The 60,948-nt window shown below is 34.9% G+C and overlaps 1 protein-coding gene across 1 annotated transcript; it reads left to right on the top strand.

The window, feature by feature from the left end:
• The first annotated feature begins 2,439 nt into the window (after window positions 1-2,439).
• LOC145668248 (uncharacterized) lies at window positions 2,440-33,725 on the top strand. Its single transcript, XM_081735930.1, has 3 exons — window positions 2,440-2,818; window positions 15,588-15,723; window positions 33,242-33,725. The coding sequence occupies exons 1-3, from the start codon at window positions 2,575-2,577 to the stop codon at window positions 33,285-33,287; spliced, it is 426 nt and encodes a 141-aa protein (XP_081592056.1). The 5' UTR covers window positions 2,440-2,574; the 3' UTR covers window positions 33,288-33,725.
• The last annotated feature ends 27,223 nt before the right edge of the window (window positions 33,726-60,948 follow it).

Raw genomic sequence — 60,948 nt, 5'->3', positions numbered from 1 at the left:
TTGTAGTAGCGATGATACTGCCTATGTCTGCATAATTTACATGTTGTTTGATGAATGACAGGGACATTATAAGCAATGAACGCCCAAGTAAAAGAATCTTCTGTAACTACATAAGTAGAGGGGATGGATCGCCAATTCTTTGATTGATAATGAGTTTTATATGTATTAATGAGATATGTTTGAGAATCATGTTGGAGACTTGATATGTTAAAACAATATAACAAGATCATTTTATAAAATGTTGATAAAGTATCTTAGAGATACCACAATGGAGGCAAATGTTTTAAATTTTTTTTTTTCTTTTCTCAATCTGTTATGATGTAAATTGTTAACAAATTGGCACGAATAAATAGTCATAAAAATTTAGCTTTATAATTTCAAATATAATCTATACAATTAGAATTTATGAAAATTTTAAAATTTTCCTTAAAAGTACTAATTAAGCTGAACCATGTTGACTCTTATTCTTGGTTGGCCACAAAACAAGAATCTGGAAACTTCTGATGATAAATAATAGCTTTATCGTTGTGTCTTTCTTTTCTTTTGCTAAAGCTAATGCAACCTAAAAATTAAATCTAATATAACCTTGAAATTTTTTTTTTCAATACCCTGAAAACGTATTGTTATAATTGGCTCATCTCAGCCAGGATTTGCCTGATATGTATTCATTTCTTTTACGACCGTAAAATCGGTTTGTTATAATTGGCGATACCATCCAGGATCTTTGATTTATTTCCGAGATGTTCTTATTCCTGGAAACTCGGTTTGTTATACAGAAAATGGATATTCACTTCTGAACGTAATATGGACATCCAATGGACCGTCCACTCAAGTTCAGAATATGGATATTCATTGCCGAACGTAATATGGACAACCACTGGATGTTACGCATAAGTCAATGTACTAAAACTGGACGTTCTGGATCTAATATGTACGTCCACTGGCTGTGATGTGCTCTGTGGGTATATATATATATATATATATATATATATATATATATATATATATATATATATATATATATATATATATATATATATATATATATAGAGAGAGAGAGAGAGAGAGAGAGAGAGAGAGTTTATTTTTACTATATTATAGTAAACAAAACTAAGATACTGTATTTAACAATATAATAAAAATAAAACCTGATAAAACGTGCCTCCTAACAACGTTATTGTGTGGGGTCCGCATGGACCCCAGGTTGCCATTAACGTAATCTTTGAAAGGTTGGCGTCATAAGGTTAAAAGGGAAAACAGTTTCCATCTTTGGTATTTATTATAAGGAAATCAAACGCTCCTCTATTTCAAAGTGACCAATAAACCAAAACGGTATTATGGTCATATATGAAAAATATATAAAACGAGGAACAAGTCAATCATCTTCGAGTTCGTGTGTTAAAATATAAATTATTGCACCTTATTCTGGCTTATATCATCATGACCGAAGGAGGATAATAGTACTGACACTTTTGAAAATGTGACAAATATTTGCTAAATAGTGCTGAATTGGGTAGAATTGTACCAACTTTTTCACAAAAGGGGCTGAAAATGCCAGCGTGGTACCAACGGGCCGATGAATGACAAAAAGGGCTGAATTTGGTAGAATTGTACCAAGTTTGGCAACACTGTCGTGATTGCTCAGCCTTCCAGTGGCTTTTCAACAATTCATCCAGGCAACAAGCGCTGCCAGCGTGCAGGAATGGATACTACTTCTGTGCACTAAAGTACATTAATTTCCCGCCAAATATGTGGCATCATTTTGTCACATGAGAACCAGAGGAACGTAACTCCGTAGATTTTCGTAGATTTACAGGCGAGAAGACAAAAATATTACTTTCTTAGAAAGATGTGTTTTTAATAAGATGGTATTTGAACTACATTACAACAGATGATCAACAAGGAGAACAGATGGCGTTACGTTCCATTTACACCAAATGGGGCTTTCAAAACTATGTCCAAACATGAAGAAAACGGAGTTATGTTCCTCTGGTTCTCATGCGACGATTTGATGCCATATCCGTGAAGAGGTCCACTTTTACCCCTGTTTAGAATCAGTGGCGGATCCAGGGGGCGATCACCCCCCGGAAGAGGAAAGTTTTTTAATTTTATATATAAATAAAACCCATCCCAGAGTTTGGAGCTCTTAAAAGTAGCTCTAAGTAACAGTATTGCAATCCCCACCGTCCCCCCAAAGTCCATCCTGGATCCGCCCTTAATAGTTGCATCAAATGTATGCAACGTCGCAATTACATATAAATCAGCAACATATGCTTAGTCTCAAGTTTCACGGAATTTGTGGTACAATATATGATCATAATCGACTTTTAAGGAGATTGAGAATCGTAATTGAACTTATCTACAAGGGCTATAAAGGCTATCTTCAATTTACACATACTCTTACAAGTATAAAAACGAAGAAAAAAATTACATTAATTACACTGTCAGCTAATTGTTAATTGCACATAACTGTAGAAACGAGTCTAGTGGCGGTCAAATATATTGTGTTTATGCTTGTATTAGGAGCAATCCAGATTATATAGAGCAGTGAGTATTTCTGTTTAGTAGTTCAAGATGACTATGTTCGGGGTGACGATCCACGGTTATCAAGACAATTTTAAAGAAGGCATGAGACCTGATTACAAAGAGCCTATGGACCTTAAGAAAGCGATCGAAGAAAAGCTGGCGGATAAAGAAGCAGACCTCACTGAAACTATCCGACACATTGACCAATACACTCGCTATGTTGATGGGTATGCCTATGGTATGAATGATCGCCTGAGAAAAATGCAGAGGAAGAACATTTTGAAGCCTAAAGGTATGGATATTAGATCAATACGCACCTGCAAATAAAATATTTCGAGTGACATCCTACAATTGTACCCTTTAAGCTAAGTGCAAGGTTCCTGAAGTGGCCAGAGGTACCTACAGGTGGGTTTTAGGAGCAGGTTTCGACATTTATTCCAAAGTTAGTCGTCCGCCTAATTTATGGCAAAAAGTGTAATTACTGGTTCCTTTCTGTAACAAAATTTAATATTTAATTCACATAGTATTGCCAAGCGAGCGTTAGCGAATGAAGGCGGGTTAGAGCCCCGCAGGGCACGTTGTTTTCTGTCTTTATTACGGCTAAATGGGAAGGGGGATTTGTGTTCTAAAACCCTACCGCTATGTTGATTATGTTACTTACCGTTATATTGAAAAGTATAATTTTCCCCTCGTTCCTTTACAGTTATTTGCTTACCGCATTTCCTACAAAGGGTCTTTCCTAGTAAGATAGTGAAATCGACCCTTGATCCAAATTGGATTGCTATTGACCCAAAAGGTTACGCTTGACATAAAACTACCTAAAAAATTTGGACCCTCTACCCCCTCTCCTTACCGAATTATCGTATCATACATGCTCAACATTCAATATTTTAAAATTTTAGTGGGGGTGGTCCAAAAATTTTGAAAATTTCACAGATTGTAGATACTATCTAGATGTAAATGTGCAATTTTTTTTCAAAACCATCAATGCGTATTTTCTTTATTTTTTTGCGTGTTGAAAATTTCAAAAAATTGTAGAAAACATTTGGGGCGGGGGACACGTTCCTGATTTTGGTTTTTAAAAATTTGTTATACCCTTAGGTACAACATACTGTATATTTTTTTCGGGGCCTGAAAGTGATGGCAACATTGTCAAAAAGAAATAAAACTGAAAACAAACGTGTTTTTCGCACATATTTTCCACCATTTTAGGCCCCTTAAGGCGAGGGCCTCTTCAAACAATTCTTTGCCAAAGTTCACAATTTTCCTTTCTCTTGCGTCCCTTTTGCTTCTGTCGTTCTTTGGCTGCTTCGATTGTGTTCATTTCCGAATAGAAACACCAAATATATCTCCGTTACGGTGCTTCCACTTCAACCGACTCTTGCAAAGTTACACAAAACTCGCGTCGGTTCCTCGTATCTATCAGTGCTTGCTTCAGTGGCCACACACAATGGCGCTCTCTACCGCGAGTTGTGTGTAACTTTGTTGTGCAATTTTTAAAAATGCTTGGATACAAGAAAACCTTTTTCTACTCAAAGTATATCCCCTACGAAGACATAGTAACAAATTTTAGTTTTCAAACATTAAAAAAAAAAAAGAAAGAAAGAAAGAAAAGAAAGAAGATTGGTGTTTGTTCTGTTGTTCTTACATAAATTATCAAACTGTGAAATTGACTGTCCAGAATTAGTTTCAGAAGTATTATTACATGTCCCAATAGGAAGACTAGAACAACAAACACTGGGACATTCTATTGTAGAAACGCAAGAACTAACACATTTCAAAACGCAAGTCTCCTCTGTGCAGAATATGTGCTTCATATAACGAAATAATTAGATTTCATGTAGTAGATGTATTTAGTATGTCCGAAAACAAGTTAAAAACAATTGTCAAGCAATAATTTCTGCATAATTAAACTTGTGTATGTATAATAATGTATGTATAATAGTGTATGTTAGATAATTATGTACACGACACTATAACTGTGCATTAAAAGTGTTGTGTTTGTCCTTATGAAACAAATAAATAAATACATTTTACTTAGCCGTGGCCTGATCATTATTAAAATCTGAATTATATGAATATTTTTTAAATTCCGTTTATCAACATAATCTGAATTCCTTGAATTTCGTTGATTTGTTGTCCTGGCGTTCCCTCTGGTCGCGGCGCCCGGGGCAATCGCCCCGGCGCGCCACCCACGCGACGGCCCTGATGGTTTTGCCCATCCCTAATTTATACATAGTATGAAACTTCTTCATCCGGACGTTATGATGTAGCAACAAAACAATCAAATGCTAATGAATCATTTCCGATCTTATTGCATTGTTTCAGTTTGCGTTCCACAAAGTAGGTTACCAAACAAATTATATACCATTTGAATCACCCGTCGAACTTGTTTTTCGCATTAGTCATGCGAACTGTTCCGTTGACGGATGCAACACAATTGCGCATATAAAATATTCATGGTGCAAGTAAATCTTTTGCCTGCGTCATTTCTTCATAGAACAGAAGAACAACAGTGATCAATTTTAATCTTTAACCTATCATTATTGTGAACACAATTTTAACAACAAACCCGTTAGTTATTGCAAAATAGTTTTTTTTTTCTGTTACTTCCGATATATTTTAGTACGTATGTCAATATTAGTTGCTGATAATGTTGTAATGAACACGTTTAAAAGCGCATACTCATTTTTTCATATAAACGTCCAAGTTGAATCTCTCGAAAAGTTCTCAACCGTACAGGAATTTTATTAGCTTGTTGTAATCAGCATGAATTGGTCCTTCAAATGGCATGCTTAGTTTCTCTGCAGGCGAATGCTTTCTCCCGAACTTCCCTTGAGAGCCACATTACTACTAAGGAAAGAAAGTTTTGAACAATATGTAATACACCTTTATTAAACATATTACCTTACGTTTGATACCTTTATCCTTTAGTTTCTTGCTCCGGAAATTTAGACAAAAAGTAACGATTCTGTTTGTGACTGTAATGCTTATAGATCAACGTAAACTTAATACTTACCAGTTCCATTTGTAGCACATACTTTGGAACTCATTGAAAACAAATTCTGCCGGAAATATCATCGATCAAAAGGCGAAACGACGTATCTTGATTTTATAATTTTACTGGAGAGCGATTAAAATGTCTCGTTCAACGTTATACAGTACCGCACTTTTCAAGATACGTCATTTTCAGAACGTTTATATCTCCGTTAACATAACAAATTCTGGTACGAAATTATTTATAGTTGATACAGCAGGCTAAGGATGGATGGTGGTCGTAACTTAAAATTGCGTTTTCAAGTTACGCCACTTCGCACTTTCATCGAAGATATGTCATGCCTGTTCCATCAATTATGGAAGAATTACCTGAACGAGAAAGTGAGACTAAACGAGAGGACTCCGAGAAAATCCAAACTTATGATGGTGTCCACCGGAAACTCATATTGACTAGAGGTCGAACAAGATCTTGTACGACGCGCTCTACAGCTGACCCCTTCAGCCCAATATAGCAATTACTAATCTCATTTTATTGCAGGTTTATGGACTCGTAACAACCATGACGTTTATGAGTCCTCCTTTAATTTAAATATTCCTACTTTAGATGTAAATGGTCCTATTGCGTAACCGAATGCCCATCTTGGATTCTCGCGGTTCTAAATTTTTTGTGGGGTTACAGAATTTTCGGTGCTGCCCAAGCAATTAGGCAGCTACTAGTTACTGGGTAATTTTACATTGCTCACTTCAGTTGGTTTCCTTACACAGACAGGATCAATGTCCTACTTTCAAACATGAGAACAGTCATATTAGCAAATGTGGAAACAAAGCAAATTCTTTATTATCACCTATCTCACTCGTTTGTGAAAAGACAATCAAAAACAGGATCTTTCAAGTTGTTGCTACATTTATAAACTCCTCACAACACGGCTTTTTGGCAGGAAAATCTTGTGCTAATAATTTATCTGTTCTTCTGTCCGATGCTGTGGACAGCATGTCAGAAAATTCTCAACTCGACATTTTGTATTTGGACCTGGCTAAGGCTTTCGATTCCCTTCCATACCATCTTCTTATATACAAACTCAATTCTAGATTCAATTTACATGGTAAATTGCTTAGTCTTCTGGAAACCTATCTCAGTAATAGGACATAATGAGTTTCAGTTTTAGGTTACTTTTCTGATTTTATTCCCGTAACTTCTGAAGTTCCTAAAAGCAGTGTTCTGGGTCCACTTCTATTCCTATTATACATGGACGATCTGCCTTCTTTATTCACAAACAGCTCTACCAATATTCTTCTATTCGCTGATGATTGCAAACTCTACAGACAAGTTCAATCCGAGTACGATGCGCTTGCTCTTCAACATGATGCTTCAGTTCTTCTCAACTGGTGTAACTCTTGGAAACTTAGCTTAAGCCGATTATACATCGTCACACTTTTCCATCAAATATTGCATCAAACTTTTCTTTGACGGTAATTTGGTTAAATAAGTTAGCTAAAACTTTCGCACCTATTATAAACGATCAAATATAAAGGTGAATATTATTGCTCAATTGTTTATGTTTCTTGATTCAGTTGTTAGGTTATTTAAACGTATATATGAGTTTTATGGTGGCACCTACTGGTGTAACTATGATGAATAAGGTTGTAGAAATGAATGGAATGACTATTCACAGTTACTTCTGTCTCATTTCCCTCCTTTATTTCTATTCCCAAATACATCTTACCTTTATGCTTTCTTTCTTGTTCACTAAATACTTATGAATTTATATTGAATTTGCTAGTCTGATGCTTAAATTTAATCTAATTCAGTTAATTTCCGAGTAACTTTTGTAGCTTTGGGACACTGATTAAGAATAAATAGTCAGTCATAAAAATATTAGGTTTTACGGTTAAAATGAAGGAGTAGATATTAAAGAGGATTCTTAGGACATTAAATTCCGGAGAAATTTTTCACAGTGTAGAAAACTACTACTTTATATTTAGAAATGCAAAAATATTAACGCTCTGCTATGTGATTTTATGCAACATAAAGTGTTTCTCACACTATCCTCATTTACGCGCCCACTCTCAGTCACTTATGCCCCTACCTCTTGCAAACACAACCCTGTGCCAAGTCGTGGGTTCCCTGCTGTGTTCCTGCTTTGAATCTGTTAAATATCATTCCCACGTTTAATGGCCACCTAACGTAAGTTGCTTTTTCTGCAGTTTTTTTTTTTTAATGGTATTCGTCCGACGCGTATTTATAACTTAAAGAAAGTCCTCGTAAAGTGAATCTGCACTCATAAGTGCAACTCCTACCCTAAGAAATAATTTTTAAGACATCACGAATGAATTTCGTGAAGAAATAATTACATATAGTAAGATAGCGCATAATCATTCGAGACACATCATATGCATGCATATTGTCATTCTGTACGCAATAATCTGAGCATACGATAAAGAAATAAAATACCAGAACGTCTTAAGAAATCATTTAAATGAAGAAAAGTGAAAGAAAATGTTTGTTTTTTAAATTTCACGAAATATTCTCAATAGACACCAATTTTGGGAAGTCACCTGCGGTACTTAGTCCTAATATTCTTTAATTTTCTAGTTATACAAAACAGATTACTGCTAATATGCATCGAAAGAATGTCAACTTCTTTCCGTGTCCACATCATACTCGATTTTAGTGCAACCGCATAGCGATTTTCGTTTGTTTTCTTTGAGAGAATGTTGGAAGAATTAGAACAAGTTCTAATTTAGAACAGTTGTATCAAATGTTGTAACCAACCCAAAAGTTACATACAACTTAGTATCGTACACGTTCAAATTCCACTTTGATGACATATTTGATACAATATATGATGGAATATTTGTTCGTCTATATCATCGAAACATCGAAAAATGTGCTTCTCTTACGGTTTCTCTAAAAAAGGAACCTATAAAACACATTTACAAAATTGCTCATAAGAACATAAATCCTGTCTCCTCTTTCAGAGATCTTGGTGTTATCATTGACAGTAAGTTTACTTTTGCGGATCACATAAGCACGATATCTTGTACTGCTATGAGAAAACTGAGACTCCTTTATCGCTTCACTAACAAAAAATCCTAATTCCTTAAGCTTGTTCTATAAGTCATATGTTGCTCCCACTATTGAGTACTGTTCTATCTGGTCTATGGCCTGTCCTACTCGTTTAAAAAAAATTAAATCCCGTAATTAATTTCTTTTTAGCCATTGTATCCTACCGAGTACCTCACCTCCGAACACTTCCAAAAAATGACGTTTTAAAGTCCCTCAATATCAAACCTCCCCTAGTGAGAAACAAAATTTTTGACTTAATATTTTTGCAAAAAATTGTAAATGGCCACATATCATATGAACAGTTGTTAAGTCAGATCAATTTTCGCGTACCCGCTAGTACAACACGGTCTAGTGATCTCTTTTACACTCGAGCGGCGAGAGTTAATTTGTCCAAAGGTCCCTTCTAAACCGAATTGTCAGTACCTATAATCAGTTACCAGAAACTAGACGTTTTTTCAAGTGAATATATTTTCAGATCATCTATAAATGAGCTATTTTTGCAATGTCGCTGTTGTGTTGTACCATCTTTACCTCAAATTGTTATTAAATTATTATGTTATCAAATTGTTAAAATGTTTCAGTGTAAAATGGCCTAGTGCTGTATCTGAAACCTGTTATAAATAAATAAATAAATAAATTAATTAATTAATAAAAAATTAATAAATAAATCTTTTACATACTCATCTCGTCAATATGAATACCACCCGCGTGAACCCTCTGCTTCACCCTGACCTCAAGCGGATTAGATGCAATATTAGCTTGTAGTGATACCCTAGCATAGGTTGGTGGCTATTATTTAGACAATTGTATTGGACATACCTCAGGGGTAGATACAGAAATTTTTTGAACGCGGGGCGAAAATCTGAGATTGAGATATTTTTCACATATACATTTTTCAGATTTTTCGTCGTTAAGGTACTTTGGATGTGCATTACCCAACCCGTCACACTTGCGTTATTATTGTTGTATAATCTTTCAAAAATGGGTTGTGTTTCAATGTTTAGTTTGCAACGCTAGGTGACAACTGTGATATTGTATGTATTCGTTTTGCATATAGATTTGCAATATTTAATAACCTAACGTAGGGCAGTTTGAAAAAAAATACAAGTACGTGTTTGGTTAGCAACACTGTTCGGGGCAAGGTGGCTCAGTGGTAGAGTTTACTTCTAATGCATGGAGTTCCAGGTTCGATCCCAATATCCTGTCTGTGAGTTTTCTCGCGGTACTCCCGTTTCCTCCCACATTATCATTCTTCCAATTCTTCGATCATCATTCACTTGCCTTAATCATCTGTCTCCTGTAGCCGAACGAGCATAATCGTGGAACGTAAAAAAAAAAAAAAAAAATCATTCCTTTTCATTTCGTTTCAACACTATTAACATTATGGTATCACAGAATGTGGCAAGCAGTGTCCCCCTGAAGATATTTGCATGGTACAAAATTTCAGTGCTTTTTGTTCTAGAAACTTACAAGGACGTACCAAGATGAATGATTCACCCTGTATCTCTCTCTCTCTCTTTCACACACCCACACCTTATTACCTATTTCCGTAAATCCATAGTCTGTATGAGTGTAAGGAACAAGGAAACAGTCCGCAATAGTGATGACCCTGAATCTTGTTTGTATTATAAAAATAAAATATCTATAAGTGTCTTATATGGCAGTATGCACTCGTTAAATTTGTTTTTTTATCTTGCCGCAAAAATTCATTCCATACTCATCACAGCTGCAGAAAGACGAAGAGAGTTCATAATTTGATAGAAAATCCAGGGATAAGTGCAAAGAGCTAATAGAATTTTGGAGAGTACGTACAGCTAATGTGTATATAGGTATATATATAATTTTTTGTTTGATAAAGCATAACCTCTTTCTTCCTCATCGAAGCGAAACAGACGGTGTTTCTGATAAAATTATTAAGCTCCTGCAAGTGGTAATTTACTATCTGTTGTATGGATGTTTGCATTTACTAAATGAAAAAAAAAGAAAGAAAAAGTAATATATTGTGCGGCAAGAGGAAAAACTGATGACATTATATGACTAATTAGTTGAAGAACTGACGGTTCGTTTCTGGTTTTTTGTACATCACCTACGTACGTGTGTGCATATGTATAAATGTATCATCAACTTTCGTGATTATCCATTGGGTTACCTATCTAGTTATCAATATCTTCTCGTTCGTACTTTAGTTATCTCTTTAGCAAATTAATTTTCTGCTCTGAATAAACATGAGATAAATAAGCTGTAATTAAACATAAGACCAGAAATGAAATTCTTATCTCAGTTTTGTCATATCGCATACAATGTTTAAAAAAGTGATTCGTCTATACTTATAGTTAAATCCACTTGTGGGTACTTGGCGAAACGTTTAAGTCAATCGATATATGGTTAATTACTAACGTTGGTTGGACGAAACTGGCTATATTGCTCCACTTTAGAATAAGCACAAAATACATTTTTAATTTAGAAACATACGAGTTTAAAAAATTATGGCCTGGGAACAGTTTAATAATGGGCATTGAATTAAGATCACCTGACGTCCCCAGGATTACAAATCATTAATTTACTTCTACGTCGCTTCCTGGGAGTCACACACACACAACTGGACGATCCTCAAACTAGTAGCAGCATGCCCTCCACAGACACTACAATCAAATTTTATAACTATGTGATTCCGTTGTGTAAGATAAATGTAATCGGGTCTGTGAACATTTTTTTTTCTGAATGCTATTGAATCTAATAATTATGGTTACATTGCATGAGTATCTTTTCAGATTAAAAATTATGCCGAACCAAGGCTTACCATTACTGAACTACTGAATAAAATAGTATTGGTAATGGAAGGTGGTTCTAGCATATCTAGCAAATCCTGGAAAAGTATCCTATAATACGAAATAGTATTACAGATTTTTCTGACAGTTGAAGTGCATTTCAGTATACGAATATTCGTTCTTTTCCTAGTTTCCAAGATATTTTACCTTAGCTTTTGGTGGCATAAGTTGAAATTCCTTTTGGTGACACAGCCCGAATACAAAATATAAATAAATAATGTATCATTCATATACGACTGATATAGCAATCACACAGTATGACTGTTACCTAGTTACATAGTATGACCTTGGTATAATGTTTCATGGTCCGAGATTTTTGGACATCCTGTATATATATTTACATTTTGTTGCGAATAGTAGAGATTTTTTTAAAATGTAGAAAATTCATTGTGGTACTGCAGACTTTAGTTGCAAATTTTAGTTTTTCGTAAAAAGGAGTCATATTTGAGAGATTTCATAAAATACATGTAATAATATTATTTTTTAGAATTTTGTTTATTTAACCGATAATATTGAATTATTTAGGTAGGAAGAGTATATTTTGCAGTTTTCAGTTTATTTTCAAGGGAATTTTGTTGTAGGGAATCTTCTTAAAGAAACTTCAAAATTCTGTTCTGTGATTTCTTCAAAATTTTTGAGTTTAGAAATTTAGCCCTTATATCTTCTTGGCACATCCTTTTGTTTCATTGCTATTTGATCATCAAAAATCACATGCGTTGGAGATTAGCGGATACTTTGATGTTAAGAGACTAAAACTTTCCTCCTATCGTTGAGTCATCAACAATAGCCAATTAGTGTTCTTATTATTATCCATTGTCTTTTATCAGAAAACAGCATTCGGAACCGGACGCCAGAAAATTTCTTTCGTTTTAAAATTTGGGAAAAGTGGACAAAACAGTGTGAACTTGTGGTAAACTGATATGAAAATATTGATTAATGGTTAGTTTTCCTGTGAATGAGAAAGTTGCCTTTTGCGGTGTGCTGTTCAGAGGACAGAAAAATTGATTGCTGAAATCAGCATCTAATAGCTATGGTTTGGGTGTCGTCCGCCATTTGAAAGGATGCAAGCGTCGAAGAAATAATTTTTTGAAAGTGCCCTGTGGGAATTCTTAGATTCCTGGCACATACTATCTTTCCAAATTGATAACGAAGGAACTCCTAGTTTCAGAAGTGGATTTCAGGTGAACGACGGAATCTACAAGAAAAAAATCAAGTAAGTCCACTCTTTCGAATTATGTTGCGGTGAGAGAGAAAGGTGAACAGGATTGCATAATTGGATAGTGTAACCTCAAATTAACTTTGATTTGATTAATGTTTTCCTTGGTGGTGTTCCGTGTTACTATGAAGTACTACATTTTCAGGTTTTCCCCCAGAAATTGCATATCTACATATCTACGATGTGAGTGTTAGTAAACGTTCAATGGGGGAGGACATGTTACTCGTATCGGTTGTCATAATAATAACAGACGTATGTACTCTGCGTATATAGTTTGTCTAAAATTGAACCTTGTTTTCAGGCCATGTAACCTGTGGAAATTATTGTTTTGGGACAAAGGTACTGCTTCCTTTTTTCTTTGCTTAAATTCTGAAAATTCTTATTTGCTAAATATACTTTGAAACAGCTAGAAAATAAAAGTTAAGTTGATTCCCATTGTATCACATTTCTACATCACGGCACAAGTGAATTTTATGTGTGCATTTCAACGTACTGGTAAAGTGAGATGTTCGTTAACAGCTCGTTTCTCGATAGCAGCAATCGTAATGCATAATATTGGTAAAATAATTTGAAATGTTTATGTCAAAAAAAATCTTCTTACACAAGTAAACAGCTGGTCTGATCACCGATACGTTCTTGAGAAAAGTGTGGTAGCTTTTTTTTTTTTTTAATGAGAATGTAAATGTATGTGTTGTTTCTTAGGTTAAGTTAGTTTAGTTTAGTTACGTTAGGGTAGGTTAGGTATTTTAGGTTAGGAATATTTTATGTGATTTTTGTCTTTAGTGAAACATGTCTTTGAAACGTTGCCATTTACTTGGATTCACAACATAAGTGAATGAAGTTATTGTCTGTTATGCTAACGTGTCGATGGCCAGCCCCATTTCAAACATGCCCCCAGTCACCATACTCTTACAAAATTTGTCCACCTCCTGTCCCGTACTTCCCTCCCCCAGCCCCAGGTAAATGTCATCGTTGCATTTTCATTTAACATTGGGCGCATAAAGAGTATACAGCCCAAACGGCTCGTCCAATTTAAAAAAAAATTCTTCACTTTAGATTAAAAACATATGTTTGGAGACGGTTTCCCCTCTTACATTTTGTTGTAACTCTGATAATAACAGAGTTACCCTATGTCAGGGGACTTTTGAGACACTTTCTCTCTCTCTCTCTCTCTCTCTCTCTATATATATATATATATATATATATATATATATATATATATATATATATATATATATATATATATATATACAGTGTGAGAATTAGATGATCTATATTGGGGGGGGATAAAATTAGGCCAATAGGACATAAAATCTGAAGGTGCAAATTCCAAAATGAGACAATAATACCTTACCCCATATATATATATATATATATATATATATATATATATATATCTGACATCTGTAATAAATAAGAGATTTATTAATTTAATAAATCTACCGACAATAACTATGTACGTATACCGACATATACACACCCCACTTAACCTTTCTGAACGTGTTTAAATGTTGTACTCACTCTTGTCCCCGTAGCTCTCTAAAGTTTATTTAGTTTATATATATATATATATATTTAAATCTAGATATTAGCCTAACAAAAAATGGATTGTTGCGGGTCCCGATTTCTGACATCAAGGTGAAATCGAAGGCCAAATATTTAAAATCTCTCAATTCAAATTTCGAGCTTGTGCTTCTACTCCCCGCTAAAGCTATGCTCTTCACGACTTTTTCTTCTCGAAACATCGATTCCGTGATGGGGCTCAGGAAGTCAACACTTAGACCTACTTTACTGTTAGGTTACAGATGAGTTGATTCACTATGGGCTACGTTAATGAATCAATTAAAGTAAAACATTACATTGAAGTTTTTCAGACAACCGTATTAGCGTGGACAGCAAACTGTGCAACTAAAAGAAAGATGGAAAAATGAAGGATTAACTTTAATAAACCCCGCTCCAGTTGAAATGCTTATACAGATACGGACAATGACACGGAGAACCAATCGTATTAACAAATGCTGAAACAAATCTTCAATTATGCGCTTATTCACCTAAAAATCACCTTCACTAACACGTCTGCTCACTAGGATCGTATCCTCAGCGTGTACGTTAACATATAGTTACGAGAGAATACCTATATCTAAGATTTTGAGTAAGTTTTACAGTTTCAAATGTTCATTTCCGTAAACTGTAAAAGGCAGTGATTACTACGCTAATTATCACAAATTAAATGCAACTTTTGAATTGCATACACACAAACTACTAGGGAATGAAGACCATGTGCTAACAAAGAATACACTGGAAAATGAATAACATGTTATACCAAAACTTAAAATAAGATGATAATCGATACAAATGTAGGGGATGAATATGACATGTCCGAACTTCGCCAAGTATGGTGGAAGAAGCTATTTGTTTACTTCTTCTTGGCCAACCGCTAAGAACATTTATAAATCCATATGTGGCTTTGTTATACGCAATTAGTACATTCAAATTCACGAACGATGACGAACTGAAGGGTACGAAGGAACAGTTGCAAGTAACAACTGTAGTCATAATAATACGTATAGTTCAACTAAACAACGTTGGAAATAGTGGGTAATTAGGTGGTAAGTAGAAATGACCAAAACTGAATAGTTTACATAGATCATTTCGAAATACATCTAGAAGATTAAACTTACAAGAAATGACAAAAATCACTGAAATTTGAAGTTATACTGAGCATAGCTTGGGGGGAAAGCGAGCATCCCCAGTGAGGATACTTCAGCTGACTTCTTTGGGGGGGGGGGACAAAATGAGATTGAGGGGGAAAATCCCCCTCATCCCTCCCGGTAATTCGCACCCTGCATATATATATATACTACTGTAGTTTAAGCACAGTTTAACCATTTCACAGTGACTGGAATGTTATGATGCTTTACTGTGACTAATGGTTTTGCTTTTCTATTTCCAGAACCCAATGAGATGTACCGGAGACCACTTGCAACTAATATGGATTATGGTTTCAACTTGAAAGATGAATTATACAACAAGGGAGATTGGGCCAAACCTACAACTCAATTCCGTAAAGTATACGCTGAGCAAACCAGGTAAGATTCTCATACTCTTTGTCTTGTTTAAAGCGTTTAAACAGAAGTGACGGTCTTACTTTGGTGTAATGACTCGAGTCATCACAATTTTTGGAAAGAATGAAGTTATTTATACACGGTGTTTCAGGAATAAAATGACAAACTTCGCATACGAGTTCAGGACCTCAATAGAATGAAAAAGTTTGTTTTTGATCGAAAACTCCTAATAACGGCAATGGAACCAATTTAAGATAATTAGTGCAATTAGTCGTAGCGTGACTACAGAAAATAAAATACTCGAAAAAAACTGCATACGTATTCATAACCTCAAGGCAAGAAAATAATTTACGTGCGACTTTGATCAAAAAACGCTAAATTATGGAAATGGGTCCAATTTAAAGTAAGCCATATTTCGAGTAATTCCAGTGCATTTGTTGTTGCTAGTTGAATTGGTTCGTTGATGGTTTCTTTCAAGGTATTTATCATTCTTCGTTTGTTCGTCTAAACTCTCTTTCTCAGATATTTCTGTAGAAAGTATTTAGAGTTGGACCGGGCGGGCGAGGTTGCCAGTATTGTCGAAACACGGAAAAGAACTGAATTTCGACCATGCTGACGAGTGATGTCGCTTCATTCTGCTGGCAACCTTGGTGGATCTCTTGTAGTACAATTGATTTACAAAGATGCAACTGTTGTGGTTGTTATGTCTTGAAGGAAATGGTACAAATTATATGTTGCAGGCAGGGGCGGATTAAGGTTTTTGGGGCCCTGGAGCCAACTATTTTAAGGGGGCTCTATGTTACAAATAATTCCAGCACATAAATTTTCTTTGCTGCCTTCCACAGCCTCATAGGTTTATCGAAACACCGAGAACTATGCTATAATATTTTAATGTGCTCTAAGTTTACAATAATTAGTTTAATTACATTCATTATTAACAGCTAAATGCTCATATACTGCAGTGTAATACACAAATGCCAAATACAAGCCAAATGGTCAAGTCCCTGTAAAAACACTAATAGAATAAAAGGAGAAAAATCATATATAAATAGGTAAAGCTGTACAAGGCTACATTGTTAGAAAAGTTTTCTTCCTACATTTTTGCTCTGCAAAGGATTCTATTATGTCATTAAACGATAACTCTCTGACCACACATGATTCAATAGATAACAAGACAAGAGCATTGAGCTTCTGTTGCCTCATGTTGACCTCACTGTTGACTCATGTTTAACCATTTAAGTTTAGAAAAGGATCTTTCGCCAGTACAATTTGAAACAAAAAGATATAGATAAATTCTGTGTGCAATGCAGACATCTGGGAAAACTATATCTAAGTTATTCTCATATAACATCAAAAGTATTTTACTAGTAAAAGAACTCGCACTGTTATTTTGGGCGTTCTCATTAGCAATAAGAGTTTGTATATACAATAAGAAACGACGAAACTCTTCGCAAAAATTCAAGTTCATGTCACCATTATACTTTAGAATAAAATCGCTGATGGCTCGGGTTATATCCTCTTCGTTCATGGAGTTAAATTTGGTAAGAAACTCGAAAGTCTCGTGAAGATTTTTGTACTGAGCTATCCTTCGCTGTAGCCCCGAAATGAAAAAATGAAATGAAATCTTTGAGTTTTACGTCCGACGGTTATGCCGGCAAGGCTAAAGGGGACGGTGGTGATGAGAAATGAATGAAATGGTGGAATGAAGAAAGTGGGAGGAAACGGGAGAACGCCGAGGAAACCCACGCACAAAGTGTTTGTCCACTACAAACCTATGATCGGAAAGAACGTTTCCACACGAAATTTATCACTCCCCAATAACACCGCTTCTTCTTTGTCGCTTTCGTGAAAATGTTCCTTTTTACAGATTTTTCTTTTCATTTCATCATTGTACTTCTACAGTCTACTCCCTGACTTCATAGATGTTTCCATTTCGGCAAACTTTTCTCTAAGAGAAGAAACATAACTGATCAAGGACTCAAGTACATTGACTGCAGTTCCTAGCTCCATGTTTTAACTTTGTAGATAAGTTACTGATTAGTTTTATCCATTCTGCTTAAAATAACATCGCATAATGTTGACATGAAATAGATTTCAAAAGTAGTCAACTTCTGCAAAATGTTTTTCGCATCCTGACGTGTTCTATTGTTTCCCATTGAATCTTCTGTGATGGATGTTAACACATTCTTTATAGTGGCAAAAATATTTCCTGACAAAACATGCTGCATTGCTGTTATCAGACCACCTTGTTCTAGACAAACTTTTCAATGTTTCCAGTGTTTTTCAAAGTTTCCTCGTTAATTCCTTCCTCTGGCAAACGCCATCGGTGTGTTGACGAACTATATATATATATAGTTCGTCAACACACCGGCGAACTATCAGCTGAAGAAGACTGAAGTAATTGACTGCAATTTCGCATGATTCAACAACAGGTTTTCCTACAAGGTTTAGAGAGTGTGCTGCGCAAGGAACAAATTCAGCTAAATTATTAATACGCTTAACATGAGCTTGCACTTCTTCATACTGCCCCGACATGTTACTTGCATTATCATATGACTGTCCTCGACAATATCCTACAGAAACCCCGTACTCTTCCAATGTTTTAACAACTATCTCAGCTAAGGACTTACCTTTATGGCTGAAAATGGGGATAAACTGAAGAAATCGTTCTACTATGTCTCCTTTCTCTTTAACCTACATAATGGTTACAGTAAACTGGTCTGCATGCGTTTTTTCTGGTGTCGAGTCCACACTGATACTATAATATTTTGTTCGCTTTATTTCTTCGACGATCTTGCCTAACACGTTTTGTGCCATCAGCTGAACAAACTCATCACAGATTGTAGATGATAAATAAATCAACATGTCCACACCCTTTGCTTCCATAGTTTTTAATGTGAGATTTAAGAAAAGGATCAAACTACGAAACAACTTCCAATATTCCCATAAAGTTGTCATTGTGTTCAGATCCAAAAATCTCGTCGTGGCCGCATAAGGATAAATCTGTCTCAGTTAGGAATGTTACCACAGCAACAACATGTTTTAACACTTCTACCCAATAGTTCTTTTCAGTCTCGGTTTGTTCTACTAGCTGTTTGTTGATCAGCTCTTTGTTTCTTCGACGGGTAATAAATATATGCAGTCATACTCCGGAAATGGCTTTTGGAAGTTTCGTGACTTGATAGATCTCTTGTTGGATGATCCCAATCATCGTACCCTGTTACAAGCATACTAGAGCCTTATTTTAAATCACAAGTTGTCAGAACAAAGGGTGATGACTTATAGCGTCTGCATTACAGCCTTATTATTTAGAGCGAATTGTGTTTAAAAATTTGCAACTGTAGAGGAAATGTTAGATGTTTTAGTTAAGCTTGAGAAAAATAAAGCTCGCGTACAGAGAAGGGAAAAATGAGAACATACTTTTTCCGTCACAAAGCAATCTTGGAAGGATGTAACTTCATTAACAGCAGATTCTTCTGATGTCGAGACAGATAATGAAGTGGAAGTTAAAATGCTGAACAATCAGGATATAAAGAAGAAAAAAATTAGTTAAACAGGAGGCTAGTGAACTGAAAGTGCAGAGTCAACAAAGTAATTAGCGTAAAGTCCAGTTAGTTCCGATCAATTGCAATCATTAGAGAAAAAGTTAGAGAACAACAGTAATGAGATCAAAACAATACTAACGGTAGTAATAAAAATAGACAGAATTTTCAAGGAAAAGGGAATAATTTTTATAGGCAAAATAGAGGAAATCAGAATCACAATCAAAGAGAGAATTTTAGAGGTCGATTTCGTGGTAATTTTAGAAATTTTAGAGGCCAGACGAGAAATCAATTTTATCCTAGAGGAAATTTTCACAATTATCAAACACCTATGTATGGAAACAATTATCAACAATTTCCGAATTAGGCACAAACACATCCCATTTGCTCTTTTTATGGTCATAGTTTACACACAGAAGATGCGTGTTTGTTGCGTAAACAGTCTTTAAACGCATAATGTCTGTAAATGTGGGAAGTATATTTACAGATAAACAAGTTAGCAATTGAGGCCTATTCCGGAAGAAGGGCACATAGGCCTATGTGCCCTTTTTCCGGAAATCATTGAAAACGAACCTCCATGTTATACTGTAGGTGGTGTGAACATTTCATCTCGATATCTTTATTTTTGACAGACTGGCGCTATTCTTTTTGTAAGCCTTTGCACTACTGTTTTGGCGCACAGCTGACTTCAGACCCTAGCAGCGGTAGCTTCTTTCTTATTTGACTTAGAAAAGAACCTCAACAAGTTTCAGAACTAAGAATAGTAACGTGTGTCAAGTTAGCATACACACATTTAGCCAACACGACCAAAACTACACAATCGTTAGTGCTACGTTAGTGCTGGTTAGTGCCAGCTTCCCAACGTTAGTGCTGCTATACTTAAAAAAATAGAGCGACTTTTTTGTTGTATGCCAACTTGACGTCAAGTTAGCATACGTATATTCAAAAATTAAAGCACTAACGAAACTAACTATACAAATCGTTACTGCTACGTTAGTGCTGGTTAGTGCTAGCTTCCCAACGTTAGTGATGCTACACTTAAAAAAAATAGAGCGACTTTTTTGTTGTATGCCAACTTGACGTCAAGTTAGCATACGCATATTCAAAAAATAGAGCACTAACGAAAGTAAGTATACCAATCGTTAGTGCTACGTTACTGCTGCTTAGTGCTAGTTTCCCAACGTTAGTGCTGCTACACTTAAAAAAATAGAGCGATATTATTTTTGTATGCCAACTTGATGTCAAGTTAGCATACGTATATTCAAAAATTAAAGCACTAACGAAAATAACTATACCAATCGTTAGTGCTGGTTAGTGCTAGCTTCCCAACGTTAGTGCTGCTACACTTAAAAAAATAGAGCGACTCTTTTGTTGTATGCCAACTTGACGTCAAGTTAGCATACGTATATTCAAAAATTAAAGCACTAACGAAAGTAACTATACCAATCGTTAGTGTTACGTGAGTGCTGGTTAGTGCTACCTTCCCAACATTAGTGCTGCTATACTTAAAAAAATAGAACGACTTTTTTGTTGTATGCCAACTTGACGTCAAGTTAGCATACGTATATTCAAAAATTAAAGCACTAACGAAAATAACTATACCAATCGTTAGTGCTGGTTAGTGCTAGCTTCCCAACGTTAGTGCTGCTACACTTAAAAAAATAGAGCGACTCTTTTGTTGTATGCCAACTTGACGTCAAGTTAGCATACGTATATTCAAAAATTAAAGCACTAACGAAAGTAACTATACCAATCGTTAGTGTTACGTGAGTGCTGGTTAGTGCTACCTTCCCAACATTAGTGCTGCTATACTTAAAAAAATAGAACGACTTTTTTGTTGTATGCCAACTTGACGTCAAGTTAGCTTACGTATATTCAAAAATTAATGCACTAACGAAAATAACCATACCAATCGTTAGTGCTGGTTAGTTCTAGCTTCCCAACGTTAGTGCTGCTACACTAAAAAAATAGAGCGACTTTTTTGTTGTATGCCAACTTGACGTCAAGTTAGCATACGCATATTAAAAAATTAAAGCACTAACGAAAGTTACTATACCAATCGTTAGTGCTACGTTAGTGCTGGTTAGTGCTAGTTTCCGAACGTTACAGCCGCTTTACTTAAAAAAATAGAGCGACTTTTTTGTTGTATGCCAACTTGACGTCAAGTTAGCATACGTATATTCAAAAATTAAAGCACTAACGAAACTAACTATACCAATCGTTAGTGCTACGTTAGTGCTGGTCAGTGCTAGCTTCCCAACGTTAGTGCTGCTACACTTAAAAAAATAGAGCGACTTTTTTGTTGTATGCCAACTTGACGTCAAGTTAGCATACGTATATACAAAAATTAAAGCACTAACGAAAGTAACTATACCAATCGTTAGTGTTACGTTAGTGCTGGTTAGTGCCAGCTTCCCAACATTAGTGCTGCTATACTTAAAAAATAGAACGACTTTTTTGTTGTATGCCAACTTGACGTCAAGTTAGCATACGTATATTCAAAAATTAAAGCACTAACGAAACTAACTATACCAATCGTTAGTGCTACGTTAGTGCTGGTTAGTGCTAGCTTCCCAACGTTAGTGCTGCTACACTTAAAAAATAGAGCGACTCTTTTGTTGTATGCCAACTTGACGTCAAGTTAGCATACGTATATTCAAAAATTAAAGCACTAACGAAAGTAACTATACCAATCGTTAGTGTTACGTTAGTGCTGGTTAGTGCTACCTTCCCAACATTAGTGCTACTATACTTCAAAAAATAGAACGACTTTTTTGTTGTATGCCAACTTGACGTCAAGTTAGCTTACGTATATTCAAAAATTAAAGCACTAACGAAAATAACTATACCTATCGTTAGTGCTACGTTAGTGCTGGTTAGTGCTAGCTTCCCAACGTTAGTGCTGCTACACTAAAAAAAATAGAGCGACTTTTTTGTTGTATGCCAACTTGACGTCAAGTTAGCATACGCATATTCAAAAAATAGAGCACTAACGAAAGTAAGTATACCAATCGTTAGTGCTACGTTACTGCTGCTTAGTGCTAGTTTCCCAACGTTAGTGCTGCTATACTTAAAAAAATAGAACGACTTTTTTGTTGTATGCCAACTTGACGTCAAGTTAGCATACGTATATTCAAAAATTAAAGCACTAACGAAAATAACTATACCAATCGTTAGTGCTGGTTAGTGCTAGCTTCCCAACGTTAGTGCTGCTACACTTAAAAAAATAGAGCGACTCTTTTGTTGTATGCCAACTTGACGTCAAGTTAGCATACGTATATTCAAAAATTAAAGCACTAACGAAAGTAACTATACCAATCGTTAGTGTTACGTGAGTGCTGGTTAGTGCTACCTTCCCAACATTAGTGCTGCTATACTTAAAAAAATAGAACGACTTTTTTGTTGTATGCCAACTTGACGTCAAGTTAGCATACGTATATTCAAAAATTAAAGCACTAACGAAAATAACTATACCAATCGTTAGTGCTGGTTAGTGCTAGCTTCCCAACGTTAGTGCTGCTACACTTAAAAAATAGAGCGACTCTTTTGTTGTATGCCAACTTGACGTCAAGTTAGCATACGTATATTCAAAAATTAAAGCACTAACGAAAGTAACTATACCAATCGTTAGTGTTACGTGAGTGCTGGTTAGTGCTACCTTCCCAACATTAGTGCTGCTATACTTAAAAAAATAGAACGACTTTTTTGTTGTATGCCAACTTGACGTCAAGTTAGCTTACGTATATTCAAAAATTAATGCACTAACGAAAATAACCATACCAATCGTTAGTGCTGGTTAGTTCTAGCTTCCCAACGTTAGTGCTGCTACACTAAAAAAATAGAGCGACTTTTTTGTTGTATGCCAACTTGACGTCAAGTTAGCATACGCATATTAAAAAATTAAAGCACTAACGAAAGTTACTATACCAATCGTTAGTGCTACGTTAGTGCTGGTTAGTGCTAGTTTCCGAACGTTACAGCCGCTTTACTTAAAAAAATAGAGCGACTTTTTTGTTGTATGCCAACTTGACGTCAAGTTAGCATACGTATATTCAAAAATTAAAGCACTAACGAAACTAACTATACCAATCGTTAGTGCTACGTTAGTGCTGGTCAGTGCTAGCTTCCCAACGTTAGTGCTGCTACACTTAAAAAAATAGAGCGACTTTTTTGTTGTATGCCAACTTCACGTCAAGTTAGCATACGTATATACAAAAATTAAAGCACTAACGAAAGTAACTATACCAATCGTTAGTGTTACGTTAGTGCTGGTTAGTGCCAGCTTCCCAACATTAGTGCTGCTATACTTAAAAAATAGAACGACTTTTTTGTTGTATGCCAACTTGACGTCAAGTTAGCATACGTATATTCAAAAATTAAAGCACTAACGAAACTAACTATACCAATCGTTAGTGCTACGTTAGTGCTGGTTAGTGCTAGCTTCCCAACGTTAGTGCTGCTACACTTAAAAAATAGAGCGACTCTTTTGTTGTATGCCAACTTGACGTCAAGTTAGCATACGTATATTCAAAAATTAAAGCACTAACGAAAGTAACTATACCAATCGTTAGTGTTACGTTAGTGCTGGTTAGTGCTACCTTCCCAACATTAGTGCTACTATACTTCAAAAAATAGAACGACTTTTTTGTTGTATGCCAACTTGACGTCAAGTTAGCTTACGTATATTCAAAAATTAAAGCACTAACGAAAATAACTATACCTATCGTTAGTGCTACGTTAGTGCTGGTTAGTGCTAGCTTCCCAACGTTAGTGCTGCTACACTAAAAAAATAGAGCGACTTTTTTGATGTATGCCAACTTGACGTCAAGTTAGCATACGCATATTAAAAAATTAAAGCACTAACGAAAGTAACTATACCAATCGTTAGTGCTACGTTAGTGCTGGTTAGTGCTAGTTTCCGAACGTTACTGCCGCTTTACCTAAAAAAATAGAGCGACTTTTTTGTTGTATGCCAACTTGACGTCAAGTTAGCATACGTATATTCAAAAATTGAAGCACTAACGAAACTAACTATACCAATCGTTAGTGCTACGTTAGTGCTGGTCAGTGCTAGCTTCCCAACGTTAGTGCTGCTACACTTAAAAAAAAATAGAGCGACTCTTTTGTTGTATGCCAACTTGACGTCAAGTTAGCATACGTATATTCAAAAATAAAGCACTAACGAACGTAACTATACCAATCGTTAGTGTTACGTTAGTGCTGGTTAGTGCCAGCTTCCCAACGTTAGTGCTGCTATACTTAAAAAATAGAACGACTTTTTTGTTGTATGCCAACTTGACGTCAAGTTAGCATACGTATATTCAAAAATTAAAGCACTAACGAAAATAACTATACCAATCGTTAGTGCTACGTTAGTGCTGGTTAGTGCTAGCTTCCCAACGTTAGTGTTGCTACACTTAAAAAATAGAGCGACTTCTTTGTTGTATGCCAACTTGACGTCAAGTTAGCATACGTATATTCAAAAATTAAAGCACTAACGAAAGTAACTATACCAATCGTTAGTGGTACGTTACTGCTGATTAGTGCTACCTTCCCACCGTTAGTGCTCCTATATTAAAAAATAGAGCGACTTTTTTGTTTATGCCAACTTGACGTCAAATTAGCATACGTATATTCAAAAATTAAAGCACTAACGAAAGTCACTATACTAATCGTTGGTGCTACGTTAGTGCTGGTTAGTGCTAGCTTCCCAACGTTAGTGCTGCTACACTTAAAAAAATAGAGTGACTTTTTTGTTGTATGCCAACTTGACGTCAAGTTAGCAAACGTATATTCAAAAATTAAAGCACTAATGAAATAATTATACCAATCGTTACTGCAACGTTAGTGCTGGTTAGCCTAGCTTCCCAACGTTAGTGCTGCTACACTTAAAAAATAGAGCGATATAATTTTTGTATGCCAACTTGATGTCAAGTTAGCATACGCATATTCAAAAATTAAAGCACTAACGAAAGTCACTATATCAATCGTTAGTAGTGCGTAAGTGCTGGTTAGTGCTAGGTTCAAAACGTTAGTGCTGCAAAACTTAAAAAAAAATAGAGCGACATTTTTTGTTGTATGCCAACTTGACGTCAAGTTAGCATACGCACACACAAAAATTAAAGCACTAATGAAAGTAATTATACCAATCGTTACTGCTACGTTAGTGATGGTTAGTCTAGCTTCCCAACGTTAGTGCTGCTATACTTAAAAAAATAGAGCGACTTTTTTTGTATGCCAACTTGATGTCAAGTTAGCATACGCATATTCAAAAATTAAAGCACAAACGAAAGTAACTATACCAATCGTTAGTGCTACGTTAGTACTGGTTAGTGCAAGCTTCCCAACGTTAGTGCCGCTATACTTAAAAAAATAGAGCGATTTTTTGTTGTATGCGAACTTGACGTCAAATTAGCATACGTATATTCAAAAATTAAAGCACTAACGAAAGTCACTCTACAAATCGTTAGTGTTACGTTAGTGCTGGTTAGTGGTAGCTTCCTAACGTCAGTGCTGGATACTTAAAAAAATAGGGCGACTTTTTGTTTTATGCCAACTTGACGTCAACTATACCAATCGTTAGCGCTACGTTAATGCTGGTTAGTGCTAGCTTCCGAACGTTAGTCCTGATATGCTTAAAAAATAGAGCTACTTTCTGTTGTATTCCAACTTGACGTCAACTATACCAATCGTTAGTTCTACGTTAATGCTGGTTAGTGCTAGCTTCCGAATGTTAGTGCTGCTATGCTTAAAAAATAGACCGACTTTTTTTTTGTATGCCAACTTGACGTCAAGTTACCGTACGCATATTCAAAAATTAAAGCATAAACGAAAATAACAATACCAATCGTTAGTGCTAGTTTCCCAACGTTAGTGCAGCTATACTTAAAAAAAAGACCGACTTTTTGTTGTATGCCAATTTGACGTCACATCAGCATACGCATATTCAAAAACAAAAGCACTAACGAAAGTAACTATACCAATCCTTACTGCTACGTTAGTGCTGGTAAGTGCTTGTTTTCCAAAGTTAGTACTGCTACATTTAAAACAATAGAGCGACTTTTTTGTTGTATGCCAACTTGACGTCAAGTTACCGTACGCATATTCAAAAATTAAAGCAGAAACGAAAATAACAATACCAATCGTTAGTGCTAGTTTCCCAACGTTAGTGCAGCTATACTTAAAAAAAAGAGCGACTTTTATGTTGTATGCCAACTTGACGTCAAGTTAGCATACGCATACTCAAAAATTAAAGCACCAACGAAAGTAACTATAGTAATCGTTAGTGCTACGTTAGTGCTAATAAGTGCAAGATTCCCAACGTTAGTGCTGCTATACTTAAAAAATAGAGCGGCTTTTTAGTTGTATGCCAACTTGACGTCAAGTTAGCATACGCATATTCAAAAATTAAAGCACTAACGAAAGTAACTATACCAATCGTTAGTGCTACGTTAGTACTGGTTAGTGCTAGCTTCCCAACGTTAGTGCTGCTATACTTAAAAAATAGAGCTACTTTTTGTTGTATGCCAACTTGACGTCAACTATACCAATCGTTAGTGCTACGTTGGTGCTGGTTAGTGCTACCTTCCCAACGTCACTGCTGCTAAACTTAAAGAAATAGACCGAGTTTTTTTGTTGTATGCCAACTTGACGTCAAATTAGCATACGCACACTCAAAAATTAAAACACTATTGAAAGTAACTATACCAATCGTTACTGCTGGTTAGTGCTATCTCCCTAACGATAGTGCTGCTATACTTAAAAAAAATAGAGCGACTTATTTGTTGTATGCCAACTTGACGTCAAGTTAGCATACGCATATTCAAAAATTAAATCACTAACGAATGTAACTGTACCAATCGTTAGTGCTATGTTAGTACTGGTTAGGGCTAGCTTCCCAACGCTAGTGCTGCTATACTTGAACAAATAGAGCGATTTTTTTGTTGTATGCCAACTTGGCGTCAAATTAGCATATGCACACTCAAAAATTAAAGCACTAATGAAAGTAACTATACCAATCGTTACTGCTGGTTAGTGCTAGCTTCCCAACGTTAGTGCTGCTATACTTAAAAAAGTAGACCGACATTTTTGTTGTATGCCAACTTGGCGTCAAATTAGCATACACATATACGAAAATTAAAGCCCTAACGAAAGTAACTACACCAATCGTTAGTGTTACATTATTGGTGGTTAGTGCTAGCTTCCCAACGTTAGTGCTGCTACAGTAACGATTGGTATAGTTACTTTCATTAGTGTTTTAATTTTTGAATCTACGTATGCTAATTTGACGTCAAGTTGGCATACAACAAAAAAACTCGGTCTATTTCTTTAAGTTTAGCAGCAGTGACGTTGGGAAGCTAGCACTAACCAGCACCAACGTAGCACTAACGATTGGTATAGTTACTTTCGTTAGTGCTTTAATTTTTGAATATGCGTATGCTAACTTGACGTCTAGCTGGGATACAACAAAAAAGTTGATCTATTTTTTTAAGTATAGCAGCACTAACGTTGGGAAGCTAGCACTAACGCAGCACTAACGATTGGTATAATTACTTTCGTTAGTGATTTAATTTTTGAATGTGCGTATGCTAACTTGACTTCAAGTTGGCATACAACAAAAAAGCCGCTAAATTTTTTAAACATATCAGCACTAACGTTGGAAAGCTAGCACTAACGTAGCACTAACTATTGGTATAATTACTTTCGTTAGTGATTTAATTTTTGAATGTGCGTATGCTAACTTGACTTCAAGTTGACATACGGGAAAAAGTCGCTCTATTATTGTAAGTATAGCAGCACTAACGTTGGGAAGCTAGCACTAACGTAGCACTAACGATTGGTATAGTTCCTTTCGTTAGTGCTTTAATTTTTGAATATGCGTATGCTAACTTGACGTCAAGTTGGCATACAACAAAAAAGTCGCTCTATTTTTTTAAGTATAGCAGCACTAACGTTGGGAAGCTAGCACTAACGCAGCACTAACGATTGATATAGTTCCTTTCGTTAGTGCTTTAATTTTTGAATATGCGTATGCTAACTTGACGTCAAGTTGGTATACAACAAAAAAGTCGCTCTATTTTTTAAGTATAGAGGCACTAACGTTGGGAAGCTACCACTAACCAGCACTAACGTAGCACTAACGATTAGTATAGTTACGTTCGTTAGTGCTATAATTTTTGAATATACGTATGCTAACTTGACGTCAAGTTGGCATACAACAAAAAAGTCGCTCTATTTTTTTAAGTATAGCGGCACTAACGTTGGGAAGCTAGCACTAACCAGCACTAACGTAGCACTAACGATTGGTATAGTTACTTTCGTTAGTGCTTTAATTTTTTAATATGCGTATGCTAACTTGACGTCAAGTTGGCATACAACAAAAAAGTCGCTCTATTTTTTTAGTGTAGCAGCACTAACGTTGGGAAGCTAGCACTAACCAGCACTAACGTAGCACTAAAGATTGGTATAGTTATTTTCGTTAGTGCTTTAATTTTTGAATATACGTATGCTAACTTGACGTCAAGTTGGCATACAACAAAAAGTCGTTTTATTTTTTAAGTATAGCAGCACTAATGTTGGGAAGCTGGCACTAACCAGCACTAACGTAGCACTAACGATTGGTATAGTTACTTTCGTTAGTGCTTTAATTTTGAATATGCGTATGCTAACTTGACGTCAAGTTGGCATAAAACAAAAAGTCGCTTAATTTTTTTAAATATAGCAGCACTAACGGTTCGAAGCTAGCACTAACCAGCACTAACGTAGCACTAACGATTGTTATAGTTACTTTCGTAAGTGCTTTATTTTTTGAATATTCGTATGCTATCTTGACGTCAAGTTGGCATACAACAAAAAAGTCGCTCTATTTTTTTTAAGTATAGCGGCACTAACGTTCGGAAGCTAGCACTAACCAGCACTAACGTAACACTAACGATTGGTATAATTACTTTCGTTAGTGCTTTAATTTTTTAATATGCGTATGCTAACTTGACGTCAAGTTGGCATACAACAAAAGAGTCGCTCTATTTTTTTAGTGTAGCAGCACTAACGTTGGGAAGCTAGCACTAACCAGCACTAACGTAGCACTAACGATTGGTATAGTTATTTTCGTTAGTGCATTAATTTTTGAATATACGTAAGCTAACTTGACGTCAAGTTGGCATACAACAAAAAAGTCGTTCTATTTTTTAAGTATAGCAGCACTAATGTTGGAAAGCTGGCACTAACCAGCACTAACGTAGCACTAACGATTGGTATAGTTACTTTCGTTAGTGCTTTAATTTTTGAATATGCGTATGCTAACTTGACGTCAAGTTGGCATACAACAAAAAAGTCGCTCTATTTTTTTAAGTATTGCAGCACTAACGTTGGGAAGCTGGCACTAACCAGCACTAACGTAGCACTAACGATTGTACAGTTTTGGTCGTGTTGGCTAAATGTGTGTATGCTAACTTGACCCACGTAGAATAGTAGTATTGTTGTCAGATGCTACAGGTGGACAAAACAAACACTACAATAACAAAATGTTCTTGGTTCGCTAAAGTTCATAAAGTGGAAATAATTTGTTTATATCCTGTGCGTGGATACTCGTTTAGCCAGTGCGACTACAACTTCGAGTTTGTTCGAAACAAAATAAGAAACTTGGAGCGAATCGTATCTCCTAGCCATGGTTAGAAGCCATCGTTACCTTCCTTTTGAACTGACGATGGATAAAGATTTGATTAAGGATTGGGACTCAGCTCTTGATCCTTTCTTTCATTCCAACCCATCATCAAAACCTTCAAACTACACCATTACGTACATACCAACATATATATCCCATTTTCTTATTTTTCAAAAAGTAATATCGAAGAATTGAGAGATATTGGCCCTAAGTCTGCCCCTTTTGTTGGAGTGCGCGAACAGAAATAGAAAGATTTTCGGTCTTTAATGAAGTTCTTGTCAGCTGAAGACAGCAACTGGATTGAATATATATTGAATGAGTATGAACAGGACTAAATCCATAATACATCTATTGTCATGAGTAATAGCTTATATTTGCTTTATTTAGAATAAAGACATTATTGTGATGCATTAATAGTGTGCTATTTCTTCAACCAACAAGGATTTTCGAAAAAAGGGCACATAACATTTTATACAAATACGTTTATAAATATATAAAATAGCATATATTTTTCATTTAATACAAGCTATTTATTAGTCAAATAGATCTTTTATATTAAGAAAGCCTGTAATAGGTATTTGCAAGCTTATGTTATTGTTATATATTCTGATAAAATTTTTAAGCCTCTTTTTCTCCATTTACGAAAACGGTCTATGTGCCCTTCTTCCGGAATAGGCCTCAATTGTACGTTTCAAAATTAATGTGAGAACATTTCATCATACTTTTCACGTGTTAAGTAATTTTTCCCAAGACATGTTGTTAGGAAATGGTCTTTTAGTATCTCAGAGAGCCCAAATTAATTTGAAAAGAAACGTTTTATTGTCAAAGAGATTTGGAAAACCTAGAGTTGCTCTAAGTAATGACAGAGATATTTCAAAGGAACTGTCACCACAAGCTAATAATTTGGTTTGTAATAGAGGCCCGAAATAGCTCACTTCCTCACAAAATAAGTACCGGTATCGTGAAGACACTGGTGGAAGAAGACTTAATTCTAGCGATACCGCAAGCGTGGCGAGCGGGGAAAAAATTAACATGGGTTTGATAGCTAATAAGTTGATAATATAATAAGCTATAATATAATAAGTTGATTGCTATATTTTAGTATTAAAGAGAGAGATTTTTTGCGGTCCCCTGAGCCTGGACTGCATTGGCTCCGCCCTTAATCCGCTCCTGATTGCAGGAGCATCCCTCACTGATGTTAAGATATGCCACTCTATGGTTCGACTCCGGATTAGAGCATTCAAAAAGAAAGAAGGATTAAGGCCTACGACTTTAGATACCATGAACTTCATTTTGTTTCCAGTGAATAAATGTTGTCTCAAGGTTCCACATGGAAACGTGCTGTAAACAGCTTATCTTGTATATTCCTTTATTAAATTTAGTGCGGAGCAGCGAATTCCTTTCCAATCTCTTCAGATTGATCTTTTCTGTTTAATTGCGCTCTTTGTCTTTTCAACCTTCTTTCGTTTGCCTTTACGAATCAAAACGAAAGCTTCCGATCTTTATTTTTCGATATGATTTATTTGTCAACATCTTTACACTGTCTACATCAAGTCAATATCATCAAATGTAGCCGATTTACAGAAAGAGGAAGATTTGGGTCAAGAAACAACACTAAGTGAAGACAAAGATTGGAAAGTTTGAATACCCCTTCTGTTGACCAAGCAATCTTTGGATGCCGCCAACCTGAGGAAGTATTGCCTAAAAGCTGAACTTGAAGATTCCAATACTCCTACAGTTCGGAAGACAATTACAACGTTGCAGTCCTGAGGAACATCAAGAGATGGCCAAGGTGTTAAATGATGGTGCTGCTGATGTCATGAATACGTCACATCATACGAAGAGGACAGATCCAAAGTTAAATGTTACAACCAAATATGGAGATATAACCTTGCATAGAAGGGGCGTATCGATGCTACTGAATTAATAAAACTACTTGGTAGGTTCAGCACTTAATTGCGAGACATTAGAGTTGGAGGAGACCACGTAGTGACATATATGGCTATACTTATACCAGCAGCAGAGATTGAATCGACCTGGCTTTCTACTTCTTCAAGATACAGTGACGACATTTAATATCAGGAAAACGTTTTAACACAAACTCTTCTCTTTTTTACCCTTTCCAACGCTTCATTTAACTTAGCACTTTTTTAATTATAAAATTATACCTATGGTTTATATATATTATCCTTATCTATGTTAGCATAAATCCACTTGAGGTATATTTTCTTGGACTAAGTTTCGAGCTGGGGGCCGCGGTGGCTCAGTGGTAGAGCGTTCATCTGGTGCTTGGGGTCTCGGGTTCAAACCCTGCTCCCGCCAAGTGAACTTTGTGGTGCACAAACACCGTGTGCGTGGGTTTTCTCGGGGTTCTCTCGTTTCCTCCCACTTTCTTCATTCCACCATTTCATTCATCTCTCATCATCACCGTCTCCTTTAGCCTAACCGGCATAACCGTGGGACGTAAAACTCAAAAATTTCATTTCATTTCATTTTAAGCTTCGAGCTCATTCTTTCTCAAACAATAGTTTCTTAACTATCCTTCTTTCCGACGTTTGTCGATGGTGGAAATACATCCTTAATATATCTTACTGCATTCGAATTCAGGTCATTTTGGTACAGACTTCCACGCCTAACGACTTTTTACCACTTTTTTGGGGGGGGGGGGAGGAGGGATGTTGATTCATGGTAACTCAACCAGTTGGGTTGGGTTGAGTTCTGGGAATGGAAGGATTCGTCATGTAACGCGTTGGTATTTTCACTTGCTCCAAAATTAAAGCTTTAAGGATTAACTGAGCATCGTTCTATGATCAAGTGTGGTCTGGGGCACCAAAATTTTCCTGAAGAAGTGTCTGAAACAATCGATAATATGCAATTCTTTTAAACTTTTTAGACTGTTTTAGCTCGTAGATCACAGAAATACAACAAGCATGCTTTTTAATAATTAATAATAATAATAATAATAATAATAATAATAATAATAATAATAATAATAATAATAATAATAATAATAATAATAATAATAATAATAATAATAAAATCTCTGCAAAGGAACTTTTAGTCGGTGGTCTCTAACACGATACTTAAATTTGATGAAGACACTCAATGTAGGCGAGGGAGTTTTGGGATTTAAAAAAAAATAAAAATAAAAAATAAAAAACGTAATAGTATAGAGCTTTGCTCGCTCAGCTCTAAAGATGAGATGAAACAATTGAAATAATGTAGTTTTAAACTCGCTTATACTTACACTTTCAGTAAAATTATAATTCACCCTTGTGTTATAATTTTATTAAGAAGTACCTGTATTGATTTAGATACATAAATTTTATCGTTTCAGATACATGGATCATGCTTGGAGAGTGGAGAAATTCTTCTTTCTGTGAGTTAACCGGAAGGAAAGAACAACTTAAATCTACAGAAGAAAATTTACATAATGAGATTAATGCTGTGGTCGAAATTTATTTATTCATATTTTGATGTAAGATTATAAAATTTAAACAAAATAACTTTAAAAAAAAAAGTATTTGAAGCTACCTAGTGTGTACCCGTTGCTCATTTCTTCAAGATAAAGAAAGACTAAATAAACATTAAATTATTTTCAAAAAAATATTTTGTTCTTGTAATCGTGAATTTATTTTTCTGTTGTAATGAGATTTTTATACTTCTAGCTATTACTTTTTTAAAAAAAATCTTTTTATTGTGCGATTGTTTATAAATGCGTGCTTTGGGTATTTGATAATATGAATATATTTCTTAAGATTGTAACACAATAATGTGAATGTAATATTATTTATTCAATAATAAGTGTATTTTCCCTTCAATTCACTTTGGTGATCTTATATTGAATCTTTATATTCAGTTGATGGAGATAAGTTAATTTGGATTTCGAATTAACGGTGCGTTTTCTTCTTTTTGAAACCGAGAATGCGGTACATAAGCGTCGGTAAATGATATAATAATTGGCTGTCAGCAGTGGCGGATCTAGCCCGGGGCAGGGGTGGCCTAAGCCCCCTCAGTTTTTTGAGTGACGAAAATAATTTAAGCTATTATTTATATTTTTTTGAAAGTTTATAGCATAGTCACGATATACCTATTATAGTCTAGGTTCTGCCCTCCCCCCGGCAAGTTTTTACCTTTTAGATCCACCACTGGCTGTCAGCCTAGTTTGGTCTTAGAAGTAGTACAACTGGAAGTACTAAATAGCGTTTAGCATTTGTTTTACTAAATCTAATAACATTTTTAAAAATAACCTCTCATTTAGGGACTGGAATACACGAATACATTTTAAAAATAACAAAAGTAATAGTCAAATTCGCATTAAGTTGGAGTTGGGACCGAGGTAAACACTAGTTTAGAAGAAAAAATGCAATACTTAATAAAATTTCAGTTCTTTCATACATACATATTAACACAAAATATTTTTAAAAGTAAGAACTCCTTTTTGGCTAAGCGGTTAGCGTACGCGCCTTTGGCGCGGGAGATCCTGCTTCGATTCCCGGTGGGAGCTCATGTGGTTCGAATTCCACGTTAATCAGTAGGTCCACATCTCACATAGCCTCGATGCTAAACGGGACGTTAAACTCAAAATCAACTCAGCTCAATTTTAAAACGTAAGTGAGCAAAGTTTTTCTTTTTTTTAAGGGTTTAGAGAACGTATAACAAAACCATTTTCGTCAATCGTGGAGTCGTAATTGTGCAGTGATGTGAGGTGGAAAATTTTCCGGTACATTTTTCCGGAAAATTTTCCGTTCTAAAAAAATATCAGTAATCATATACACATATATAAAAAGATCATATAAACATATCAGTATTACAATTCCTCAGTAATTATATAAAATTGATTGAATTCATGTATAGAAATATTAAAAAGTGAAAGATCGTTTAAAGAATCCGAAAATTTTCATGACTCAGACAATTTTCAGTACTGTGTAGGACAAGCGAAACAATTTTTCATGAATCGAAATATTTTCTGTCTTCTATGGAAAAATTGAAGTACTATTTATGAGTCGGAAAATTTTCATCATTTTGAAGCAAAAAGTTAAACAACATTTTGTGAATCGGAAAGTTTTATTGATCTGTAGAAGCAAGTGAAAGGAATATTCATAGATCAGAAAATTTTCATTACGATGTAGAAACAAGTGGAAAAAACTTTTCATAAGCCGGACAATTTTGGATATTATATATAGTGATTCAGGTGGAAAATTTTGCACTAGACCCTATATTTAACTACATTGAGCTACAAAATTGAATTTCTGTAGAGGAAAGTTAATCAGCAACAAATTATAATTTTCCAATTAGCTTTCAGGAACCGGGAAATTTGCTAATATTTCAAGTTGGGAAGTAAAAATTTACATAGTGTTTCTCTCTTTCTCTCTCTCCCTCTGCAAGCTCCTTCGTTGCTAAGTGGTTAGCATATGTGCCTTTGGCATGGGAGACCTGCTTCGATTCCCGGCGGGAGCTCATGTAGTTCGGATTCCACGTTAATCAGTTGGTCCCGTCTCATAAAGCCTCGCTGCTAAAAGGGATGTTAAACTCAAAATCAACTCAATTCAACTCTCTCTCCCTGTGTGTGTATATATGTAAAGTGCCGAGAACATACATAGAGTTCGTAGAGTACAAATATCCCATTCTATTATTTAAAATTTAAATTTATTAAAAGTGATTAATATTTTCAGATTCATAAAAACATACGGTACTTCACTTATTCGTACATCGTTGGTTAGCCGTAAAATTTATTGGTAATAAATATTGTCTTAAAAAGTTTCATGAAGTAAAAATCTAACGATTCTTCATTTCTTCAAAAATGTTTCAAAAACTTCAATGCGTTCTTCCCTCAGAATCCACCTTTGATCTCACAAAATTATATTTCGTCAGTTTAATCCGCATAAGACGAAGTTTTCTCATAGCTTTACTACGTTTCTAGATTTACTTACTGTAACATTTATAAATAAGTAGAGATAATATAAAGTGCCTACAGTAAATTTTTGACTATCCTAAATTCGAGTTTAAGTAACTCATGAAAACAAATACTGACCATTTTCTGGAAATAAACATTAATTTATTCATACATTCATTCAAAAGAGAAAGTGAAATATAACTAATAAGGAAGCTGATTTGTGTAGTTGTTCTTCCAATAAAATAATAAAAGAAACGTAAAAAGCTGCACTATTAGCGCTGCGTTCTAAAAGCAACAAATAATTTCATTTTAATTTACAAAATAAAAGAAAAACATTTCTTTTATATATATATATACTTGTTGTATCGAATCGTCATTATTTCCAATACATTTTTATACATAATAATGGTAATTTTACAATACAAATATCTGCTCTAAGATGTTGATTATACAAAATTATAATATTGAAATTGTGATTTACAAGTGTTAAACACAATAAAATCAAAGCATTTCTTCTTATTTTCTGTTACAAAAATAATCTTCATAAAGAACTTTTATGTAGTTATTTCATTACATAGGCATGCCTATATGTGAAGAAATAGTGGTATTTTCTGTTTTTCAAATAATTGATAAATTCACAAATGTTTGTTTTCGATTTCTTGTTAAATTTTAAATATTGGAATGGGATATTTGTTCCGCTGCTGCCGTTTTGCGTCCCTTGGGGTTTTGGTAGTGTACGAATTGATCCCCGCATTCGACAAGTTTGTCTAAAGATAACACCCGAGTTGATTCCCAACAGTACGAGCCCTCACTGTCCGTGTTGATTCCCGGACTGCTTTCACACAGTTCCTTAGGGATGCGCTCGAGTCGAGACATGTCTCGAATCTCGACTCGACTCGACTCGAATTCGAGTCGAGATTCGAGTCGAGACACACTTTGTAAAATTCGAGACGAGTCGAGACAAACGTATTTCTCGACTCGAATTTTCGAGTCGAGACACGAGTCGAGTCGAGACACGAGTCGAGTCGAGACGGCTCTTAAAAATCTCGACTCGACTCGAATGTCTCGAAAATCTTTCTATAATTTTTAATATTATTTTGAAGAAAGTATTCACTCAGAAACAGCCTTGAAACCAATTCCAGCTTTTATTCCTTTAGAAAGGTACAGAACGCATAAAATTAATAGTTAATCTTTAAAGATCAAGATTTAATTTTCAGCTCAATTCAGTTAATTAGAACTAATAGTTAATGTCGTTGTATTTGGTTGTACTGCAAATATAATGATAATAATAATAATAATAATTGATTATCTAGTTTGTATAAAACTATTATCCGTAGTTTAAATCTAGTTTGTATACAACTATTGCGATAGAGTGAACTTCATAAATTCTCTGAATGAGCAGTTGGTAGTCTATAGTAATTTAGCATAGTTATAATTATTGTGTTTTCGTTCCCATGAACGCAATAGGGTTACGTAACTTCTGGATTATTCGCTTGCCCAACTATTCTGAGGCTTTAATATGTTGCAGCATATCACGAGCTACGGATAATATATAATGTAACATTTGTTGTACATCACATATTATGATACGAGACTATTTTACATAATATATTTTATCTAATATAAATAAAATAAAGAGTTTGTTTGTGTGTTTGTCTGTCTGTCTGTGCGACCTGGGGACCAGACGAGTGGACCGAGAGTTCCCAAAATTTGGTCATGGGTACCTTAGTCCAGTCCCCAGATCAAGACGAAGCGTTTTTTTTTTAAATTTCGAACCAGGGGGGTCTCGGGGGACGTTTACTGGGACCGACCTGGGGACCAGACAAGTTGACCGAGAGTTACCAAATTTTGGTCACGGATACCTTGGTCCAGGTCCCAGTCTAAGGCGAAGCGTTTTTGTCAAAATTGGAACCAGGGGGTCTCAGGGGGGCGTTTAGCGAGACATGTAGTAAAAGTAATCCAAATTGATTGATATTAGTGTCAAATCCATAGTTTTCACGGTCGCTGAGATCAATGGTGACACTTCCATCAGCGATGACTTGCAAATTCAGCTACTACTGTATGCGGGCCGGGTGTCAGCGGGTGAGGAATACCGAGACATGTATAAATAGCCCATATTGATTGATACTAGTGTCAAATCCATAGTTTTCGCGGTCACTGAAATGAATGGTGATACTTCCACAGGTGTTGACTTCCAAATACAGCCCCCATGCGAAGAATGGGTATATTAAGCTAGTATTAGAATAAATGGACTGCTTGGATGCCAAGAACTAGTACAGATAAGTACCATCCACTTCTATGAATAGGTATTTTTTAAAAGGATTTTTGTAAACACTAAGTTATAAAACAATGAACTACATACGGTAGTTACGGTTTTGGTTCCCAACATAAAAGAAATATGGATTGTTCATGAGATATTGAACTTCAACTTTCACTCCTGGAAAATTTCAATTTTGGAGTTAGGCCACTTGGCATCAAAGCAGTTCACTGTAAGATAAATACATTCCACACATTAGTAACATAGTTGTTCAGGGGCCTTCGATTTCCATCCTCTCAAATGAAAGCTGAACGATTGCTTGATACATGCTGACTATATAGGAGAAATAGTGTATTAAGTTTTCGAGCTTTGGTGCGTATCCCTCTGATATAACTTTAAGTTCACATTCAAATCGAGCTAATTGTTTAATGCATTTCGAAAGCTTTTGTTTTTATGCAGCTCATTAAGGAAAATCTATTTCATAATCGTAACGTTTATGTACTAAGAAACTATGAACGTAAAGTGGACTCGACCTAGCCCCGTGGCCGCTGTGACTCAGTGGCACAGCTCTCACCCTTGGTGTGTGAGGACTCTGATTCTGTGTGTGTGTGTGAACTCCACGGCTAGTGTATGCGTCTTTTCCGTGGAAGACTCGGGTTCGATTCCCGGCGCGAGCTCATGTAGTTCGGATTCCACGTTAATCAGTAGGTCTACATTTCATATATCCTCGCTGCTGAAAGAGACGGTAAAGTCAAAATCAACTCAACAATATATATGTGTGTGTGCTTATGTGAATTTCCTCGTGGCTGTATGGTTAACACATACGCCTTGATCGCGGGAGACTCTGGTTCGATTTACGGTGGAAGCTCATGAAGTTGTTACCGGTATCCCACTTTAAACTGTAGATCCATGCCTCGTATAACCATAAATATAATATATATGCCTTTGATACACTTATTTTCCGACTTGGAAGCCATCGAAAATTTCCGGACACAGAGTCCCGTAGACCGAAAATGAGAAACATGGGTACAGAGTAAAACAGCCATAGAAATTTAAGCTTTTTAGGCTAACTTAATCCTTACATATAATGCAACTAGCTTGGCCAAGTTATAATGGAGGAAATGCTATCATTGCAACACTCTAAGAATAGAAAATGTTCGTCAGGTATTACTATCCCCCCTCTGCTGCAGAATGAAAACCCTGACTAAAACTCAATATATATATATATATATATATATATATATATATATATATATATATATATATATATATATATATATATATATATATATATATATATATATAACTATTTTGTGTAATGTAACAAACAGTGGCAGATAGTATTCATATTTCCTTGCAGAGGTCCTTACGAGGGTTCGCTTCCATCTTCGTCTCCCCAAGAACTAAAATAAATTAAAAAAATGCTATTACTTGTTAATCTTGTACAAAGGACGCAATTAAAGTCCCAGTGTAACACCCCTTCACATTTAGATTTTTCCCCTGGAAGAAAACCAGTTATTATTGTTTCTTGATTTCTCAGTCTCACCTACATAAACATACGAATAGAATTACAGGATAGGACATGTTTAGAGTGCTTGCACGTGACATCTAACTATATTTCTTATCAAATGTGTCACAGATGAAAATTTCCGTTTGTACTGCTTCTATTTTCTGGTACATATGTTTCATTTATGTTATGTTGCTAAAATTCGTTAGGAAACAAGTACAGACTGCGCCTGTGTGCCTGACAAAACGTAAATGTACTGGATAATTATTTCTTCACTTTCTTCCAGAAAAAAAGTAACCCATCTCATGTCGGCTAACAAAAGGAGGTAGCAGACCAAAGATAGCCGTTGTTTACCTAAGGTCGTTACACAGCAGGGGTTTCATTCAGTCAGAGGGAAAAGAAAAAATAATTTAAGGTTTCTACATTTGTTTTGAACTGCAATATACTTCTTCCTTTTATTTTAAGAACCATTTCCTTCTCATTTGTCTGCATCAGAAAAAAATGCAAAAAAATCACTAGAATGTGCCTATTTACCCAAAGTACGTACTAGATCACTAGTTCAATAGTAAAGTCACTAAATCTAGTACGAAATCATAAATGTGGCATCCCTGGGTTGGAGAGAAAGTAATGGTTGGAGTAAAAACTAGTCCGTATTTCTACTGCGTTCTGTTGTTGAATTCACAGAAATGTTCAAAAATAAATTCAAGAAGTAAAACACGAGACTGTTTACTTGCTCACTGGTTTTAGTATTGTTAACTGAAACTCAAGTGCGCAGTCATGTTGAATACTTCTGTCCCTTTCTACTTTACAACTTGAGGTGGGATGAGGGTCAGGATAGATCTAGTGATATACCGCTAAAGGAAGTGCTTCAGTACAGAGTCGGAAGCGGTATGTATTCTTTCTACTACTTACAACGTTACCCCCCACATAAAATATAAATTCACCCTTTCTCCCTTCCCTTTTTCGAATACAATGAACCGATTCTTTTGCTGAAGAAAGATGCTAAAAGAAAATTGAAACATCTGTGTCTAAACTTTCTTTGAAGCGCAGTCTTTTGTATTTGTAAGGTTTTGCGAGTGTTTTCGAGATAGACAAATCTTTTACCATGGACTCCTGCTGCGAACTGACCGTGAGTAAACACCCGATCTTGCTGTGCTCAATTTCTCTCGCACACGTGAAATGGGTTTGTTGTTTCCAAAACAAATAAGAAGTTACCTTGTGCTTTTGCATTTCTGCACGCACACAGGTACCGTTGTTGTTTTAATGATCAGAAGAAATATCAAAAACCATCCGATATATATGATACAAAACAGCTAACAGAGGGAGGCAAAGATAAAAGTAGGCCTATACCAAGTTTTCCGCGTGGTATCATTATGGAGAATAAATATTTGATAAAGTCACGTAGATTCGCTTAAACCTATTCCATCTGTCCTTATAATTTTTCTGGTCTCATCAATTTCTCAGGAGAATACGTACAACATATGTCCAAATTCCATATATACTCTTTCTAAACTAATGAGTAAACTCATTAAGAACACCAACTGATATCAATAAACAGGAAAGAAAACAATACTTTATACTTCTATCATTTGGTACACATCTCTATGAAGCACAGCTTGTTTCTGTTTGAAATAGCTCCTTCGTGTCACAGCTGTGGTTAGTTTTGTTTTGTGTTAGGATGAAAGAGAGAAATGCAACATTTGCTTCGCGGTGAAGTTATATATATTATTAAGATGAGCGGTGATAAGCGAGGTTTAACAAAGAGTGCCTTTCGGATGCACAATTTAACGGGTAGTTGCAGTCCGTTTTGAGAATCGAACCAAAGCTATGTAAGACATGTTAATATTGAGCTCTTTTGTGGTAAAAGTGAACTTCAGAAACACACAAAAGACTTGAAACATCAAGCTAATGTAAAGCAATTGAAAAATAGCCTACCTATTGCTGCATCTTTTCTGTGGCTAGGAACATGCAGTGTGTAGCAACAAGAATCGTGTTAAGGACTTTTTTTTTGAACATAACATTCCCTTCCACACCATAAGAGACAATATAATGTTTGTTAAAAGAAAGTGCACATAATATTTTTAAATTTTGTTTGTGTTTGTGAAAGGAATTATAAATAATGCCTTTCATACTACGAGAATGAGTTCAACTATACGTCATGGCCCCTCTAAAGAGGGTCCGCGGTGGCTCAGTGGTAGATCGTTCACCTCTGGTGCTTGGGGACCCTGGTTCGATCCCAGCTCGCACCAAGTGAACTTTGTGGTGGACAAACACCGTGTGCGTGGGTTTCCTCGGGGTTCTTCCGTTCCTCCCATTTTCTTCATTCCACGATTTCACTAATTTCTCATCATCACCCCTCTCCTTTAGCCTAACCGGCATAACCGTGGGACGTAAAACTCAAAGATTTCACTTCATTTTTTCCCTCGAGAGCGATATCTTTCAAAATTATTTATTGTTAGATATTGTAAATTTACGGTATCTATTTTAGTGGACGGGAAATTTTGCATCTAATCGGATAATTTCATGGCTTCTAACAGGAATTTGCAGTTACGAAATTTGCATCACTGTCTTTTGAAAAGATGCCTAGAAAAAATACTACTAGAAAATAACTGAAAACACAAAATGGATTTGATAGCCAAATTCACGTCATCTTGGTGCGTCATAATTTTTCTTTAAATATTTGTATTTAGTATTAGATTAGAGTTTAGTGTCCCTTTCAGCATCAAGGCTATATGAGACGTGAACATACAAATTAACGTGGGTTCAGAACCACAGTAGTTCCCATCGGAAATCGAACCTAGGTCTCCCGCACCAAAGACGCGTACGCTGATCATATGGACAAGGGTGTTCGATATTTAGTAATGTGTACATAAAGTTGTGAAATTGCGCTTGTATAATGGAATGCAATTCCTTCTACTGACATAAACCTTCACAATACTTAGCTGGACAAAGTATCTATAAAAAGAAAATGTCACTCTTTATGTTTCAGTTCCTGGTTCGACTGAAGGATGGAACAAATTGCAATGAGCGTTTTTGGATCCTACTTTGTGTAGTTGATTCATCATAAACTTGGTATTTGATACGGATATGAACTATTACACTTATTTGGTGTTTATTTCTAAATAATAAGTCCTAATACAATTTCATAAAGTGGTAATTCTTCTTTAGTTTGTATCACTTTACACAATGACAAATCCAAAAGGTGTGTTGTATCGGTGCAGTACCAGTTTTTCACGTTTTTCAAAATGTTCCAAAACCCAAAGAATAATCTTTAATTTCTGATATTTTAGTCGTCACAAATTACAATTTTATAATGTAGTCAATGTTTATAATTACTGGGCAGTTGGGCGTTTAAACTAATGACATCATAATAAAGTCAAAACCCTAATTTTGAGTTGAATTGATTCTGAGTTTAACGTCCCGTTCAGCAGCGAGGCTATGTGAGACGTGGACCTACTGATTAACGTGGAATCCGAACCTCATGAACTCCCACCGGGAATCAAGCCCAGGTTTCCCACGCCAAAGGCAAGTATGCTAACCGTTAGCCACGAAGGAGCTCCACCATAATTTTAGTGGGCGATAAGAAATATCTCGCCAGTGCTTTTACAATAAATAAAATTTTATAAGTATTAAAGAATAGTGGTAAGAGATTTTATAATAGCTCTTTTATTTATGAGATATGAGTATTTTGAAAAAAAAAACAACTAAAGAATAGGTTGGCGGAACCACAAAAGAATCGTAAAATAAACTTTCTTAGAAATACATACGCACCTTACTCACCTTTTATAATTGCTATGCTTACGTTCTCCATAAAAACAGAAATTCTCTTTTAGTGATACTTTACACAAGATCATGAAGTGGGTTCAAATTTAATTAAAGGCAAAATACAATACAATAATCCACAAATATTGCCTCAAGTGAGTTTAAAGATTTCTAAACACTAGTGCGAAACCGGGCTCTGCCGTTGCGATCGATTTACAGGTCTTGAGACGAAAGTAAGAAGGGACTTACGCACACAGTAAGTAAAAACAATTAATATGCCGGTAACTTTCCCCCAAATGCGTGTATATTAAAACTAACCTCACCATTATTTTTCTAATTAAATTCTAGTCGTAAATTATGTATCATATTACCCTATTCCCATTTTGAAAACTTGACCTTAATTCAAAATGGCGGATTTCAAGATGGCTGCCATCAAGGTCATATCTACCATACGACTTCCCCCCAGGACTTATATGTATCCACATGGTTTTTCTTCACTTTTCTTCATTAACGCTCCGTTTACAAAGGGTAGTAAGGGACTTCTGTGGTAATCTCTAATAACCACATCACAACTCTTAAAAGTTATTAAAAAAAATAGAAAACATGCACCATGGCAAAAATTTGTCATCAATCAAGTAATGATGCATACATGCCTTCTATCAGCAAAAAAAGTTCCATTGAAATTGGAGCCGGACATTTGAGTGATGTCCCTTGTGGGATGTGATTGAACGTGACGTCAAAACACATCGCCCCCCTTCCCGGAATTTACGGGAATTAGGTGACCTGAGTAAGCACATGTGGTGCCAGCTCTCTCCAGCGACCTATCAAGGATCATTGCGTGTATGCCAAGACGTGTCGCCGTTTTTATCCATGCCAAAAGTCGACATACTGACAATTAGGTAGGTAGTCATGATGGTCTGGCTGATGTGTGCGTATATTTTAACTCGTACATTTTGTCTCGACTCGAATTTCGAGACGTCTCGACTCGAATTCGAGTCGAGTCGAGACTGAGACTGTCGAGTCGAGACACGAGTCGAGACAGAAACATATTTTCGAGTCGAGACACGAGTCGAGACAACATTTTCTCGAGACGAGTCGAGACAGGCTTAAATCTCGACTCGACTCGACTCGAATGCATCCCTACAGTTCCTGCAGGTGTCGCTACTCACTTGCGAGAAACCAGTTCATTGTGTGCCAGCGATAAAGTTTGAAGTGATGCCAAGTGAAAAGGGCAAGCAACTGTTGGTAATAGATGTTTACAAATTTTGTTTCCATAAGTGTCTTGTCGGTGGGTTTGAAATATATAAATGTACGAGAAGAAGAAAATATGTAAGTGTTCTGTAATCCTAAGCTCTTTAAATTGTGTTGTTCGCTCGCAATTAGATCATAATCATGAAAAAGATAACTTTGGTACATTAAACCGGCAAAGACTTAGTAATTCAGTCAAAAGGAAAGCGGAAGAAAATTTGTGTGAGAGCCCGTAGAAACTTATACGCATCGAGTTAGCTAATAGTGATATCGACACACTCACAACACGTGATTTAGTTCGAATTAGGAAAAATATTAATGCTGCTCGCTCACGCAAGCTTCCGAAGTTGCCTAGTAACTTAAAAGAACTGCACGAAGCCTAGAGAAAACTGTTGACTTTGAGACCGCAATCAACCAAGCAATTGCTTACGTTTGGCCCCAAACGACTATAAAGGGTTGCAGATTGCATCTCGGTCAGTCATCGTGGCAGAATATTCAATCTTTGGGGACTGTCAAATGATTTTAAATCAAAAGACTCTGAACTAGAAGTACTTCTCAAAACCTTGATTGGACTGTCTCTTCTCCCACCAGGTCAAATTAAAGACTGCTTCGTAGAAGATCTAATGTTCCGCAAATCTACACACGAAAAACTGGATGATATTTTTATTATTATTATTATTATTATTATTATTATTATTATTATTATTATTATTATTATTATTATTATTATTATTATTATTATTATTATTATTTACTTGAGACCTATATTCTCGCAAACAGCGACTTCCCACTCATAATATGGGCCGACTTTAATAGTAGTTCTGAACATACTACTAACTCTTGCGAAGCATTTCACTCTAAACTGAACACTCAATTTTACTCTCTCCATCCAAACATTTTCCACCTGATAGAAGCATTGAAGGGTGTTCAGACTGAAACTTATGTTAAAATGAGAAGCGAGAAGAAGACCACTCCCAAAAAAATGCGGGACAAGCAGAACTATATAGAAGAACAAATGATTAAATTAACAGATTCTACCATTACCCGTTAGGAATATCTTCGGAAAATCTGCTACATGTTTCTCCCTTGTACACTCATGTCCAAAATGATTGTCGCATATCTATAAATGACTTCGTGTAAGAATATAATTTGATAATGATTTTGCAGGGTACTTTTAATAGTGATACTATGTGGATAATCGGGAAATTTTTATTTGTGGGCAATTTCATAGGAAGAGAATTATAAATAAGAAAATTAGAATAAGTAAAACAAAATGTTGCTAAATGGACCAGAAAGTTTTATTTTCGTTCTATTGTTCTTATTTACTGCTCTTTTGACATGAAATTTTCCACATATATGTCTTTGCCGATTATACACATACTAACATTATAAGAAATACCGGGCGAATTCGTTATCAAATTATATTCCTACAATATCTATAGACATGCGACAATAATTTTGGACATGAGTGTACATAATTCCATTACTTACTCTTGAAAGTTGCAACTTAGCACGTAAATTATGAAAGTAACAATAAAAAAATAATATAAATGTGTAATGCATGTGAACTAGTGTTTCTTAATAAGTGGTCCGCGGCATCTTTGCTAGTAATTGTGTTTCCTGACTGTGACTGTCAATGACTGAGTTCAGTGATTGAAAATATTTTAGTGGTGTGCTTCGTGATGCAAATTAAGTTGACACATTTACTCCAGCATCTTTCAAGTAGCGGAAATGGTGAATCAAAAGTAATTTTCTTCTTTTTCTGTAGTTTTATAAACTGTATAAAATTTCTCAAATTTATATTGCAACTTGCATCTGTCAAGTAAGTTATTCAAAAGTTAAAAGTTGGAATTATTTAGGATAATTTGCTTAACTACAACTTCACAAGCAGCCAAAATGTGGTTGGCATACGTGAATCGGTACGGTATGTGAAATCTGAATCGCACGGTATGGGAATCAACTCGTACGCTAAGGGTAAATACGCACTCACCAGATGGGAATCAACTCGTACGCTAGGGGTAAATCCACTGTCAGCTAATGGGAATCAACTCGTCCATTTCGGAATCAATTCGGTATCAGCCATTTGTTCTCTACGAACTCGATGTATGTTCCCTGCACTTCACACACACACACACACACACACAGAGGGAGATTCAGAGAGAGAGAGAGAAAAAAACACTGTCTAAATTTTTACTTCCCAACTTGAAATATTAGAAAACTTTCTGGTTCCCGAAAGCTAATTGGAAAATTATAATTTGTTGCTGTCTAATTTTCGTCTACAGGAATTGAATTTTATATTTCAATGTGCAGTTAAATATAGTGGAAAATTTTATACCTAACATCACTATACGTAATATCCAAAACTGTCCGGCTTATGAAAGTTTTTCCACTTGTTTCTACATCGCAATGAAAATTTTCCGATCCATGAAAATTCCTTTCGCTTGTTTCTACAGAGCAATAAAACTTTCCGATTCACAAAAAGTTGTTTCACTTTTTGCTTCAAAATGATGAAAGTTTTTCGACTCATAAAAAGTGTTTCAATTTTTCCATAAAAGGCAGAAAATATTTCGATTCATGAAAAATTGTTTCACTTGTTCCTACATAGTACTGAAAATTGTCTGAGCCATGAAAATTTTCAGATTCTTTAAACGATCTTTCACTTTTTAACAATTTTAGAACGGAAATTTTTCCGGAAAAATATAGAAAAAAATTTATCACCTCACATCACGGCTAAACAACGATGTAGGAATAAGTGGAGTATGTTTTTATGAATCGGAAAATTTTCTGGAAAATTTTCATCACTGAGTGTGTCGCCTTAATTCCTAATAGTACACAATTAAGTCAATAGATGTCACCACTTGCGATACTTGTCTACCTTATGCCAATAGATGGCACTAGCGTGCTGGTAGTTTACAGATTTTAACTATTGTGATGATTTAAACTATTGTTTGAATTTAATTATTTGAAAATGGATAGTGATAACGCTGAACATAAATATGCTTTGCTTTGTATTATTAAAACTAGGACTGTGTCCATATTTGGATTTAAATTTGATAGTTAATATTTGTGTAACCACCAGTTAGAGAAGATTTAAAAAAAAGTTAAAATGTAAATAATTAGCATTCTGAAGTAAACACGATTTTAATCTATAGTAATTATAGAACAAGCACAAGAGTCCAGCGAAACAACAACAATAACTAGGGTTGCCATATGTCCGTATTTTGTATGGACTGTTTGTATTTTTTGGTTCGTGTCTGTATCGTACAAAGCATGAAATTAGAAAATATCAGTATTTGACAGTTTTTGTAGCTGTCCGAACATTTCCGAGTCGGGAATCGCTAAAATCTCGGGTGGAAAGAATTGTGTTTTAATCATAAATTTTAGTTATCATTAATAAAATACGTTATGTTTTTAAAAAAGTATCTATTTTTTCCATTCCACGGTTCTTTTGGATAGATTTAATGTACGTAATTTAATGGCATGATTTATTATATTTATGCTAATGAAAAAATTATAAAATATGTTAGTTTCCAATAGTGTTTTAAGTATTACAGTAAACAATTATGTGATAACCTAAAAAGGTGATTTTTATCTTTGATGGGTCGTCATTTTATTTTTAGGTTTGTCCGTATTTTGGATAAAAAAAATATGGCAACCTTAACAATAACAAATAATAACAATATATGATTCGGATATTCTAAAATGTGATCTTTCGAACGCTAACAACACTTTTGGAATGTGTATTACATAACAAGATAAAAATGTGGGAGTAATCTCAACAGCTCAACCATTGGATGAGTTTCATCCATCATAGTGCTAAAACGTTACATATTGTTATCGCTAATCTTTTCATGAGCTTGAGCAGGTGAATTGAAAATAATTGCTTCCAAAGTACTAAGAACATACACAGTATATCAAGACATGTATTGTTTGCTTCTTGATACTAAAAATCTATTTCTAAATAAGTCACTCAGTTCTCGTACTCTGGTCAACAGTGAAGAGACAAGACAGAGATGGAAGAAAGCGTTTATTTGATTTACTTCATTATCTTGACAACATGTCATGTAATTTGACATGTTTTCTCATAAAAATATGCTTATAATTGATATTTAATATCTTACGACAATATTATTACAACTATAAGATAAAAACTCTTTGGCTGAGATTAACACAGAATATCAGCTAACACTTGTTCGTGGTATTATTTTCTCACTATGCACCTATCATATGTATATTTATCTTTCCCCCCTTTCATTTTATAGTCAAATACAACTCTATGTCTCTTCTTATACTACCCGTTTATTATTAATATGTGGGTGAGAAAAATTTTTATTTTAAATTTTCTTTTGTAATTTTAAGGTGAATTTTGTTCAATACTCCAAAAAACGTAACGACACATAAATATGAAACACGCACGATACTTTTTTTTTCATTACTTACAGTCATGGTTCTTTACCGTCAAGATTTTGATAATTTGCTATTTTTAAAATATACAAAAATTTGAAATAAAAGTTATCAAAATAGAAAACACTCCTTCTAAAATTGTATAATCGTTACTGACGTATCCAAGACGTTGCAAAGCAGATTTTCACGCGTGTAGTCCGTGTTCGATTCTCGGTGGTATTACATGTGTCTTGTGTCTCATGCATTCACTTTATATGCATAGCCCATACAGTAGCTTTTGGGTGCTCCCCATGTATAAAATTGTAATATACAGTAGCTTTTGGGTTACGGTACTCCCCATGTATAAAATTGTATCTTAGGGAAATGAATAGAACGAGAAATGCCCTCAGAGTTCTGTGAATTGTAATTTGTTTTCTATTTAACTAGTTTTTATCTATATTACATTGTAATTTTCTTTTCAATCCAATGTCTCTTAACGCTAGAACCGCTGAAATTTTGTACTTCCTTAATCCGCGATTGGGTCAAAATTGACCCAAATAATTTTGCTTCAAAGGAAATGTTTCTGTCGCTTGTACTGACTTATTTTTCCAGATGGTTCAATAAATATTAAATTGCAACATAATAATAAATTTATTATTTATTTGTTTAGTATCAGAGTGGCCTAAAATTGATACAAATATGTTTCTAAGTTATATTTCTTTTTTATGTGTATTTACTTTTATAAAATAGTGTATAATGAAAATTGTTATATCTCCTAACTGTGAAATACAAAAGTGTGAAAAATAGCAAAACTCTGATACAAAATAGAAACGCAAATGAAATTACTTATATGCCATAGCATCTTTGAGTCCTTTTGCGTACAATAGTTACTTTTTAGTGTCACAATCAGAACACATGTAAAAAGTTTTTGCTGTACATTTGCAGGCATGATTTACAGACCGTTGCAGGCGTAACACGTATAACGTTTGTTCTCGGTACCAGGGCCGGATTTAGGGGGGGTGCAAAGGTATACATGCACTACCCCTTCGTTGTAAATATACACTACCTAAAGTGAGAAGCTAGCAGTGAAAATAGCAACACTTTCCGAAAATTTCTGCTGCCATCTTTCCGTTTGGGCTTAAAACAAAGGGAAGTTTTGCAAAATCGATAGTTTAAGTTAGTTTTCTATGCATTTTCCCGCCCGCAAGTTCTCCAAGATCTCCATGAGCGTAATCCAGGATCCCCAAGATCAGCCAGGACCTAGGCCCTACATATATAAATGCTAGAAAATTATTGCAAGTAACAAAAGACAATTGATAGCTAATACATATGCAATGTTCATAGACAAGACTACAGAAAATTCTGAATTTTGGACCACAACAAAACAATATACTTTATATTATAAAGGGTGAAAGGTGGAAGAGTCCACTAGTAGGTAGAAAATAAGGCGTGAATATTATTATACCAACTGAGACTCTAAACTGCCCAAGCACTCTCTCTCTCTCTCTCTCTCTCTCTCTCTCTCTCTCTCTCTCTCTCTCTCTCTCACACACACACACACACACACACACACACACACACACACAAATCTTTTAACTTGCATTACATATTGGATCAAAATGACTCGGTCGCAGTTCTAGTATAATGATGAATTAGCTTTGTCACTAATGAACGAAACAGGATGATTTTATTTAATTGTGTATTTGTCGATAAAACCCATCAATTCCATTGTGGTATTAATCAGATGTGAGATATCAGAAAAACGGATAAAATGGAATTGGATCAGAAATTACCCGTCCGAGATTCTAGTCTTAAGATCTTCTTCAAGGGAACTTTTTGGACGCCTCACCCTAGAACATTTAAACACCTTAGGGAAACACCCATATTTTCATAGGGTCAAATCAAATAATACTGAGCGGTTAAAATTCGCTGGAAAAACATATCTGGACTTGTCTGTTTTGTGGTGCATCCGAATGAATGATCCACGTTTTAGCGTTGCTCTCACGTCCACCAACCAACTTATACCAACGTTAACAACGAACGTTGTGAAGTAGAAATCTGATTTGGCTGACATTGTTGTATGTTCTTAATAAGAATATAACCTTGTCAATATACTGTGATATTCTCTCATTAATATCAGAGCTTTGTCATTAGTACTTCGTGAACGCATCAATTTACACTAAATGTTGTATTAACTGCCGCATAGTATAGTGCCAATAATTGTTGTTAATAGTCTAGCATTATTTTGAAATTATCACAGTTTCAGAAACAACTCTCGCAATAGCAATTAATTAATTCCTTAAGCTCAGAATAGTGTTAGTTATTTATATAGTTAGATTTGATAGAAATGATTAATGTCACTAAATTTAGATTTTGTGTTTGACACACGAAATGTTCCTACAAATATGAATTACATAGTCGCTATCATCAATAAACGTGAGAGGTAATTAGTGTGCCTTCTTAAAATCATTCAGAATGTAAAGTAGGTTTATGCAACAGACTTCGTTTACACACGCCACAAAAAAAAAAAGTCTTTTATATTTTTCTTTTCGGAATACTTTATTTATCATTCAGTCCTTTTCTCCAGTAAAGTAAAGAAGAAGAAGAAAAAAGTACGCGAAGTGGAAATGTTCTCTTACAACTTAAGCTTTCTAAATTTATCTTTTTAGTCTCGAATTACCATGAAATTACCAGACAAATAAGCCTCTCTACTTGCAGCGCCATGTCATCTTGTGCAAATCGAGGGAAGTTTCATACAAGGGTTGGCAAAGGAAGGGGGCTCGGAAGGGGGGAGAAGTGGTTAAGAGTTTCCTTGGTTCTTATAATGAGAACCTCAACAAAAAGCGTTAACTTCTTTTCTAATTCCAAGCAAGTGGAGCTTTAATTAAGACGTACTGTGTAATCTTCCACTATTTGCGACTTTTCGTTGCAAGAAAGGGGAACAAGGAACATTTTTTAAAGTTCTTCGTGCCTAGAGAGCAAATTCCACTGAATTCCTTCAGTATGTTTCTTTTTAGTATCCATTTGTATTTCTCCCTGTAACAGCTAGGACAAAGTTCTACAACCAAGTAACAGCGACAATCATAAATTTTGGAAATAATATAATAATAATATTAATACAGTGAAACCTCTCAATAATGGACACCGCTGGGACATTATTATACGGTATTTGCTCCGTGCTACCCCCTGAAATCATCTCTGCTGGAAGTTATATTTCAGAAACGACGTCTTGGTCGCTGTAAGAATTTGAAATTAAAGTTGAAATAGCATAGGAAACATTTAGATCGTCAAATGCAGAAGATATTATTAGATACAAATAATTTATTGTTATAAGTTACATAAATACTGTACCAATACGATGTCGCCTTAACGGTGTTAAAGAATCTAGGCCAATCCTTGTTTTACTTTTTTTTTTTAGTCTATTGATCTATATGTCAAATTATTTTTCTGATTTCTTTAAAATGAATTATAATTTTACTGATTTCTTTCTCAAGCCTAGTGAAATATTCTCAGATTTTTTAAAAAATGAACTTGATCTCTCTCTCTCCTTATCTATCCATCTATCTATCTATCCATCCATCCATCTATCTATCTATCTATCCATCCACCCCCCCTTATGTTCATGACGCACGCCCCGAATTGTCTATCCGGAGAAGTTCTTCCATGAAAAAAAATCTTTTCGGTTATTTTTTACACCCGCTCAAACATATTTATATAGATTTTTACCCCCCCCCCAAATATTTTAATGACGCAGTTTGCGTCATAGCCCCCCCTTGTGGGCACCCCTGCCTTATACGAAATGAAAGAAAAAAGTTCTAATAAACGTTTCCGTTCAGAGTTATGATCTATTGAAACCTCGAAGAATCACTTTTCAAAACTCCCTAACTTAGAAACTATAGGACCTATCCCAAGCGGTTTAAGGAATTACACAGGAACTAGTATGTGCTTTTATCTAAATATCCATGTTTTACCATCCTCCGTTATCGGTGAAAGGAACTGTAAAAAGGAAGTTGAAGTATAGGGATACTCCTTTAAGTACTAATGATGCGTTCTTTTCGCTGGTACCGTGAATTCTGAAACATGGATATTTAGATAGAGCATATATCAGTCCCTGTGTAATTCCTTAAACCGCTTGGGATAGGCCCTATAGTTTCTAAGCCAGGGGCGTTTTGAAACGTGATATTTCGAATTTTCGGTAGTTCATAACTCTGAAAGGAGACATTTTTCGACCCATGTTTATTAGAACTTTTTTCTTTCATCTCGTATAAGGAATCGCCTCCCAAAGTTTTTCGGTGGAGTTACCTAAAACCTTGTATATATAGATAGAAAGATATAGATAGATAAATAGAGATAGATAGATATAGTTATAGATATATAAATACAATGTTATTAAACTAAATTTGATCATTAAATATTAAAATTATATAACAAAATTTATTTCTCACGAAGTCAAGAATACATAACTAGACTTGAAGAACAAATTAGGAAAACGAGATCATTAAAATTGTTTTTCAATGAAAACAAAGCTGAAAAATTATTCCCCATATAAGCAAATGAGTGAAAGAGAACAAAAATTGCTCTGGTATTCAATACCACGGGCACACCCACGGGAGACTCTACCGGGTCCAGATCCTCAAAAAAATTCCTAACTCAGCATACATTTGTACAGTTTCTTAATAAAACTATATTTGTTTAACAGGAAAATGACTGATGCAGTATGAACGTTTGATTTTACAATTCATCTGTAATCTTTCTCTTATAAAAGGAATTTATCATTTCAGTGTTTCAGACATTAAGTCAGTGTAGAAGGAAACCTTCGCGCACTAGTCTAGTGGCTAGCGCATGTGCCGTTGATTCACGTCGTCCCAGATTCGATTCCCGGTGGGAGAGTATTAAAATTTGAACGCAATACGGTAGTTCGGATCCCATCCTAAACCGTATCCCCACGTCCCGTTTAGCCTCGGTGCTGAAAAGGGATGCTAAACATCAACAAACTACAATATTGTAGAAGGGATATTTACTAAACTACATAGTTTTCCCCATCATATTGCGTCCTCCTCTAAATATCCTTACAAAGAGCGACAAGTGGCCTCATTGAACAACTTCAAGCAAATCATAATAGCGAAACAAATATTAGAAAATTGAGAAACATGCTGTGTCCGAAACGTATCCTCGTATGATTCTTGAATACATATACAAGACAGAAATATTCTCGTAATTCCGCAGCAGTGATGATGCAAGTATAATGTAGGATGCCTAGCAATATTTCCCTTCATCTTAGAACTAAAAACAATGACACGAAGAAGAAGAAGAAGAAGATTTGGGGTAAGAAATAAGAGCAAAAGAGCGACAGTTCTAAACTGAAGCTTTCTAATTAACGAGAACCACAAGGTGACAATGCAGATGCTTTTAATATAGTACATTAAATACATGAGTGCGCGACTTTCAAGGTTGTTTTAATAACGAAAACGACAGCTCTCTCTTCTCTCATCTGCTTTTATTTTGGGCCAAGAGCCACAGGGCGAGAGAATTAGGCCCTATTTAATTCCGTGGAGAGACCGAAAGGACTCTGAAGGTACAGGAGCTGACTAATGAAGATAATATAGTTGAGGTTGAAAGACGCGGAGAGAAGGGGGAAGTCTAATTCGGACTCTCAGTAAAGACGAGTCGATTACAGTTGAGAGAAGCGTTGAGGGGGCAACAGGGAAGAAAGGAATGGGGGAGTTCTTATATGCTGTGGGACTCATTTCATTCTCTTGAGATTCTCATGTTTGTCTAATGACGATGCTTTTGCCAAGATGGCCGCTGTCAACCCTTGCATTTCCTCCCTCCTGTCCCAAAGTATAATTTCCCCTTAGTCCTGCACCCGTTGTTTAAATTGGGTGGAGCTTTAGCGACTATGAACAATTTGCTTCAAGTGTTATGGAGTTGAGACGAGCATCACGCATCTAATGGTGCACGACAAAACGCCTTTTCTTCCGAGCATATCTCGTTAAGGATTGCTCTTAGTATTCCCAAAGGACAACCAAGGCTCCTGATTAAAATTGTGCACCGGGTCCTCCTTTTCTCTTTTTCTTCTCATGCAGATTTTTCTTCCTCATATTCTTTTCATTTTCACTTCTTTCAAAAATCTACGTCATTTCCTTTGCTTGAAATACCTGCTCACAGTTTATCTTAAGATGGCCAAAGCATCTGAAGAATTTGAATGCAAATTTTAATACACAATCTACTTGATATGATAAGGTAATTAGAGTTGGTCCTACTTTCCTTTTAGGGCTATTATGAGCCAATCCTATTTATTTCTTTGATTACACTCAATAGATTTTTTTCTTATCAATAATAGTATGCTTCATTTCAACAATCTCATTCAACCCCTTGGAGTACATATTAATTGCATTACATTCATAGAATCTGTACATGAATTCTGAGCCATAAAAGTTTAAAGTGCTGGGCAAAATTTATCTCCATGTGTCCTAATCATTCATTTGTTTAGCGAAAATGTTACGAAAATCAACATTTTAAAATAACAAATACATTTTGCAACACAACTTACTGTTAAATTTGCAGGAGTCTCATTTTTAATTTTTCCTACAATGTTAATTTTTTAAATGATATTAACAAAATTTTTTGCATATTATTTACGAGTATACAATTTTTCCAAGTTTTCGTTTACGGCAATTAGTTATTCATGTTGTGCGTAGTTATACTAACAATCAAATTTGTTGCCCATTGAAATATGTATGTTTAGGACAATTCTTGTAAATTAGGTAAATTTACATCATTTTGGTATTATCGTATTGTAAATATTCGATTTCTTTGGGGTAAATAATCTAAAAATTATTCAATCAGTAAATCCGATGATTATTAAAAGAAGAACGGATTATATTCATAGTCTCATATACGTTTTCATTCCCACAATTATGTTTTAATGTTATGTTGCCATGGAAATAGACGTGTGAACCCCTGATTTGAGGAACGTCTGGGGTTGAGATTAGAGTAGTTAAGATTTGCAAATGGACGACGGTGTTATTTTATATACCTTGGACGACGGTAGTGTTTAATGTTCATTACGGAATAGATTTAGCAGTTTTGTGAATTTCATTGAAAGTAAGAATCTTTTATCATTAACTAGCAGCAGTGTAATTAACAAAGCTCAAAAAGGAATATTGAAATAAATTAACTGAGGAAAATCTATTCAGTGAAATTATTTGGAAAAATGTCTTAAGAGAAAAAAAATATTATTTTTATTTCATCGATGATTTAACGTGTTTAATTTGCTTGCTGATTGTTAAACCTTGATCATTACCATAAGCCGAACCCTTATTTTGGCTTAGAGAATTCTTCAAAGTTAAGTTAAAACTAAAAATAACGTTTTACCAGTTGTGACATTTCAGTTCAAATTACATTTACTGGGGGAAGAAGTTGAAATTTTGAAAGCATGGCAAAAATAACTAACGTGATTTGCGGCTAGTTTTGTTTTAATTGCTCCTTACAAACAGAGTAAAATAACTGCATTTCCGGGTACTACACAATATTTTACTACAAATTTAAATTATTAGTATTTTGTTAGAATGAAAGAGTCTGTGAATAAAAATGTAATTCAGATTTTTAATTCAATGACTTTAAGTTCATAGTGACGACAAAAGCCTTTAAATCACTTTTGTTTTGTGGAATACTACTTATTATTCCATTGAACTGTACCTGACTATTGATATTAATTTGCTGTGATATATTTATTTATAAGTATATACTGTATTTATATACCTAAAACAGGGTTACTTTGCACCAGATTTAAGGAATTTTAAAGAAAATCGCACGTAACTTAGAAACGTAATGGTTTAGAACAGTATATTTTAAACATATACCGTAATAATTACTGTAGATATATATAAGGAAAACATTAGTGCAAGTTCATTAGTAAACATTCAGTTAAGACCATATTTATTGAAATATAAACTTCGGTGCAAAGTAACCCCATGCATAACATAAAAAAAAAAACTGCATGCAGTCTACAAATATTGATATTAGAATAATGGACTGGTATCGATACTTAGTATGAATTACCAATATTTGTAAAGAGTATGTATCTTCTGATACCTGCACAGGAACCACATTCTGAAAGTTAGCATATGTTCCACAAAAATGTCAACTCAGGAACAGAAGAAAAATCCCCGTAAACTAATTTTCCTTGGTTATTCCTTACGTCCAAGAATATCATCCCAACCGAAATCAGTAGAAGATTTACGGGGTTTGGGACTTTCAGGCTGAAGCCCACCCAAATTGCATGATTTTTTAAAAAAATCTAATGTTAGTCATTTCTATGCGTATAAGCTTCAAGCCTCCCCCCCCCCCAAAAAAGTAACGATTTCTGAAAAAAGAGAGCCTTTGTGAGTGAAGCCCCTCTCAAACTATTTTTCTGAATGTCACTGTTCATAATTTATTTTCCAACAAGAAATTCATTCCGGCATCTACCTAAATAGAAAATTTGTCTAAATTTAGAATGCAGGATGTTCCAGTATTAATAATTTCCAAGCTAAAGAGTATTTTTGGACCAGTGCAAAGTAACCCCGATTAGAGGCTAAAACCGCCTTCTCCCAGTCTTACGTTTTTAATAATTTAAAAAGTTTCACATTTCAATTCCAACTATTGCATCAAAGTCCCATTATACACAATAGTATTCTACGAAACTAATTTAACTTTGACGGAAATTCTTGTACGTGATATCTTTCAAATACTGTCAAACTTTAGAATGACTGCTTTCCATACCACTACAACAACAAACCTCCGGGTAATTAGAACTGATGTTAACCGCCAACATTATAGCCAACTACAGTTAGATGTTCTATTTTACGGTGGCAGTTTTAACTTCCTCTCTACAGTTCGTGGTTTTACTGACAGAGAACTGTTAAACTCTTTTCATATTTTGTGCAATGTAACCACTGATGTGCAAAGTAACCCCGTCATACGGTAATGACAGCAAATTAGTGTCAATGGAACAGGTACAGTTCAGTGGATATTTTTATTTGAAACGCTTCTTTGCTGGTATTACCCTCCTATTTAGATTCTGATATAGATGGCCCAGGTTAAATTACGCGTATGTTTTTTTTATATATATAATATTGGGATTTAATTATAAGGAATGAAATATGAATTATAAAATACAAATAGTACTAATTTCCAGTTATGTAGGAGCCAATATTAAAGGAAGGTAGCGATGTATGTTATAATATGCATAGGAAGCAATGGTACTCCCACGGAGGTCCACTGGGGCGGGGATCCCCAAAACTTTGCAACTCAATATATATTTGCATACTTTCTCAATAAAATTACATTTGTTTAACATAGAAATGATTGATGTAGCTACGCTTCATTTGTACTCTTTCTCTCATAAAAACAATCTAGTTCTATCTTTTTTTTTGGGGGGGGGGGATGAAGGTGGAAATATCGTCTTAGTGGCTTATATTATTGGATGCTCTCCCGAAAGCATGGAACCCTCCGAAAGAGAATTTCTAATTGGATGCCTAGTAGATAGCATGTATCTAAGGCTATTATCATAGGTTGGATTAGATATGTACCGGTATCTTGACATTGCATGTACAGAAAACAACTCTTTTCAAGTTTCATAACTAATGCATGAAAAACACCTAAGCACAGTGTTGTAAGAATATGTGAAATTTATTTTATTAGAAATTTGATAATTACGTAACTATCAAATTACGCTGTTTGAAAATCGATTACAGCGACAGCTATTAAGAAAATTGTGAATTAATTCAGATTAGCTATTACTTATTACACTTTTTTCACTTTCCTGTTTAAAATTCTCATATCATTTGTTTAAACATTAATGTAATCAAAACACAATTTTATTTCAGTTTTTACCTAGATAATTTCTTTGTATTTTTAAAGTTATTTCGCAAGAATTATTGCATTATTTCCAATTATGAGAAATTATGTTTTTGTTCCTTTTATTTAATTAGTAAAGCAATAGGGGTTTCAAGTGTCCACAGATGATCATGGAATATATATTCTGAATTAGCCTATAATTTTGACAGATTTATGATAAGTCAAATTGCCGTTGCCAATGAATGATAAATATTAAATTTTAATTTAAGTAAAATTTTGTTTTTAACATTTGTAGGGATATTCCTAACAGCTCATAAAATGGTGGCCCAATTTAAATAAATTATTAATTTTATTATTATTATTATTATTATTATTATCATTATTATTATTATTATTATTATTATTATTATTAGTAGTAGTAGTAGTAGTAGTAGTAGTAGTAGTAGTAGTAGTAGTAGTACACATGTACATTTTAAATAGTAAGTACAATAAGGGGAAGTACAAATTCAAGATATTAATTTACTAAAAATCAACCATGTTTCCAGTGTATTCTTCTTGTTTTGAGCAGTTCATAAGCGAGACTGCAATAAATTTTTCATACCCGAAAATGTGGGGCCGCGGCCAGCCTTAAGCCGATTGCCTTCAATCGGACCCCGCGTCTAAGGAGTCCATGTATTAAAAGTGCAATTTACTCTCGGCTTATCACTAGACTTCGGATCGATATGCACTAAAAACGGCAAAATATGCATGCAAATATGCGCTAAAAATCACGAAAATATGCCCTGAAAATATGCAAATATGCACCAATCAAAAGCTAAAGTTTGCGTAAAATTTTATTATCTTTAGAAAAAAAAAAACTGTATTACTTGAATTACATATGCATGGTGTACAACTATGATGCATTAATGCTACAATACACAACTATGTAGTTTTCGGTATTTTCTGGCAAAACCCTGCATTTGTCAGTCAAAACATTACTGTACATCGAAAATATTCCTTCCGTGTCACGAGTCGTTAAGGGACAGTATTTCAAAGAAGCAATGTTACTTGACGATAAATCTGTAATTCTTGCGTCGTTGTTCCCAGGAACACTTCATTTGCATTAGACAAGAATTTTATGCCATTTTTTTCGCGTCTATTGACTGTGCTTTTCGTGAAAATGTTTGTCCGATTGGTCTTGGCGGAGTCTGTTTCGTTATTGAATCAAACAGCTCAAATGCAAAGTCCTAATCATTGCTCTTCTCATCTCGTTATGATCTTTGAAATTGAACTGAAATGAGTATTGATAAACGCAAGTTCGCTTTTAATGTTTCCAGTATTCATGGCTTCTAGAATACATTTGGTTTCTTCGGATTCAAACAGCTCAGTATGTGAAATTGAAATACATCTACCGCCACACACACACACTCATATATATATATATATATATATATATATATATATATATATATACTAATAAAAAAGTGAGTGCACCAAGTATTTGTGAATAACGAATAAATATACTCAGAGAAGTAAATATAAACATTTCTGGCATAAGCATATAGTAAAACCTTACTAGCGAGATTGAACAGGACTCGTAAAAATTTCCCTGAAAGGTTATAAAGTTAACGGAGATAGATCTATGCAAAAAAATAAATAATGGACATAGGGAGATAAAATAAAATGTTATACATATCATATTAAATTACAGTATTTAGTTATGCTACAAATTCATATACATAAAACTTACAGTGAACAAAAAAAGCCTACATACTACAACGATATATTGTTATTATAACCGTATTATCAATCTGTACCTGTTTTGTCGACACATGATCAGAGGCGCAATAACTGAACATATATACAGTTAAAAGAGAAAAGAAGTAATTAATAGGTTGTCATGGAAAAAAGTTGTTGTTGATAATATAACTTATGGATATATAGAAGAATAAACAAGTGATATCTGGACACAATTCTTATAATTTAAAAGGACAAAAGGGATAGTTATGGTCTGTAACTATTAGTTAATATGTTTAATGTTATGACTTATTGATCTAAAGTTGATATGTTAACGAATTAGGGCTAAAACGAGAATTAAAAATATTATCGTTTTATCTGGTGCCGTAGACACGGGACCTCAAGACGTTAAGTTCTGAATGCAAGTAAGAA

The sequence above is a fragment of the Thermobia domestica genome, chromosome 13 (assembly GCF_964235325.1).
Source record: "Thermobia domestica chromosome 13, izTheDome1.hap1.1, whole genome shotgun sequence".
NCBI lineage: Eukaryota > Metazoa > Arthropoda > Insecta > Zygentoma > Lepismatidae > Thermobia > Thermobia domestica.
The sequence above is the reverse complement of the archived record's forward strand: the minus strand, read 5'-3'. Positions and strand labels throughout refer to the sequence as shown.

Excerpts from the sequence above, each read along its gene's own strand:
- LOC145668248 (XM_081735930.1), top strand. The coding sequence starts at position 2,575 with ATGACTATGTTCGGGGTGACGATCCACGGTTATCAAGACAATTTTAAA. Across the intron at positions 2,819-15,587 it reads GAACATTTTGAAGCCTAAAG|AACCCAATGAGATGTACCGG; the intron begins GTATGGATATTA and ends TTCTATTTCCAG. Across the intron at positions 15,724-33,241 it reads GTATACGCTGAGCAAACCAG|ATACATGGATCATGCTTGGA; the intron begins GTAAGATTCTCA and ends TTATCGTTTCAG.